Genomic DNA, 72089 nt, shown 5'->3' on the forward strand with positions numbered 1-72089 from the left:
CTGCCTTTTAATGTTTATGAGACATGAAGGTTATTTTATATCCAGGCTCTGTTTTAATTTTTAAGAGTATCTAACTCATTTTAACAACAAAGGGCATGTATGATTTCATCGGGATGTATCTATATTTGATTAGGTCTGTCCAAATCATGAAAAATAATGAGATTGCTAAACGGTGTGTGTGTGTGTGTGTTTGTGCTTGTGTGCCTGTGTAAAACAAACTCAATAAAGTTTAAACTCTCATCGTATGTTGTACTAGTCATCTATTGCTATGCATATGATTGTCCAAAAATGTAGCGACTGGAAACAACAGCATTTATATTTTCATGGTTTCTGTACATGGTTGTGTACAGAAGGCGTGGTTGAGCTGTGACCCTCTGCTTCAGGATCTTTCCTAGGCTGTGGTCAAGATGCCAGTAGGCTGCAGTCTCATCTTAAGGCTTAACTGGGAAAGGATCTGCTTTCCAGCTTACTCATGTGGTTATTGGCAGGATGATCTGTTCTGAGCTATTGCACTGAAGGTTTTATTTCTTTGGCTGCCAACCAAAAGCTGCCTTCAGATCTTTACCACATGAGCCTCTCCATATAGCACCTAGCTGCATTAGAACTGGCAAGCCAGAAGCTTAAAGAGAGTGACAGACAAAATTCACAATCTTTAATAAGCCAACTTAAAAGTGGCATCTGATCACTTTTGTCTTATTCTATTGGTTAAAGAAGGAAGTCATATGGTGTGGTCCATACTCACAAGATGACACAAGGGTGAGAAGACCAGGAGGAAAGGATCATTAGGAGCTGTATCAAAAGCTGTCAACTACAAGTAATAGTTTTTGTTTTTGTTTTCCAGATAGAAGTGCTAGAGCATGTCCTAAACTTTGAAAACCTAATAATTTGAGAAAATTCATTTTTTATTAATTAATTTGAAGGTTTTTCTCAACCAGGCTTCAGACATGTATGGGTACCACAAAGATGAGTAAAACACAAGATTCTTACCTTAGGGAAGCCCATAGTTTAGAGGAGAAGGTGATAAAGTAATAGATCATTATAAATCACAGTAAAATTGCTAGGACAGAAATAAGCATCAAAGAGCAAATAGGACAGCATTCAAACTAACTTGGGGGTGGGTTGGTTGGCAGGGGCTACAGTGGTCATGGATACTTCAGAGGCAAAGGCACTGGAGTAGAGGCTTAGGGAAAGAGGCGAATTTGTTTTTAGATTCCATATATATATATATATATATATATATATATAGAGAGAGAGAGAGAGAGAGAGAGAGAGAGAAAGAGAAAGGAAAGGGAATAGGCAAAGACATGGATGTGAAGACACCAAAATGTGGTATGGAGAATTCCAAGTTGGAAACAACCCCAAGCTTTACAGAGTTGTTGGAGGAGCAAATATATGGCGATGACGCAATGGCCAGAGAGTAAAAGGGCAGAAAGGTGAGTGAATGTGTGAGAGTTTGTGTATGTTGTGAGGTGAGGTGGTGGAGAGTGGACAATTTGTAAAGCCACCTAAGCATTGGGACCCTATCTTTCTTCCAGTGGTAAGTCACAGAAGCAATTTAACCACATAAATATCAGGATGATCAGATTTGTATTTTGGTGAATCATTTATGTACAAAATGTTTCAAAATGCTGAATTTTGCTACAGTTTACAGTGGTTTTACTGTTTCTTTGCTTCCTTTAATGTAAAATAAACATTAGAATTCTAAACACTTTTTAGCTTCTTTTTACTTTCACAAAATGTTTTGTTCTCCCCCTCCTTTTCCGCATGCCACATCTTTGGGCTTGCCATTTTCTCCACCTAAAATAACCTAGGATTTTTTTTTTTCTTCTTTGAAGGGGCAGGCTTTCATGAAGATTAAAGGAATATGAGTCCAAAAAACCTGCTCTACTTCACTGTAACACTGTGACCTTCATCTTAAATTCCTCATCTGTACAATGATGACAAATAACATCCAGCTTACCATGTTATGAAAATTAAATGAAAGAAGTCATGCAAAATACTTACCACCCATCTTTAGTGCCTGGCAAACAGCAATAGTCTCCCTTACTCATCTTTCAAACTCCATATCGCAGATGCTTCTCTGAACATGTTCCAACCACATCACAAGTTTGACTGCTTTATATATTGTTTTCTGGAGTATTTGTTGAACTTTTGAGTATGTAGTTTTTAATTACAAATTCCTAAAGAGCTTATTTTACCTGTCTTCATAAATCCCTGTATGCTCTCTCCTTGATGGGTCACTCCCCCATCAAAGAATAGATTTGCTCTTTTTATCTTTCTGCACAGATAAAATTATAAATAAAGAAATAGAAAACAGACTAGTGAATATACCATTCACTAGATATTTGATAGGTAGATTAGATCATTCATTAGATATTTGGATAGGTAGACAGTTTAAATATATGTATATACATGCGCAAAATGGTTGCTATGTGCAAAGCACTGTTAAAACATTTAACAAGTGAGTATATGTCTGTTGGTTTACTAATTATTTCTCATGTGTTTCATTATTTGAGGGATTAGATAGATATTGTCTAATCCTAGGGGTTATGGCGGCCAATTTTTAATACTAAAGTGGAATTTGTACTCTAACAATGATACAACATCTAAATTCAATAAATACACCCTGAACATGAAGAGAAGTATTTTCTATGTAACTTTGACAATGCTCTGAGGAGTCATGGAATCTTGGTTTGGAGAATGGAAAAGGTCTACTCTTCTTTAATAACTTTGTACCTCTTCTCCCCCATATGAATGGTAAGGCCTGGGCCAGGTGAGTCTGGTTGCAAAGGGAAGCTTATGTCTCTGCAGCATTAGATAGGACCAAAGAAGATATATTGATGATGAGCATCGCTCCACTGTTAGCTACTTTGTAGGTCCTGGCAAGAGCACAGAACAAACATGCTCCTGTGTGCTCTGTATTGTGTGTTCCTACTTACCAGCCTGGGCTTGGTTTTGAGTTAGATCATACATTTGCTTCAGGTGGTTCACCTTTAATATCTTTCATTTATCTGATCTGAGTTGATCATTAGAATAAGGAACAGACACAGTTGAAGCAAGGTGAATGCTTCTGAGGAGTAGATTGACATGTAGGTGAAGTCCCTACTACTCCCGTATCTCAGATGGAGGGAATTTCAGACACTGGCAAAGAAATACCCTGGGGAATTATTATTGTATAAAAACTCTTGACAAAGCCCCTCTGTCATAGTGCATGAGCAATATTCACTGAATTTATGGATAAGGATCTATTTGACTGTATGTGTCTGGGGGAGAGCATGGTGGTAGGAGGTAGGTGAAACAAGCAAATAAAACAAAAATAAATCATATAACCTTAAGGAATCAGATTCAGAAAAACCTAGATGTAAATTCTCTTACTTTTTAGTTATTTTACTTTCGGCTATTTTTTTTCTCAATGTGATTCTAGTATTTCTCACTTGGAAAGAGTACAATGATGCCTAGTTTGCTTGACTTTGCAAGGTTATGAATATTTAATGATGTGGAATATGTAAAATGCCTTGCACAGTGTGTGGCACAGACAACATGTTTAGTAGGAATTTGTCCTCACTTTCTTTCCCCTGTGCCCCTGTGTGTCCATCACATTGGTATCAGCCTAATAACTGACTTTACTGAGAACTGTTCAGCTAACATCAAACCGGGACAGGTTCAATGTTTTGAGTACATGGGGGCCTCATCAATCTTGTCTGGTGGTGAGGGCAGGCTAAAGATGGTGCTATTAGCATCTCAGATTTGGATGCAGGGTGCCTTGGCTTCCATGGACGTGTGAACCCAAGTGCTTCTGGCTCATTTGAGAGAGCGGGAGGGTGGATGGAAGTAGTGAGGCTTTCTATGGTCATTTGTTAAAATGACTTTTTAATGAAGGTACAAACTGTTTTCACATCTTAGGTACACAGCAGAAATAGAAACATAAATAAACCACATTCTTGAGCTGTTGGCACAAAACCAGTGAAAGAACTAGACCTACTTTTTTAAAAATGAGAGAAAAGATGTAAAATTAACATTTAAATATGCTCACTGATTTTTTTCATTTGCATACAATTAGTTAACTAAAGAACAAAGGTTTCCAAAGGTCAGGAGATACCTTTTTACACATGCAAAATTCCATTTTTCTACTAATTGCAATTTTTAAAAAGTCCCAAATTAGTGATTAATATACAATTGACTTAATGTATGCTAAAATGAGATTTGGAAACTTCTGCAAAGTTGGGAGAAGAAAAAAAAAATCCCTCGCCCTTATTTTAAGATGTTATACTGGACTATCTAGTCATATCTCATGAGTAAATATTGCAAAAGTTCTGTAGAGATTGCTCAGCTCTGGCTCTATTTCCACCACATTAAGGAAAGAGCACTGACCTCGCCTGCCTTCATGAACAGTTTGACTGACATTGCATTCCAGTTTCACATCGTGTCTTATCGGTAAGTCTTCTGTGTACCTCAACCATGTGATCTCAGTTTGGGAAACCGATAATGCTAAACGCATCTTCTTTCCTCTTTGTTTATTCTCATCAGTGCTTGACAATAACTTATGACTTTCTTCTTTTGCTATTTCAGTGCTTCTTGGATGTTAATTCATTTGGAAAGTGAGTAGATTGTTATGGTTATGATGATAACTTTTCCCTTCTGGGGTTTTCTATAGTGACCTCAATTCAGATGCACAATCCATAAGAAGAAATCCCTGGGATTATCAAGGTAATTTCTTCCCTCTTTTAGGAAACCAGGCGTACTTGTAACTGCCATAGTTGAAGGAGTACCAAATACCTTCCCATAGCTACTTACAACTGCCATTTAGTAATGGATAATTTGGGAGAAGAGCGTAATCAAAGCAGAGTAAGTGATTTCCCTCTTTCATCTTCTTTTTCATCCCCTGTGAAATGGTATTCTGTCCTATAACATTTTTGGTGAGTATTGATATGTGGTCTTGAATGTCAGAGGCACAGTGCTTGGCTGACAATGCAAATATATTTTGGTTTAATCTTCTTTCCATTATAACCTAAGAAACACTGACCTTCTTGTCCAGAGAAGAGTTCAGGCTGGGGAAAAGGACACAAACATTACTTTAACTGGATGGAAATGGCTAGGACAATTATACAGCAGAAGGGAGTAAAGTTAAACACATTTTCTTTTCAGAATCAGAGAGACAGCTAAAAATGTGTTACAAGCATAACATGTTAGCTGGCATTTAATTTTATATTTTCTGGTGGTTGGCTCTTGCTTTTTCAGCAGTTTAGAGGGGAACTATGCTAAATAAACCACATACCTTTTTAACCAATCTCAAGACATGAAATCAATATTTTTCACTAATCCAAGGAAGCATATATTTGAAAGCCAGTGACTTAAGGAGTGTGGCCAGTTTTTAAAATATCCAGATGCTGGAAGTTATTCTGGATAACTTATCTTTCATAGGATTGGACAGATTCTTTGCTCTGGCAAATTTCTGCATCCCAGCCCTTGCTCCAGAGGACAAGTTTGAGAGATACGGTAAATAATCAGCTGAGTCATATCATTTAGGGTAAAAAAAATGAGTTTGTGACTAAAATAAAGAGGACAATATATGCATGAGTTTACTTGACTGAAGTTGTTTAAGGAAATTGAGGACAATTTCAACCATAACAGAAATATTTCACTAAGAGCTCAGTCTTCTCTTGTGGCTATCTGGAAAACAGTGCATGGCATGTAGTAGGGGTTCTAGGTTAACATGAACTATTCTGAGTCATGGGAGTCACAGTTAGAGGAGGATGAGCAGTAGGAAGAATTGGTGGGAATCCAGCAGGCTGCCTGTAGAGACTTCTTAGACACTTGCAGCCATAAGAAAGTTGGCCTTTCCATCCCAGAAGCCAGCAATGGAGAATCTGCTTCTTTAGGAAAACTCTAGTCCACTTTGAGGGCTGATCTAATTAGGTGACGTCAACCCAGGATGATTTCCCTTTCTTGATGTCAGCTGTATCATTTAACAAACCTCCTCATAGGAATGACCATCGATCATACTGGCAAACCTTAAGGATTATGCAGGGTGTGTATCCTACAGGGCAGGAATCTTAGATGCTCTCTTAGAATTCTGCCTTCCACACTCTGGACACCTAGGATTGCCTTCAGTGGACACTGTCATTTTCCTCTTCAAGAGGTGGCCATCGCTAGGACCAAGAACAGAAGCCAGAGTTGGGAACTTCTCTGTGTTACTCAAAAGTGATTGATTTATTTTCTAAAGTCAGAGCACTTTTCATTAGGTTGTTGGGAGATGAGCTTTAGAAATACTCGAAACATCACAAAATTTTTGAGAATCGCCAGGCTAAATTAAAACAAGCAATGAAAAAGTAGTTCTAAAGGGCATCATTGATGCTTGTGAACAAAGGATATTAGAAAGAGAAAGCAAACCAAGAACTCGCTGCTGAGGCTACAGAAACAGAAGCCAAGAGCAAATAGGGCCTTTTCATGAAGATGAGCATTACTTGTGGGTGTATAGAAGAGCCTTACATGCACAAAAACAGGAGCAATTGAGGATAATCAAACAAACACAAACATACCACACTGAGTGGTCTGAACCCAAATTTCAACATGACTGCTGTCAGCTTTTACTCTCACCCCTTCCTCATCTCCTTGTGCCCCACTTCTGGGCAAGTTGATAAGAAAACCTGGGTGCTCTCTCCTTTGGTGCCAGTGGATGATTCTAGCCACACAGGCTGCACCTGAGAACCCAGCCCCACCGCAACCACAGCAAGCACCCAGGCCACTCTCCTTCCCATGCCCTCTCTAGCCATTCTGGAACAGTTGAGAGGCTTGCCCTGCTCTCCCCAAAGACCTCACTTATGTAAGGAATAAACCCTTCATAGCTTCTTATTATGTGTGTGGTGTCATTAGTCTTGACAAATTTTGAGAGCAGGTCCCCTGCTTTTGCAGAATGACATAACACATGCATATACACCTGAAATTTATTTGGTTAACTATTAAATACTGGAAAGAAACACTCTTCAATTGAATGATTATAGCAAATGTCTGTATTTTACCTGTATGAAAGCCCTCCTTTCATCCCTTTTCTCCCCTGAATCTTACAATGTGTGGATTGTCCAATCTTCTTCCTTTTCTGAAAAATTTTTATTTAAATTCCAGTTAGTTATTATACATTATTAGTTTATGGTTTACAATATAGTGATTCAACACTTCCATACAACACTTGGTGCTCATCACAAGTGCCCTCGTTAAGCCATCACCTGTATTACCCATCCCCCCATACTCCCCACTGGAGCAGCCACTCTGGAAAACAGTATGGAGGTTCCTCAAAAAGTTAAAAATAGAACTATCCTACAATCCAGCAATTGCACTACTAAGTATTTACCCAAAGAATACAAAAATACTTAATTGAAAGGGATACATGCAACCCAATGTTTATAGCAACGTTATTTATAATAGCCAAATTATGAAAGCAGCACAAGTCCATCAACTGATGAATGGATAAAGAAGATGTGGTATATACACACAATGGAATATTACTCAGCCATAAAAAGAATGGAATCTTGCCATTTGTGGACATGGATGGAACTAGAGTATTATGTCCTCCATTTTTTTTAAGTTTTATTTATTTAAGTAATCTCTACACCCAATTGGCACTTAAACTCATGATCCCAAGATGAAGAATCACATGCTTTTCTGACTGAACCAGCCAGGTGCACATGTCTAATCTTTTTTTTTTTTTTAACTTCTGTTCAAGGAAATCAAACCAATGATGCAAATTAACATTACAGATCAGCATGTTTTAATCACATTGATTAGGAAGATTTTAAATAGATGTATAAAGTTCAATTGGTATATAGTATGAACATATTCACACAATACTAGTGGAGATTTAAAAAGTTGTAGGTGTTTTGGGATATAGTTTAGAAATATGTTAGTAATTCCAAACAATGCATAGCACTATGACCCAAAAATTTCAAATCTATGGATTTAAAGTGAAGCCAAACTCAGAGAAACATATGTAAAGATATTGATGGCTTTCATAATATTGATTAAATAATTTATATATATTTTTATATACACACATGTATATATATATATGTAGCTATATATGTATTAATCAGAAATTTGATTAGTTAGTAGCGGTGACAGAATAGAGAATCTCTATATGACCTTTAGGCTCCCAAAATCTTAATCTTTTCTCTAAACACATATACTCAGTGGAAAAATTGAAATAAAGATATTCTGTGGAAAATCCTCTAAGAGTTAAATGTAAATACAAGGAAGTTCCCAAAAGAATGACACAATGGTTACTCAAATTTGGGTATTTGGCAGACATTTTGAAGAAAATATAGTGAACTTGTCACCTCAAAGACAATAACTGTAAGTATTTTTGCCAATGATAAGTTTTAAATTCTCAAATGAAAGTTAGATCTTAGAAAACCAGTATTGGCCAATATGAATATGATAGCCTCACAATATTCAAAGTTTTCCTGATGAGATCAGTGATATTACTAATGATATGGATTTTTTGATATTATATAATGAAGTGTGTCAATATTTGGCAAATATGCATGAATTAGTGAATTGATATGTTCTAAGTGAACAAATCACAATGCAGCAAAATCATACATGGGTAAAAGATTTATTCAAAATTCAAGATACTCCAATTAATTTTAGCGTAACAGACTTCAGACGTTTTTTGTAATGTTTCCTAATGGCACATTGTAACTAATCTTAAGAAAATATCAGATGTTGAGTTCTAATGTATTAGCAAAAAGTTATCCACATGAACTGAAATGCCTGTTCAAATAAATTCTCTTTTCCAATGATATATCTATGTCCATTAAATTTTCCTCATATACTTAAACCAAAGGAACATATTGTAATTTACTGAATGTAGGTATGAGAATATGGCTGTCTTCTTTCCAACTAGATTTTAAAGAGATATAAAAATGTGAGCCAATGACACTCTTTAATAAATTGTTCTTTTAAAAAATATAGCTATTTTTCAGAAAATATTAATAAAATGTGTTTGCTATAATTTGTAAATGAATCAAATTAATACTTAAATTAAATTTTAATTTATTATAATAATATTGATTGCCATAACTCATATAAACACTCTTCAGGGTCCTCAAAATTTAATGAATTATAAGAGAGGACTTGAAACCAAAAAATTAGAGACTGTTCTACACAACAAAGAAATGAAGGATGTAATAAAGTTATCTATAAATCTTCTTCTTTATGAAAGTTTCTCTTACAATACCCTGGATTTAGTTTCTTTTCTTTGTTCTCTTTGTATCTCATAGACATATCAATGTACTGCACATGCTTTTATGTCACTCTGTCAACTAAGTTATTAGCTCTTCGAAAACAGAGCCCAAATCTAACTCCTCATTTAACGGTGTTTAACTGCACCTGGCACTGTACCTAGCTTGAAAAGCTTGTTTGTTGCAGGTTTGTTGAATTCAGTTAAACTTGGTCACTTTTTTTCGGACTTATTTTGATTATTTAATGTCCAATCGATGTAGTAAGTTCACTGCTAGGAAAGACTCACTTTATCATCAATAGTTAACTCCCTCTTGTGGTGCCCTTAAGGAAAAAGATTGCTTAGCAAGGGCATCTATTCAACAAGTATTTATTTGAGGTAATGACAGTGGCTGCAGGGTCTGCTGCTTTTTGTGTCGCTTTGGCACAGCTCTATAACTCAAATAGGGACATCTCCCTTTCTATCAGCTCTTGCCTGTGTGGCTCCATTGCAAAAACCAACTAGCTATTGATGCTGTTATAAACATAACTCAAATGAGTTACCTACATGTGCACACAGTGACGGGAATATAAGGACACAATGTGGTTGTTACACATTCCTTGGTACTGCAAGGTAGGGCATAGTGAAAGAATGTGAACCTCCTTTGGGTTCAACTCTGAGAAATTTGGGTTGGCAGATTGGTGCCTGTATTTTATATCTGTGCTCAAGATAGGAGAGAGTGATGAATATGATGTTATAGGTTGGTTGATTTATGCTTTGTCTATGATTTTATCAGTGCAACAGGACCATCTTAGTGCTTTGTTAGAGACCTGAACACCCATGGTGGCCACTTTCTAAAGTTTCAGGAGTTCAAAAATCATATAGAGCAAAAGAGAAAATGCTCATTTTATTTATCAGTAGGTATTTCCCAAATATCTCTCCTGTACACAGCCCTGTTTTAGACGCTGCAGGAAATGTGGAAGACAGGAGATAGGACATAAAGATTATATACATATATGTGCATTATATGAATTTATAAATATATATACACATAATTTAAATGTATAAATATATAAATAAAATATAAATCATATCTATATATACATTACCTACACACATATGTGTCATAGCTGTATCTACAGCTACCTAAGTATTTATCCTTCTATCTTTCTTTCTGTCTGTTTCTTTAAAGTAGGGATTTCTTGTCATCAGTATCTAAAAAAAGCTTGTCACATAACGGTCAGTAGAAAAACACTGGTTGATAAAACAAGGCAAACAGACAGAAAATGACTGCACACATAAAATACTACCTATGGTAAATCCACAAAGATGTCTACATCCTAGCCCTAAGAATCTGTGAATATGTAACTTTGCATGGCAAAAGGCATTTGGCAAATGTAATTAAAGTTAGGACCTTGAGGTGAGATTATGGTAGATTATCACTGTGAGGCCAATTTAATCAATCCAATCCTTAAAAATAGAGAACTCTTCTTTCCTGTGGTCAGAGAGAACTGTAAGCACAGGAAACAATGGAATATTTGGTGGCTTTGAAGATGGAGGAAGGATATATGATGAGCCAAGGAATCCAGGTGACCTCTAAAAGTTGGAATTGGTGAGGAAGCAGATTTGCCTCTATATCTTCTGGAAAAGAATACAACCCTGCCTATTCCCTGATTTTAGTCCAGTCAGATCCGTGTTGTACTTCTCCAGAAAGGTAAGAAAGTAAATTATGGTTGTGTTAAGCTACTAAGTTTGTGGTAATTTATTACAGTGCCAATAGGAAACTAGTATACCCTCATTCTTGGTATTTTACACAAACCCTGTTATACCCTGATCCTATCAACATCACATGATCCTGGCAAATACATCCATCAGCACACATTTCTATCACCTAAACACTACAAACAAATCTTAATCTCTCATTTTGATCATCTCATATGTGGGTCATGCTTTTGTTACTTTAGCTTTTTTCCAATTTTAGCAATATTTGTTTGTATATCAATTACTCTTGGCTATCATTTTGTTATCACCACATAACACAGTGCACAGTGCCTAGGGCAGGGACAGTTTCCTGGTAATTAATTCTCGCAAAATTTACTGCCTCATAATTTAAGTTTGACATGTCAGATCTTCTGCATAAAATAATCTCTTTATATGCTTTTGTTATTTATAAATAGAATTTAGTTCATTCCTGTCCGTACAACAATCTCTTTTTAAACTAAACATCTAATAGAATGTATTGTTTGTGTTGCTTGACAATAGTATTATTTGTTTTTTTTTTTTCTAACTGGCTCAAATATTTTGATTCTCCAGTCAAAAAGTCTAAAATCTTGAAGATAATGGCAAATGCTTTACTTTTTTTTTAAATTCTCTCACTGTAAAATTCACATATGAATTAAATAGCTTTGTTTAAAAAATTCTGGATGAGGATAGGAATAATTCAAAGGCATTTTTCTCTTTATCAAGCCCAATTTAACAGTAAAAAGTAGGATTTTTCAGAGAATTCCTTGTTCCTTTGAATGAAGGTATTTGATGAATGTCTAATTTAGTGTATGCCCAGTAATATAATGGCAACTCCTTAAGGATAGACATTTGAAATATTATCTGATACACAAAGAGGGAACCACACAACAGATTAGGAAGATTACAGAGTAAAAACACCAGTTACAGTTGTAGAGAAATAAACATCATTTAAAAATAGAGAAAGTTTGACCTTTCTGAAGGTGATCTAAGTACCTCACAGTCATAAGTAGGAGACACAGAAATCTATTAACATTTCAAGAGGAAAAATAACATATAGATGGCAGCTTCCTATGATAACTGCCAAGGAAATTGAAGAAACATATTTAGGTGGCTTCCTCACTCACTTAAGGGGGTGTGATCATTACCTTACTAAGGAGTACTTGTAAATTATGGAATTGATCTACATTATTGATATAACATAGTCACTTTATTGGATTTTGAGAACATGTCAGAACATCTTGAACCTCATCTATTCAAGGAGCTCAGTTCACCATTCTTGTTCAGTTCCTATGCAGCTCTTTGGCACGAGAAAGCTGACCAGGGTCAGTTTTACAGAGTTGTCACATCATATTTAAGCCTCTCCAGAGTCAGTCAATCTACGTTCCTCAGGCTGGTCCTTCTTACTGGAAAGGGCTATTTTGAGAAGGAAACTACATTTAGGAAGGGGAAAAATAAGCCAGGCATACTGGGTAGCGTGGTCCTTGAATGCACACTATTGTGGAGGATGTACATTTCGTACAGGATGTTCATATTTTGCGGACAACAGGGACTATTCTATATCTTCTCCCTGTAACCAGTAAACACATTCCTTTCACATAAAGACCATGCATTTACTTAGTTTTTTTTAAACTCTGAGATCACCTGATACCTTAGATGTAATAATCAATGAACCCCTGCTACACAATGTAATATATTTAGCCTATATAAACTAGTCTTCATATGCAATTTTAAAAAGTTTTTATAATGAGGCTGTAGTTTTACCATCCATCTCTTTCAGTACGTACTTTACCTAGAGAAAGTGCCTGGAAGATACACTTAGTGAATTGAAATCAAGGTTTATCTAGTAGAAAAGCATTTTTGACTACATTCAATAGGGCCTAATTAATAACAGTCACACCTCATGTGTTAACAGAGTGAGTGAACTTGGGTGACTGGTTTAATCTTGATGATTCTTATATTTATCAATGAACTCATTAAAAACCTAAAGAACAGTTTAATGGCATGAGCAAAGGGAAGCATCCCTTTGATAGTGACCACTGCCTAAACAACGGACATGCAATGGTCTGCACATGACTCAGGTGAACATTGCTTTTGTGCTATGTTCATGTATAACCCTGGGGAGAAGAAAGTGCTTATTACCTTGGAGTAGCATAAAAGGGACAACACAGTTTAAAAGGAAACAGCTGGAGTGTGATCTAATCTCCATGTTCCAATTTACTTATGTATAAAACATGCATAAAAAATTAAACCTCACTGAACAATTTGTCTGCTCTCTGTTCCTGGCATGCTTCAGGCCTCCAGAGCAGCAGTCCTGGCTTGAGAGAACCCAGGGATGCCTTTAAATTATACATAGATTATTTGGAGAACATAGCTTTTATAAATTCAATATTAATCTGACTGCACCATAGTAATTATATCTAAATCATAAATATATCCTAGTGTTCAGGGCTCCCTAGTTGATACAACTTGACTCCCCCTTAACTGGGACAGCAAAAAATGGTAGAGATCTGGACCAGCTTTGAGGAGTGACATCAGATTAAATTAAGCACTCATGCATTTATGGATCAGCATACAAAAGCAAAACTACATCCATAAGGGATGAATAATGCATCAGAAATTCATTCTGTAGTTCCTTGGTCATATGCAGATGATGTGAACTAGTGGTCTGCATGAAACTCCCAATATGTTTGTAATAAAACAAGACTGTGTCCTTTAAAATTTTACATTTCAATATTTTTGTAGAAATTATTTATCAGCAAAGGGATATTTCCCCACCAGTATAATCTTCTATGAATGACTTATTATAAGCTGAATACCTACTATGTGCCCAAGACTGTGTCAAGCAAAAAGCAAGCAAACAAGCGAGAATCACTCTTCAATCCTTAAGAAACCTAAAGCTTATATGTCACTTAGAAAAACATTAGGATGGCTACTGTCAAAAAAACAAACAAAATGGAAAATAACAAATGTCAGTGAAGATATGGAGAAATTGGATTCCTGTGCACTGGCGTTGGGAATGTAAAACAGTGAAGCTGCTGAAGAAAATGGTATGAAAGTCATTTAAAAAATTAAAAAATAGAATTATAACATAATACAGCAATTCCACTGCTTAGTATGCTTCCAAAATAATTGAAGTAAGATCTCAAAGAGATATTTGTACAACCACATTCATAGCAGCATTATTTACAATAGCCAAGAGGTAGAAACAACCAGATTGTTCACCTAGAGTTGAATGGATAACAAAGTGTAGTATATACACACAATGGGCTATTATTTAGTATTGAAAGGAAGGAAACTGTGACACATGCTACAACACAGATGAAACTTGAGGATATTGTGACAAGTGAAATAGGCCAATCACAAGATGATAAACTATATGATGCTTTTTATATGAGGTATCTAGAGTAATCAAGCTCATAGCAATAGAAAGGTGAATGATAGGGGCCAAGGGTTGAGGTTGAGGGAATTGGAGAGCTGTTGTTAATCAATACAGTTTCAGTTTTATAAGATAAAAAAAGTTCAGGAGATTAGTTGTACAACAGTGTGAATATGCTTAGCACTATTGAACTGTATACTTAAATTTGATGTTATGCATTTTTATCCCAATAAAATATTTTTCAAAGTCTGTGTCAATAATAAAGTCAAATATACATGAGAATTATCTTAGTAAGTATATGGTTAGACATTGAATATACATAAGTATATATATGGAGCAGATACTTAGCTGTTCTGATTGATCAGCCATTTATCTGGGCCATTAAATCTGGCTGGTTCCTCCTCACTCCATATCAGTACATAAACATACACACAGACTCACATATTAAACATACACATTCACAGCATTTCACACCTACAGAGCTGGAAAGAAGAGGGTAAGGGGTGGCACAAATAGAAACAGAGAAGCCTATTCCTCTCAAATAAAACAAGACCTGAATATATTCATTCTCTAGGCAGGGAATACATTCTGTGGCAGGGTGGATGGATAAGAACTAGGGCCACCTGGTGCCCATCAGTCCAGAAACACCAGGTAGCCAGAAATAAGAAGGTGAATTTCTGTTGGCCATCAAGAGGGAGAGAGACAAGGCCAGGGAGTAAGGAAAATTGTCAGGGGCATTTTAAAGAGGTAAATGCTGGAGAAATCGCAGTAAGTAAAGAAACTTGATGAAAGAGATGTAAGGGGACAGGTGAAGGGAGAGAGAGAAAAAAAGAGAGGGGAGAGGAGAAAGAGAAAAAAGGAGAATGAATGATCACATACCCTTCCTCCTAATGAAGTCTGAGAAATACAAAGAGCTTGAGGTAAGGTGCAATTATGTTTGGTCTCTAAAAACTTGTTCCTGCATTATTCACTCCCCTTCCACAAATGTTTAAAGTATGAATCACAGGAGAGGGCTCTCTACTCTCTATCAGCTTAGGAACCTGCTATCCCTGGCCTGACCAAGAGGGATACTGGTTATGTAATCAAGCAGGCTAGATTTGAAACATTACTCTATTTCTAACTACACAATGACCTCTTATATTCCCAATGCAGGAGCCAAAATCTCCATCTTAGTATATGAGGTCCCACATGATCAGATCATGAAACCCTGAGGAAGTTCACTTCCATTTCTATTTGCTAAATGTTGTTTTTGGGTAAATGTGATGGGTAGTGACAAATGGTTTTTCTGCATCTATTGGGCTAGGCATAAGATTTTATCTTTTTCATATGTATTAATTTTCTGGTATGTGGACTGATTTTCAAATGGCAAATCAATCTTATGTTCCTAAAATAAATGGCACAAGGTTATTATACCTTAGCTCTTCATATTTTGTTGGATTTGATTTACTAAAATTTTATTTAGGATTTTTGCATGTTCAGAAGGATCACTGATCTCTATTTTCCTTTATTTGGTATTCATTTTAGGGTAATTCTGATCTCAAAGAACGGAATAAGAAATATTATTTCTCTTCATTTCTTAGAACAGTTTGTATATAATTGATATTATTTCTTGCTTAATTGATATATTTGTTTTTTTGTAGCAAAGTTTTAAATTATATATTTAGTGTCTTTAATAGATTCAGAGCCATTCAATTTCTTCTTGAGTGAGTTTAGCAGTTTGTTTTTATTATTTTTAGCAGTTTGTTTTTAAAAAGTAACTTGTACATTTTATCTAACTTTCTGTTTTTTTTTTAAATTTTTTAACTTTTTTTTAACTTTCTGTTTATTGCATGAATTTGTTAATAATATTGATTTATTATCTTTTTATATCTTTAAAATCTACAGTATATCCCCTCTTTCATTCCTGATATTAGACAATTGTTTCATCTCTTTTTCCTGATCAACCCGCCTAGAGATTTATCAACTTTATCTTCTCAAAGACCTAGCTTTTTGTTTCATGGATGTTCTTACAATTTTACTTTTTTGTTTCAATAATATCCTATAATTTTTCCTGTTATTTCTTTTGCTTTCTTTCAGTTTAATTAGATGATGTTCTAATTTTGTGACCTTTCCTCTTTTCTAATATTTCCATTCAGTGATGTAAATTCTCCTATGAATTGCTTCAGCAGTGACCCATTAATTATTGACATCATGCAATATGTTTTCATTTTGATTCAATTTAAAAATATATTTTAATTTCTCTTTTGACTTATTTTTTGTCCTGTGGGTAATTTAGAAATGTGTTATTTAGTTTTCAAATTTGGGGGATTTTTTTTTTTTTTTTAGAAATCTTTCAAAGAAGCAAAGGAGAAGCAACTCATCATGTATGTGAGATTCTCAATAAAATTAATAGCAGCTGATTTCTCATCAGAAAACTTGAAGGATTGGGATGCCTGGGTGGCTCAGTGGTTGAGCATCTGCCTTCTGCTTGGGGCATGGTCCCAGAGTCCTGGGATTGAGTCCCACATCAAGTTCCCCTCGAGGAGCCTACTTCTCCCTCTGTCTATATCTCTGCCTCTTTCTGTCTCTCATGAATAAATAAATAAAATCTTAAAAAAAAATAAAAAAGAAAATAAGAAAACTTGAAGGATAGAGGTTAGTAGAATGAAATATATAAAGTGCTGACAGGAAAATAAAACAACTAAGAAATCTATAACCTGAAAAACTATCCTATGACCTGAAAAAATAATATTTTAAAAATGAATGAGAAATTAAGACATTCACAGATGAACAAAAGATAAGGTAGTTTTCACCATACTTGCCCTACAAAAAATGTGAAAAAAGAGTCCTTCAGATTGAAATGCAATTATGCCAGCCATATGAAGATACTCAAAGGCACATGAAGAAATAAAGTTCTTCAGTAAAGATAAATACATAGGCAAGTATAAAAGTCAGTATTATATAATTATATATTTAGATTGTAACTACACTTTTTAATTTTTCTATAGGATTTAAAAGACAAATGCATAAGAATAATCAATATGTTATTGGGCACAAGGTCTAAAGATGTAATTTGTGACAACAATATTTGTGGGGGATAGTAAAAATGTATAGGAGTAAAGTTTTTGTACGCTGCTGAAATTGAGTTGATATCAATCTGAACTAGACTGCTATGAAGCTAAGATGTTAAGTGTAACCCCCATGGTAACCATAAAGAAAATACACTAAAATATATCCATGAACTGAATAAAAAGGGAAACAAAAGGATCCCCTACCAAAAACAAAACAAAAAAATCAATCAAATAAATGCAAAAGAAGTCATTAATAAGAAAATAAGAAACATGAGAATGGCATAATATACAGAAAAAATATTTTAAAAATCTAAATGGAGATATAAGTCCTCTATTACCAATAGTTTCTTTAAATGTAAATGGATTACTTCTCCATTCAATGGCAAAAGTTGCCAGTTTCTCATCCAGCATGTAAGGAGCATGGAATTGGCTACTAGAATCTAACAAGTAGAAAATTGAATAAACTGAAAAAAATTAATAAAACTTCTTGGATTCATCATAAAAGTGAGGTCACTGGACAAACAACTGCCACAAAAATAGGGACAGATAGGGGAATAAAGAGAATGATGACTTCCTAATGCAAAAATACATGAGCAGAAACATCATGGGATCCCTTAGGATAGAAGGCAACCCGGAACTGTAATTGAGGAATTGTTGGATCCTCGGTGTGAACAAATATAAGAGTAAAAACTCCATGATGACCCATTATTGGGGAGCCTTCATACTTTTATAAGGTTAACATCTAGTTATCCAAAAAGGTTCTCATACTGGAGACCTAAAAAAATTCCCTATGCTTCTGGCAGAATGGAGGAGAATTACCTATTTTGAAATCAATAACAGAGAGTTAGAAAATCTCAAAATATGGGGTTAACCAATTTGTTATAAATAAAACATGAGTCTAAAATGAACCATAGAAATAATTTTTTAAAATATTTTGAACTAAATGAAGCATTACTTATGAAAATTCGTAGGATGAAGCAAAAGCAGTGCTTAGAGGGAAATTTATAGCACTGAATGCATGTTAGAAAGAAAGATCTAAAATCAGCAATCTAAACTTCCACCCAGGGCAATTTACACGCTTAATGCAAACCCTATCAAAATACCATGGACTTTCTTCAGAGAGTTAGAACAAATTATTTTAAGATTTGTGTGGAATCAGAAAAGACCCCGAATAGCCAGGGGAATTTTAAAAAAAGAAAAAAGAAAACCACATCTGGGGGCATCACAATACCAGATTTCAGGTTGTACTACAAAGCTGTGGTCATCAAGACAGTGTGGTACTGGCACAAAAACAGACACATAGATCAATGGAACAGAATAGAGAATCCAGAAGTGGACCCTCAACTTTATGGTTAACTAATATTCAATAAAGGAGGAAAGATGGGATCCCTGGGTGGTGCAGCAGTTTAGTGCCTGCCTTTGGCCCAGGGCGGGATCCTAGAGACCCAGGATCGAATCCCACGTAGGGCTCCCGGTGCATGGAGCCTGCTTCTCCCTCTGCCTATGTCTCTGCCTCTCTCTCTCTCTCTCTCTCTCTCTCTGTGTGTGTGTGACTATCATAAATAAATAAAAATTAAAAATAATAATAATAATAATAAAGGAGGAAAGACTATCCACTGGAAGAAAGACAGTCTCTTCAATAAATGGTGCTGGGAAAATTGGACATCCACATGTAGAAGAATGAAACTAGACCACTCTCTTGCACCAGACATAAAGATAAACTCAAAATGGATGAAAGATCTAAATGTGAGACAAGAGTCCATCAAAATCCTAGAGGACAACACAGGCAACACCCTTTTTGAACTCGGCCACAGTAACTTCTTGCAAGATACATCCACAAAGGCAAAAGAAACAAAAGCAAAAATGAACTATTGGGACTCCATCAAGATAAGAAGCTTTTGCACAGCAAAGGATACAGTCAACAAAACTCAAAGACAACCTACAGAATGGGAGAAAATATTTGCAAATGACCTATCAGATAAAGGGCTAGTTTCCAAAATCTATAAAGAACTTATTAAACTCAGCACCAAAGAAACAAACAATCCAATCATGAAATGGGCAAAAGACATGAAGAGAAATCTCACAGAGGAAGACATGGACATGGCCAACATGCACATGAGAAAATGCTCCACATCACTTGCCATCAGGGAAATACAAATCAAAACCACAACGAGATCCCACCTCACGCCAGTGAGAATGGGGAAAATTAACAAGGCAGGAAACCACAAATGTTGGAGAGGATGCGGAGAAAAGGGAACCCTCTTACCCTGTTGGTGGGAATATGACCTGGTGCAGCCACTCTGGAAAACTGTGTGGAGGTTCCTCAAAGAGTTAAAAATAGACCTGCCCTATGACCCAGCAATTGCACTGTTGGGGATTTACCTCAAAGATTCAGATGCAATGAAACGCCGGGACACCTTCACCCAGATGTTTCTATCAGCAATGTCCACAGTAGCCAAACTGTGGAAGGAGCCTCGGTGTCCATCGAAAGATGATGGATAAAGAAGATGTGGTCTATGTATACAATGGAATATTCCTCAGCCATTAGAAACGACAAATACCCACCATTTGCTTCAACGTGGATGGAACTGGAGGGTATTATGCTGAGTGAAATAAGTCAATCGGAGAAGGACAAACATTATATGGTCTCATTCATTTAGGGAATATAAATAATAGTGAAAGGAAATAGAAGGGAAGGGAGAAGAAATGGGTAGGAAATATCAGAAAGGGAGACAGAACATGAAGACTCCTAACTCTGGGAAACGAACTAGGGGAGGTGGAAGGGGAGGAGGGCAGGGGGTGGGAGTGAGTGGGTGATGGGCACTGAGGGGGACACTTGAGGGGATGAGCACTGGGTGTTATTCTGTATGTTGGCAAATTGAACACCAATAAAAAATAAATTTATTATTAAAAAAATAAAAAATAAACTTCTATCCTAGGAAACTAGACAAAAAAAGTTAAATTAAATCCAGAGTAAGCTAAAGAAATGGTTTAAATTATAACAGAAAGCAATGAAATTTAAAGCAGAAAAGCAATAGACCAGATCAATAAAGACCAAAATTAGTTCTTTGGATAAATAAAGTTGAAAACCCCAAACAGGACTAAGAAGAGAGAAACACATATTACTAATATCAGAAATGAAAGAGGGACACTACTAAAGAGGCTATGGACATTATAATGATAGTAAAGGAATATTATGCAACCCAATGGCCACAATTTTGATAGCCCAGATGAAATGAATCAACTCCTTGAAAGACACAATCTGCCAAAACTTGCATAAGAAGAAATATATTATTTAAATAGGCTTATATGTATTAATGAAATTTAATAAATCACTTTCCAATACTAGAAAACATCAGACTCAACTAGGTTTATTGACGAATTCAATCAAATATTTAAGGAAAAAATTATACAAATTCTGTATAATCTCTCTTAGAAAGATAGAAGCAGAGGGAATACTCCCTAACTTATTCTATGGAACCAGCTTTTTACCCTAACACTAAAACCAGACATTATAAACAAAATGAAACCAAAAATTACAGACTAGTAGTGATATTTATTTAAGGTATGCAAAGATGGTTAAGTATTTGAAACTCATTAATGTAATGTCTCAAATCAATAGAGGAAAAAACTAAAATATCATCTCAATGAATGAAGAAAAAGCATGTGACTAAATCCAGCACCTATTCATGATAAAATCTCTTAGTAAACTAGGAATAGAAGGGAATTTCCTCAATTTGATACATCTACATAAAACCATTGGTAATATCATAACTGGCGGTAAGAGATTCTCTCATCAAAATCAGGAACAGGGAAAAAATGTGCCTTGTCAATATTATAGTATTTTACTGGAAGTCCTAACTAATGCACAAAGGGAAATAAAGGTGAAGGAGGGAGAAGGGAGGGAGGGAGGGAGAAAAAGGGAGGGGAGGAGAAAGAGGAGGAAGGGCATGAAGGGATAGAAAAAGAATGAGAATAATGAGAGGAAAATTAAAAGAAGAGAAACAATGTGTACAGATAGGGAAATTAAAAGCAAAATTTTCCATAGATGACATGATTGCCCATGTAGAAAATCCAAAATAATTGGAAGAAAAAAGAACTGTTAGAACTAATCAGTAATTACAGCAAGGTTTTAGAATACAAGGTTACTATATGAAATTCAATCACTGTCTTATATACCAGCAATGAACAAGTAGAATTTGAAATTAAAAATGCAATGCCATTTATATTGGCACCTCTGAAATAAAATATTTATATATAAATCTAAAAAATATGTACAAGATCTAGATAAAGACCTAGTTTCTACAAAACTCTAATGAAATAAAGTAAAAAGGACTAAATAAATGCAGAAATATTCTATGTTCATAAATTGGAAGACTCAATATTTTCAAGATGTCACTTATTTCCAACTTGATCTATAGTTCCAATATAATCTCAACTCTAATCTTGCCAAGTCATTTTGTACATATTTATAAACTGATCCTAAAACTAATACAGAGAGGCAAAAGACCCATAATAGCCATCACAGTACTGAAAGAAAAGAAAGTCAGAGTACTGAAAGAACTTGACCTCAAGGCTTGTTATAAAGGCACTGTAGTATAGGAAAAAAAAAAAAAAAGAATAGGAAATAGCTAAATTTCACAGACTAGAGTCCAAAAGTAGGACTTAAAAAATAATAATCAACTGATCTTTGAAAAAGGAGTAAAGAGAATGCAATTTGGCAGACTGTCTTTTCAACACAAGGTGTTGGAACAACTGGACAACATCTTAAAAAAATATATATATATATATATATATATATCTCAAGTGCAAGTCTTTCATTTCTGACCAAAAAAAAAAAAAAAAAAGACTCAGAATGGATCATTGACATAGATATGAACCACAAAACTATTAAATCCTTAGAGGGGAGCACAGGAGAAAATCAAGATGACCCTGGGTACAAAGATGACTTTTTAATTTTTTATTTTTTTTAAAGATTTTTTTTATTTATTCATTTGAGAGAGAGAGAGAACTAGAATACAAGTGGGGTGGGGGTGGGTCAGAAGGAGAGGGAGGAGCAGACTCTCTGCTGAGCAGGGACCCCAATGTGGAACTTGATCCCAGGACACCAGGACCACGTCCTAAGCCAAAGGCAGAAGCTTAACCAACTGAGTCATGCAGGAGCCCCAAGGATGATTTTTTTAGGTACTGCAGCAAAGGCACAATCCATGAGAGAAGTAATTGGTAAGTTGTACTTCATTAAATTTTTTAAAATCTGCTCTGTGAAAGACTAAGAATGAGACAAAAAGCCACAGACTTTTTGAGGAAGTATTTATAGGAAATGTTTTGATGATGCACTGTTACTAAAAATATATTTAAAAACTCTTGAAACTTAACAACAGGAAAACAATTGATTAGCAGATTCCTAGAACTAATAAACAATCCTCTTATTCTCCTGCAAGTGCAGTTGTCAAATACAAATTAACCAATCCAGACCCCCACTCTTACCAGCGTCTTGATCAGGCTCTCACATTCTGGACTACTATTAACTTGCCCTAACCACCCAGGACCAGGTTCCAAACAACTAGGACAGCCTCTTATCCCCAAAGCCTATGGAAATGATTTAAACTAGCCGATCCTAAACCTCTTAATCCTGCCTTTCCCTTTCCTGAAGAAACTACAATAAATTCTCTTACCTGTGGATCTTGTCCCTCTCTTTGTCTTGTGATAGTCCTTATTGCTTTATTACGTGTAGAAGCGCTGACAACACTGACTGCATCTTGAATCCTCCACCTTGTTCTCCCCTCTGGCCTAAAGGTGATGCCACTTTATGTAAATAGAAGGGAGCCTCTGCTGCCCCACTTTAGATAACTACCCTGTGACCTCACCATGATGCTCTTCATCCCATAAAATCTGGGGATTAAGTTCTGGATAGGGGTGGAGAATAGGGACAGAAAACGCCCCTATATTGTCTGTTTGCCTGATTGCCCCAATCAGTAAGTTACCCTGAATAAAACTGTCTAAATGATATGGAGAACCTTGCTTCATTTTTTAGCATTAAAGTGTCTTCTCAGTTGGGAAGATAAATTACTGACCTCCCTCCACCTTAAAATACCATGTGCCTCCACTGTGTCCTGTCATGCCCTATTCTTTTGAAATCACAAATTATCTTTTCAGTGGAAAACATCTCCTGCTCTGTTGGTCTTACTATACCTCAAATGTTCCATTAATACACTATATTTTTAAGTACATTTAAAGAAGAATTAACACCAATCTGTCTCAAACTCTTCCCAGAAACAGAAAAGGAGGCACACTTCCTGATTCTATAAGCCCAGAGTTACTCAGAAGCCATAAAAAGACATCAAAAGAGAGAATATTGCAGACCAATACCCTTTATAGATATAGATGCACAAATTCTTACAAATGACTAGCACAATGAATCCAGTAACATATTAACAGAATTATATATCATGGCCAGGTGTAATTGATCCCAAGGACCAAGGGGGTTCAAAATAAAAAAAAAAAAATCAATGTAACACACCATTTTAAATGGAATTAATGAAAACACAAACACTCATGATCACCTCAACTGATGCAGAGAATGCATTTGACAAAATCAAATGCCTTTTTATGATAAAAACATTTAGACTACTAGGAATAGAAGTGAACTTCCACAATATAATAGGAAGCACTATTGAAAACTCTACAACTAGCATTATGCTCATTGGTAAAAAAATGGCAATCTTGTCGGCTAAGATCAGGAACAAGACAAGGATATTCAATTTTATCATTGCTATTCAACATTGTACTGGAAATTCTAGCCAGCGCAGTTAGAAAACAGACAAAAGCATCCAAATTGGAAAGAAAGAAGTAAAGCTATCTCAATTCACAGATGGCATGACCCTAAATATGGAAAGCCCTAAGGACCCCCCCAAAAAAGCTACTAGAGCTATTAGATAAATTCAGCAAGGTGGAGTGATACAAGAGCAAAATGAAAAAAAAAAAAAAAAAAAAACAGTTGTTTCTACACTCTAACAATGAACAATCATAAAAGGAAATTTAAAAGCAATTCCTTTTATAATAGCATAAAATATTGAGGAATCAGTGTAACTAAAAAGTGAAATACTCTATAATGAAAACTACAAAACATTGTTGAAAGAAATCAGAGAAGACCTAAAATTAATTGAAAGATATCCTACTGTTCACAGGTAAGATTTAATATTTTAAAGATGCCAAAACTACCTAAAGTGGTATTTACAGTTATGACACAGCCATTATTTTTTTCAGAAATGGAAACAGGAATTCCTTAAATTCTCATAAAATTATAAACAAAGTATATATCAATTGACAAAAATAGACTATTCAATGGATATTATTCAGCTATACAAATTAATGAAGTTCTGATACACATTTTCACATAGATAAACGTTAAAAACATTATGCTAAATAAAATTGGCCATTCACAAAATAATATATACTGTGTGATTTCATTTAAATAAAATATATGGAATGAAGAAATTCATAGAGATTAGGGGTTACATGTAACTGGTAAAATGGGAAAATATATACAGAGTTTATGTTTGGTAGGATGAAATGTTTGGAATTGGTGGTGAGGTTAATACAACATTGATTGTAATTAATGTCCCAGAATCGTTCACTTAAAAACTGGTTAAAATGGAAACATACATATACACACAACAAAATATTTAAACAAATAGACAAGCTTAGGTTTAAACTCTTAATGTTCTGTGTTGCATTTTTTATATTAGGTCATTTAAACTTTTTTAGTTTATCCATTTAAAAATTGGCCATAACAATGTCCTCCTACATGCTATTATAACAATAAAGTAAATTACATGGAATATGCAATGTGTCTACAGGGGTACTTGCACACATTGAATGTTCCAATTTTCCTTCTTTTTTTTCCTTACTTTACCACTATTATCTTTCTGTGTGAATTAGAAAATTTGTTTTTACAAAATGATTCAGGCAAATGTCCAGTTGTGTTTTTAGATAAGATCTTTGTTTGTTTGTTTGTTTTGTTTTGTTTAAAGATTTTATATATTCATGAGAGACACAGAGAGAGCAGCAGAGACACAGGCAAGGGAGAAGCAGGCTCCATGCAGGGAGCCCGATGCGGGACTCCATCCTGGGACTCCAGGATCTCACCTTGGGCCAAAGGCAGGCCCTAAACTGCTGAGCCACCCAGGGATCCCAGGTCTTTGTTGTTTTGGAATAGTTTTTGATTTTTAAGAAAGAAGTGGAGAGCTCCTGTACCCACATCCAGTTTCCACTATTATTAACGTCATATTAGCATAGTACATTTGTTACAGTTAAGAGATTAATATCAATTTATTATTATCAACTGAAATTTATATATCATTTAGATTTATTTAGTTTTTACCTACTATCCTTTTTTGTTGCAGGATTCCATTCAGTACACCAGATAACATCATTCACTCATGTTGTCTATTTAGACTCCCCTTGGCTGTAACACCTTCTTCATCACCCCATCTTCTTGATGACATTGATAGTTTTGAGAAGTAATGGTCAGATATTTTTTAGGATGTTAACCTATTTATTGGAATTCATCAGACTTTTTTTTTTTCATTATTATATTAGAGTTTGGGATTCAGGAGAAGAAAATATCAAAAATGTAGTTTTCATTACATGGTATCAATGGTGCATATTATCAGCATGACCCGTATAGTTGATGTTAACCTTGATCATGCGGTGGAGGTAGTGTTTGTTAGATTTATCCACTGTAAAGTCTGTTTTGAACCATTTATATCCTGTACTCTATTTTTTTGTTGTTGACGTATAATTGACATAACATTAGTTTCTGTTGTACAACATATTGATTTAATATTTGATTTAATATTTGTACATATTATAAACAATGCAATAAGTCTAGTTACCATCTATCACCACGTGATGCTACAGTTTTTTTCTTCTGGTGATGAGACCTTTTAAGATTTACTTTCTTAGAAGCTTTCAAATATGCAGTGCAATATTATTGACTATAGTCACCATGCTGTACACTACATGTGTATGATCTATCTTATAACTTCTTGATTTCCTTCACCTGTTTCACCTACCCCCAAATCTCCTCCCTTCTGAAAACACCAATGTGTTCTCAGCGTCCTGGAGTTTTATTTTGTTTATTTTGTTTTGTTTTTTAGATTCCACATGTACGTGAAATCATACAGTAATGTCATTTTTATCTGACTTATTTCACTTAGCATGTTACCCTCAAGATCCACCCATGTTGTCACAAACGACAGGAGCTCACTGGTTTTTATGGTTGAGTAGAGTTTATATATGCTGCATATTTATCCATTTATCCGTTGATAGATAGGTTGCCTTTCTAGCTTGGCTATTTTAAAGAATGTTGCAATGAACATAGAGGTGCATATATCTTTGTTATTTAGCATTTTCATTTTATTTGGGTAAATACCTAGAAGTGGAATTTCTGGATCATAGCATATTTCTATCATTTAAAAAAATTTGAGGAAGCTTCATACCAGTTTTCATAGTGGCTGTACCAATTTACATCCCCTTGAATAGTGCACAAGTGTTACTTTTTCCACATCCTTGCTAACCCTTATTTCTTGTTTTTTGATTCTAGCCATTCTGATAGGTGTGAGGTGATATCTCATTATGGCTTTGATTTGCGTTTTTCTACTGATTAGTAGCATTGGCCATCTGTATGTCTCCTTTGGAAAAGTGTGCATTCAGATTTTCCACCCATTTTTTTAAATGGATTTTTATTGAGTTGTATAATTTTTTCATGTTTTAGATATTAATCCCTTATCAAATATATAATCTGAAAATAACTTCTCCCATTCATTAGGTTGCCTTTTCATTTGGTTGATGGTTTTTTTCACTCTGGAGAAGGTTTTAGTTTAATGTAATTCCATTTTTTTTTCTTTTATTGTCCTTGCCTTTGGAGTCAGATTCAACTTCATTGTCAAGACTGATGTCAATGAGTTTACTTCCTTAACTTTTCTTCCAGGAGTTTTATGGTTTCAGGACTTACATTCAATGTTTGGTCCATTTTGGGCAATCCATTTTGAGTTAATTTTTGTGTATGCTCTAAGTTAGTAGTCCATTCTTTTGCATAGAACAGTCTACTTTACCCAACACTCTTTATTGAAGAGATTAATTTTCCCCATTGTGTGGGGAAAATTGCCTCTTGCCTCCTTTGTCATAAATTAACTAACCTAATACATGTGAATTTATTTCTGGGATATTCACTCTGTTTCATTGATTTATATGTCTATATTTTATGACAAAAATCATACTATTTTTGATTGTTATCGCTTTGTAGTATAGTTTGCAATCAAGGAATATGATGTCTTCAGCTTTGTTCTTTTTTCTCAAGATTGAGTTAACTCTTCAGGATCTTTTATGGTTCCATACAAATTTTAGGATTATTTGTTCTGTTTGTGAATGATTCCATTGGAATTTTGATAGGGATCACATTGAATCTGCCCATTGCTTTGGGTAATATGGATATTTTAATGATATTAATTATCCTACTCCATAAGCACAAAGTATCTTCCCATTTATGTGTGTCTTCCTCATTTTTTTAAATCATTGTCATAATTTTCAGTATACAGTTTTTTCATCTACTATGTTAAATTCATTCCTAGTTTTTTGTTTTTGTTTTTTGATGCAATTGTAACTGTGGTTGTTTTCTCAGTTTTTCTTTCTAATAGTTCATGTCAGTGTATAAGAATGCAACTGAGTATTGTATATTGATTTTGTATCCTGCCACTTTACCAAATTAGCTTATTAGTTCTAAGAGTTTTTTGGTGGGATCTCATGGCATTTCTTAGATAAATTCGTGGTCTGCAAATAACTTTACTTCTTCCTTTCAAATTTACATGCTTTTTATTTATTTATTCTGTCTAATTGCTCTGGCAAAGACTTCCAACACTATGTTGAATAAAGGTACATGAAAGAGCGTTCTTTTCTTATTTCTGATCTCAAAGGAAATGTACTATCTTTTCATCATTAAGTATTATGTTATCTTTCATATATGGCCTTTATTATGCTGAAATACATTCTGTCTATACCCATTTTGTTGAGTTTTTATCATAAATGGATACTGAGTTTTTTCAAATGCTTTTTCTTCATCCATTTAGATTATATGGTTTTTGAACTTTATTTTGTTAATGTGGTGTATCACATTGCTTGATTTGCAGATATTGAATCATCTTTGCATCCTGAAATAAATTCCACTTAATCATGGTATATGATCTTTTAATGTACTGTTTAATATAGTTTGCAAATAGATTGTCGAAAATTTTTGCATCTATATATCACAAATAATGTCTACTGTCTTAAAATTTTCTCTGTGCTTCATCTATTTTTTAAATGTCACATTGCCAAAAGTGTGTTAAATGCTGATCTGTGTAATAATCTCTTTAATTTTGGCATTTACAAAATGTCATATAAATGGAATCATACATTATATAGACTTCAGACTTATTCTTTAGAAAGTCCCAAATATTGAGTCAACAATTCTAAAACCACTAGTTATTTATGCTAGAAATGAAAAGTTATGTAATAAATGGCAGATGGTAGCAGCCTGGTTTCATGCAGCTGATATGTTGACATTTATAGTCATATGCATTTAAAAATCATCCATGTATTTGCATGGCTTAATGAGATATTCCTTTTTATCAGTGCATAGCATTTCCTTGTACAGTCATGCCCCTTTGGTTTTCAATTCAACTGTTGAATGACAACTTCATTGCTTTCATTTATTGGCTATTATGAATAATTTTGTTATAAAAATTTGCATGCAGGTTTTTATATAAACAGATGTTTTCAAATCATTTGGGTATATAACTAGAAGCATGATTGATAGTTCTTACAGCAATACTATTCTTCTTTATTCTGAATATGATTCATCTTTATTCCAAAACTTTCTCAGTTTCTTCCAAAGTGGCTGTAACATTTTATCCACTCATGAGCAATGAGTAGTTATTTTTGCCCTCCACCATTTTAGAATGATTGAGATTTCACTGAATCTATAGACTGAGAGGAATTGATATCTTAATAATATTGAATCTACCCATCAGTGGGAACAAAATCTGTGATTTTCCATCAGTGTTTTGTAGTTTTCAGCATGCAGATTCCATATATTTTTTATAATATTTATACTCATGCACTTCCATTTTGGGTCCTATTATAAATATTATTTTTTAATGCCAATTCAAAATATTAATTTCTGGTTTATAGGAAAGCAATTGAATTTTCTATACTAACCTTCTACTTAGTGGCCTTGCTACACTTGTGGATTAGTTCAAATATTTGTATAATTTTTTCTAGATAGATAATCATGTTATAGTGTTAATCAATCAATTAATTAATTAATTAAGTGCTATACTTAATGTGGGGCTCGAACTCATGAACCTGAGATGAAGAATTGTATATTCTATTGGCTGAGCCAGCCAGGCACACAATCCAAGTAATGTTTGACAGTTTCAACTTTAAATTGTTGATATTTCACATTTCTATTTTATCTAAAGTTATAGTATTAATGGTATTAGTAGCAAGTAATAATAGTTAAAACGTAAAACACTTATTGTTTATCACACATTATTCTAAACACTCTTCACATATTTTTTATGTAACTTCTTTCATTCTAAGTTTCTTCCAGTTTTTATTGTGATGTAAATTCAAGTATTAGCCTGGAGGAGGACTATATATGTGTTGCCACTTACAAGTGAGAAATTATTTGCATTTGCCTAACTATGATTTGAGGAAAGTCCATTCATTAAATCTCCACACTTCAATTAGCAAATATGATTCCTAGTATTAACTCATTTTCATTTTTATCTGTTCATCTTTTTATTCAATAGCCATTTTTCATGTCTACTATTTTCAAGGCTTATTAAAATAAATATTATTTTCAGACTGCTTTCAAACACAGGTGGGTTATTAGCCATAAGAATGGGCATTCTTAGCATTTTATTGTAGCCTAGTTTGACTAAAGTTTTTACTTAAATAAATGTTTTTGAAACTTTAGTAATTTTAAAACCTCTGTCCTTTACTAAGAACTAATGTAAAATGTACATATGATTCCCTAAATGGAAAAAAATAATTAGGGATTCCTGGGTGGCTCAGCAGTTGGGCGTCTGCCTTTGGCTCGGGGTCATGATCCCGGGGTCCTGGGAGCAAGTCCCACATCAGGTTCCCTGCATGGAGTCTGCTTCTCCCTATGCCCGTGTCTCTGCCTCTCTCTGTCTGTCTCTCATGAATAAATAAATAAAATCTTTTTTTAAAAAAAGGAAAAAATAATTAAAGAACACTTACTGATTATTTTGTATGTATGCCACTGAACTCACAAATGGTATGTGTGAAACGCCATTTTAAGCAATCCCGTTAAAGAAAATTGCTGAGTAAAAGTGAATTTGGACTCAAGAAGCACTTTTTTCCAAAATATCCTTGAAAAGTTAGGACTGAAGAATCACACGTCTAAGTTTCTTATTAGCATGTCTTCCTGTATAGATTTCCAGGTTTTAAAGGAAACATGGCATTTCATTTTGCAATTACTAATACCATACCCATTAAAAATAGGGACTCCATAAATGTTGATGATCTGGCTGTTAAAGGAAGACACAAGAAAGTCACCAGCAGCTATTTGTAACTGGTATGAATCTCATTCCACTACCAGATATACAAGAATACAGTTTTATTTACTTATCTGATTAATTTCACTTTATTCCAATTGTCTACTCTTTTTTTTTTTTAAGATTTTATTTATTTATTCATGAGAGACACACAGAGAGGGACAGAGAGAGACAGAGACACGCAGAGGGAGCCTGATGCAGACTCGATCCCGGGCCCCCCGGGGATCATGCCCTGGGCTGAAGGCAGGCACTAAACTGCTGAGCCACCCTAGGATCCCCTATTGTCTACTCTTATTTGTTTTGGGGAGATAAGCACTCACTGAACCAGAATATACCTGCATCTTAGAATTCATTCTGAGTTCAGTAAGTCAGCTTCTTTTTCCTGGGGTGAAGAGGGTCTTTGTGCTTTCTTGGAAGGAGAACATCAATTCAAGGACAGGCAGTAGGTGGTAATGGACCTCTAACCTTGATAATAGGAGGTCTGATAACAATGGTAATGCATCAGTGAGGACCTTTCCAAGCTTGGCAGAATCAACTCCGCTTGGCTGTACCTTCTCTAAATAATTTTCCTTCACTCTAGATAATTTCTGAATGGAGTCCATGTTTAACTAGTGCTTTTAGAAATTTTTTTGTAAGTCTTTTTTTTTTTTTTTTCTCTCCAAGTGCAGTGATTTAAGTGTTCACAAGAAGGAAATTGTCTTTTTCTCCCAGGGCTGGTCATAGCTAAGGTACGACTCCAAAGACATGATGGGCTTCTCGAATTCATCATCAATATCTTCCACTTCCACTTCAGGAAGAGAACCCACTGACTTTTTATTCAATTTAGAAGTTTTTAGTTTCCCTTCTTAAGGTTTTAGGTTATTAGAAGCTTCTTATACCCTGGGCCCCTTTCTTGGGTTTTTACTCTCTTGATTTTGCTTATGTAGTTTGGTTTGGTTTTCTCTAATACTGTAGTTTGACTTCTTAAAATGGTTGTCTAAAGAAATCTCCCAGGGGAGTAAAAACTTCTTGATGCTGCTGCCTTCTCCTTCCTTCTCTTCCTTCACACCACTAGGGAATGGTTTCTCCTTCATCCTATCCCAGAGAGTTGCCTTTGGCTTTCCTCATTGGAGATTACCTTGTGTGGTTTCTTGCTGATCAAAGCAGATGAATTCTCATCACCCTGGGTATCCTCCAAAAGTTTTTCTTTGTGGGCACCTTTGTGCTCCTTGTTTTGACTCAGAGCCCATTTCCTCTTCTGCTCAGTGAGGTGTCATTATTAACTGAGCCCTAGACTGTTCTGGGAGCCATTATGTGGCTGGGTCTCTGGTGTGGAAGTGTGGGCTGGTGTTGCTGCACTGGAGATCTGTAATGGTCCATAGACATCTGATGAGGACAGGCAGGTGATAGAGATGTCAGAGCATGACGGTCATCGGAAGATTCTTGGTCTGAGGAATAAGAATAAGAATAAGCTAATGAAATTCTGAGGTAGCTCTTTCTCTCATCTCTGCTCTCACAATTATGAGATACTTTGTGAGGTCTCTCCAGCTCTGAATTTTACAAATTTTGTTTTGTTTATCCCTTGTCTGTGGTTAAGGATGTTGATAGGCTTCTGGAGGCTGTCCAATTTTCTTGGTAGTCTTTCTCCATTTTTTCCTCCTTCTGAAGCTTCTCCCTGGGGCACTTTCAACAATTGTTCTTTTTTTAAGACTTTTCCATCAGTCTCAATGTTCTGTTATATAAAAACCAACTTTTTTCACTGGGCCACTAAGTCCCTGGCAAAGCTAGCAACGTGCTCATGTTTTCACAAGGTATTTTCTGTTCTCATGACTGTTCTCCACAACAATGGCTACAGTAATGGGTAAAACAGAAAGTTTCTTTATTCCCTTTGTTTCTTAGGGTTCAAGTTTGCAGCCAAGCTGTAGGTGCCACAATTTGGAGTGCCAATCCTGTCGTCGCCAGCACTGTGACTGTTCCAGCAATGCCTCCTCAATGGAAGTGGGCTGGTTTGGTCTTATGATTGCAGCTCTGCTCTCCATGCATCCTCAGAGGGGGCTGAGGTGCTACTGACCTCATGTGGGCTTCACACCTGGGCCTGGGTGTGCATGCCACTGGGAAACACTCTGGGCCTGTTGGCTCCTTGCTGGCTTTGGGCATCCACACTTATCCCTGGAACAACTGCCAGTGTGTCACCCAAGACTGAAGAAAGCCCAGCACCAGATCCTGAATTTACAAATCCTAACCACATATTCTCTCCACCTCTGCAGAGGAGCTGTGAGTCATGCCCTAATTGACACCTGTCAGTGGTCCCTAGGCTGGCTGGCCCACTCTCAGTCCAGAAAGTCAGTAAGATCAACCAATCAATCATGACCACTCTAGTTTGAGACTATGTGCCAGTGGTTATCTTAATATTAGCCTCAATACAATGCAAGGAAATGGATTATATTATCTCCTTTATACAGAGGAGGGAATTGAGGCTCAGGGAGATCAAATTAACTTTCACACAATCACATAACAGACAGAAACAAAGTAGAATTTGAATCTAAGCAGTGTAGTCATGTGTCAGTACCCAGAGAGAGAAATGGATTTGTCTAAAGTTGAATAGTTTAGCCCTAGAAGGTAGTACTAATCCATATGTCTTGTTTTCCCCCAAAGCCAAGTCTGATACATAGGCACCAAATAAATTTGCTTGAAAGAATGAAAGAATGAATCAATGGTCATTTGCTCTAATGAACCTACCTGCCTGTCAGCTATGGGACTTAAGTCAGGCCAACTCAGGCACCTCGCCTTAACCTAAAAGATTAACCTTTACTCTTACTATTCTTACAACTTAAAACAACTAAATAATTTTCAAACATCATCATTGATTGCAACTCCAATGATTGGATCAGACAAGATCAGATTAGATCCCAGCCAGAGCTCCAGCAGCAGTAGAAGGCACCTGGCCTGACATCCCACCAAAAATGAAAAGCCCCATAGTTGTTCTTCCTCAACCTTTTCCATCTTATATAGAGTTTATTTTTTTTGGGGGGGGGAGCAGTTTTAGCACAAAAGCAGCAAAATTGAGCAGAACTACAAAATTCTAATATGGCCCCTGATCCCACATATGCAAAGCCTCACTCCTCACTCACTACCAGAGTGGTACATTTGTTTTAATTGATGAACCTACTTTGTCACATCACTATCACTGAAATTCCATAGTTTACAACAGGGTTAACTCCTGCTGTTTATACATTCTATGGGTTTTGACAAGTATATGTATGGAATTTATCCACATTATAGCATCATATAGAATAATTTTACTGCTCTAAAAATCCTCTGGACTTTGCCTAGTCATCCATTTTCAGATAAAACTATACCACTTCATGGATAATGCAAGTACTTTATAATAATAAAATATTCCAATTCTTTTCTCCCATCCCTTAAATCACTGCTTTCTTTCATTTCATTTATATTTATGTAAGTAAATATATATACATATATATATATATAAGTCATAGAAACAAACAACATACATATAAGGATATAAATGTTTTAAACAAATTGTTTTCTGTTTTATCAATTAAGAAAAAGAAAAACACATATTTTTTTCCCTAATATTATTCCTTTATTTGCATAGTTCCGAGTTTCTGACTCATATTAATTTCCTTCTCCCTGAAGAATTTCTTTTTAACATTTTATGCAAGTTGGGTCTATGTGCAACAAATTATTTCAATTTTATTTTTCAGTATTTCAGTATAATTTCTCAGTTTATAGTTCTCATTTGCTTTTCTTTTTAAGTAAGCTCTATACACCAAATGGGGCTTGAACTCACAACTATGAGATCAAGAGTCGTATGCTCTACCAACTGAGCCAGCCAGGTGTCCCCTCATTTACTTTTGAAGGATAATTTTGCAGTGTGCAGAATTCTAGGTTGGTGAATTTTTCTCCAAACAATTTATCTCCACTCTCATCTTGCTTGTATGATTTCTGAGGAGAAGTCAAATATAATTCTTATCTATACTCCTGTATAGATAAAGTTGTCATTTAACCAGTGGCTTCTTTCAGAATTTTTTATCTTTGATGTTCTGCAATTTGGATATGTCACACCCATGTGTCGTTTTTTTTATTATTTGTTTTTTCTGTTTTTTTCGTTTTTTTCTTTTTTTGTTTGTTTTTTAATATATTGTGTTTGATAGTCGCTGGGCTTTCTGAATCTCTGGTTTGGTTTGTGACATTGAATTGAGGAAATGCTCTGTAATTATTGCTTCAAATATTTCTTATGTTCCTCCTCCTCCTCCTCCTCCTCCTTCTCCTCCTCCTCTTTCTTATTCTTCTGGTTTTCCCATTACATGAATCTTAGGTAGCTCTCCCTCAGTTCTGGGATTTTATGTTTCTTTTACTTTCCCTCTCTCTCTCTCTTTTTTTTAATTGGAGTTCGATTTGCCAACATATAGTATAACACCGAGTGCTCATCCTGTCAAGTGCCCCCCTCAGTGCCTGTCATTCAGTTACCCCATCCTCCTGCCCACTTCCCCTTCCACTACTCTTTTGTTCCTTTCCCAGAGTTAGGAGTCTCTCATGTTTAGTTTCCCTCTCTAATTTTTCCCACTCATTTTTCCTCCTTTCCTTTATAATCCCTTGTAGTATTTTTCTTTTTGCTTTGCAATACTGGAAGTTCCTATGCACGTATTCTCAAGTTCAGAGGTCCTTTGCTCAGCCACGTGCAGTGTACTAATGAGCTCATCTAAAGGATTCTACATTTCCACTACAGTGTTTTTTATCTCTAGCATTTTCTTTTTTTGGGGGGAGGGGGTTCTTTCTTTCAATTTCGTTCTCTCTGCTTTCACTCTCCATGTTTGTGCATGTTGCCTACTTTTTATGTTAAAGTTCTTAGTCTATTAATCATAACTTGTTAAAGTTCTTCATCTGATAATACCAAAATCACTGTCATATCTGAGTCTGGTTCTGATGCTTGCCCTATCTCTTTACACTGTGTATTTTTCCTTTTACTATGCCTATTAGTATCTTGTTGAGAGCTCAATATAATGTCGTGGGCCAAAGTAACTCTGGTAAATGGGTTTTTGGTGATGGGGTTAGGTGTGTGGAGCAGAGAAATGTTCTGTAGTCCTATGATTAGGCTACAGTCTTTTAAGGAGCCTATGCTTCTCATCTGTGAAGCTTTCAAGTGACTGAGTTATTTTCCTCCCACTTTAATGGAACAGAATGACTGGAGAGAGCTGCAGTAATTTTCATTCCTATGTCGAAAGCTAGAATGGGCTGGAGTTGGGTATTTCCCTTCTCCCAGTCAATTAGGCCCTGACAAAACTCCTTTTAGGGTAGACCTGGTTAAAAAGAACAGAATATTCCACCATATTTCAAAATTTCCCCTTTCCCTTCCAGAGGCATGGAAGGATTTTTCTCTAATCTTAAAATATGAGAACTCTGTAGAGCTCTAGAAGATAAACTCCCCTCTGGAACTTTAAACTCCCAGATTCATCCACACTAAGCCTCCAGCAAATTACACTTTAGGTTTTCCCACCCTAACATTACCTCAGGGATCAGATCCTACTTCAGTATCTGACATCTTCAGCCTATGTTCTCAAGAGATTCAGCTGTGTTTTGTTTCTTTGGTTTCTTTGAAAGCCCCTTATAATATGTTCCCATTTTTATGTAGGTCAGTTTATTTCATGTGTGTGTAACCTTGACAAAGATAATAGAACACTACTTTGCTGATTCAGGAAAAAAAAAATCAAATAACAGTTCCTGAGAACTGCCCACATGTCAGCCATGAGGTTGAAAGGTTCATGGCATGCTGAGTGCAAAACAGAATGATGTGTGTGGGCATGCATGCACGTGTTGGACAAAAAGGAAGGGAGAAAGAGAGCACTGAGGTGTTTAGCCTGGAAAGCTAGGCTGAAGCAAGAATGCAGTGAAATTTGGAGCTATGAAATAATAGGGAGATGCCAGTTTGCTGGCCTCCTTACTACCTCACACTAGCAACAGAGATTGGATATAAATCCATGTTTCCCAGCTTCCAAACCAAGATTCTTTCTACTGCTTGGTATGCCTCAAAAGTCATTGAATTTAGCACTTATCCCATTTTTAATGCTAAAAGAATCTTCCATAAAAGCTTCCGAGTTTTATAAGTAAGTGATATTTTCAGATTCAGCCAGTATGTTTGTATGAGAGCCCAGTTTTCCCAGTGTTCTGGGATTCAGAAGGTTCAGAGACACCAAATAGATGCAATGAAAGCTTGGCTTGCGTATAGGATTGGATCATGTTTGCAGTAATTAGTAGGGCTGATGAATCAAGTATGTTTGATTGAAGAAGTTGGAATGAACTTTTGGAAGAAAGTAAAAGACCTGTGACCAGAGTTCAAATCCCAGCTCTACCAATTACCAATTACTTCTAAACAATAACCACAAAGCAAACTAACTAAACCACAAATATATAAAATTAATCTGGAGCCTGAGCCTTATTTAATGTGAATAAAAAATAGTATTTACCTTTCCTTTATAAGACCATGTACCTATTATCAACATATTTCAGAGATCAGATTTATTTCTTATAATTTTATATCTGAGTAAATAAAAATAGCATTTGTTTTTTAACTGATTATAGATTTTGAGTGTAAAAGCAATTTCCAATGATTTAATATTCTAACAGTATATTTCATCAACATAATGCAAATGTTTTTATATGGCACAGTTGTTCTTGGCAACTACTAAATGCTCAACAAATGTTTTTGGTTTGAAATATATTAATCACAAATTAAAGATGTAGAGGCCAGGATGGTGGACTTTGATAATTTAGTTAATGAGAAAAAAAATGGAGTTATAACCTATTGCGGACCAATAGTACAAGGCAGAAAAAAAAAAAAAAGTCCTAGTAAAGCTAATCTAACAAGCCAAAGTGTATTTATTAGGAGTCTTTGGTGTTATTCTTCCAAAAACCTTCAAATGCTGTGCATGAAATTTTTAAGGCATGGAGTATTCAAAAATAGCACTAAAATAGGTGGGAAAAGAAAGTTGGGAGAGTAAAATTAGGATGCTCAAGAAAAGTTGAGAAGAGCAGTCCACAGCAATTTTTTTAAAAATTAACTTTATACTGTGAATTTTAACATATACAGTAAGTTGTATGAACATATGTATAACTTAGCAAACTAAAGTTAACAGACACTTTATATAACCACCTCCATCAAGGGAAAAGGCATTGTCGGCGCTCCCAGAAGCTGCTGAACACCCCTTTATCCAACTTCTCCTCCTCTGGAGATAACCATATCTTGTTTGGGAAAGAAATCACTTACTTGCCTTGTTTTACCACCTTATGCATCCACGAATGAAACCATTTAGTTTTATATGTTCTTGAGTTTTATATAAACGGAGTGATGCTACATGTATATTTATATATTTTAATCAATATTAAAATTTTAAAATATCACTATTGATTCATGATATATTTTCTCTTTGAACATATATATACATTAAAAGACATATATATGTGTGTGTGTGTCATATATATATGACATATTAGCTCTGTGCACTCACAAGTCCTAAAAATAATGACCAAGTCAGTAACAAAGAACATCTCTTGTATCCAGATAATATCATATGGTATGTAAAGCAACCAAGAGCTCTTAGATAAATAGCCAATTCCAGATTTGGAGCAAGAAATGTATTAGATGAACCTGAAATGACTTATAACTCAAAATGAAGATGGTGTCAAACATACTGGAAAGTGAAAACATGTACAGGGCAAGAAGATGAGGAAAAATGAATGAATGGATGGATGGATGGATGGATGGATGGATGGATGGATGAAAGATTATATGGATAAATGGTTGATGAAATAAACTCAGTTTAACCTCATTGTAGTCCTTCTGTATATTTTATCCTTTGCATATTTTAAGGTGCAGTTGAGATTTTAAGTATTCCATAGAGCTTTCCCTGATTCCATGATGATTTGGTTGATGACAGCTATCAATTATAGCCACATGAAACAGCAATAGATGAAAGAAAAAAAATCCTAAGAATTATAAAATTACAGCATAAAATATGTCCAAAAAAACCCCCTAAAAACGTGTCCCTATTATTTTATAATGATTGTTTTAGGAATCCTTGGTCCCTACTTGCTGTTTTGCTTCCCCTAACAACATTAATTCTTTATGTCCAATGATGTTCCCTAGTTAAAACCTTTCAAAGGCTCTGCATCACCCATACGATATAATTCAAGCTCCCTCCATAGTTATGATTCTCTGGTTCCTTCCTACATCTCCTTTTTTATCTTTCTCCTGCCTTACATTTTTATTGGCTAACAATTCAAAACCATACTATTAGTTCTCTGTGTATGTTATGCAATTTTCGTTTTCAGTGACTTTGCTAGGAATCATATCCACTATCCTTTGGCCCTGACCTTTGCCCCAAACAATGAACTCTTACCATCCCCTTAATATACAAGACTGCCCTCCATAGGACATTTTGTCTGAGATTGATGATTCTCCCACTTGATATCACAGACTGATTTTTCTCCAGGGCCTAGCAAAATGGCCTAAGTATTCAGAAAAATATTTATTTATTATGTTTTGTAATTAATGATACACAGTTTTGTTCTTTTTAAAATTTGTAAAACAGGAAGCCTTTCATTATTTGAATCAGGTTTGGTGGACTGTCAGGGATACTTAAAGTATTTATGTATAGATATACACATTTATGTATGGATTCCACACATCTAACTGTTTAAAATATAACTTAGAATTTTTAAGAATTATTATATCTGGGAATTCCCAGGATCTCAGATTAAATTAGCAAAGTCTTATTTACAAGAACAGAACTACAAACAAGCACTTGAATTAGGATTAAGATTTGCATACAGTTTTTGTACCTGAGCCGAGGGTGAGTCTTCAGCCAGAAGAGGTACTTTTACACACAATCCATTAGACAATCACCAGAAACCTTCAAATAAAATAATTGCTTTGTGTAACACAAGGTGAAGTAATTGGCTTGAAAATCTGTCCTGAAATAGAGTAAATCAATCACATTTTGGGGCATCCTGTAGCCAGAGATTGTAATGGTTTTCCGTCTGCCCTTAATTTCATACTTTTTTAAGCCCAGTGAGAAATCTCAGTTGAACTAATTATTTTCTCTTTTCTGGTAGAATTTATTATGATTGTTTTTATTGAAGTTTGTTTTACCTCCTGAAGTGCTAAGATATTGGTTATGTGTATCAATCAAAATTTTATTGCATTATCTTCTAACCTTTTAAAACAGTTGATCAGACAATAAAAATAAAAATGGAAATTAATTATGCTCAGGGAAGTTCTACTTCTTTTTCAATTTGACACATTGTTCTTCCCTGAATGCTTTGAAAATACTAGGAACAATTTGATGATACCCATAATAAATATGGAGAACTATGCCGAGTAGATAGAAAATGACAAACCTAACTGCATTTATATTAAAGAATTTTTCTGCTCATCAGAGTGAGATGAGAAAATTAATATGTAAACCATTAAGTTATACCCAGATGCATTGTGTTCTGCAGCTGAAATAGATATTTGGTGACGTTATCTCCAACAGTTTATTGCAATTTCAAAGGGAAAATGCTTTAGAAAAATTACATGACTATATTCAAAAGATATTCATTAAAATATTATATATTCTGAAGGTTAAAACTCAAGAATTATGTTACTCATTTCCTATGTCCTTTTTAATATCTTTTTACATCTTTTTATATATTATTATTTATTTTCTTGGCTGTCTTGTTTCAACATTTACACTCTCAGTATGGAAGAGTATATAAACTGGTTTATCAGAAAACCTTTGATTCATGTCATAATTTTTTCTCTTTAATTCTTAGCTATCTTGAAAATAGAATTAAATCTTAGAACTAAATTGTATGATTTCTTGAAAAATTGTTTAAGAAAACTACTTTCTTGGTCTTGGGAGTGTTTTATGTTGTAATCAGATTGATGAGAGTACAACGTAATTAAGAAAATTGTAGGACATTCTGGGCTTAAGGTTTCCCATTCATAAAATTAAAATATATTAACACCTATTTTAGAGTAGCATCATTTTAGAAGATTAGTGGACTATTCTATCCTTCATCAGGTTATGAATTAATATTTCTGGTAATATTACAAAACACAGTGGCTTTGGGATGCCATGTCCCTCGACTGCTGGAAACCAGTTTTCCACTAGGTTCTACAACACCAGATATTTCTGGGTACACTCTGGAGATAACCATAAATAAAATCTAATTATTCTTCACACCTTGACCATTCATCTGGTTCTGAGGGCTGATCTATTTCCTCTTGGCATTTCCCAGTTTGCTCTTTTGTGATCATATCTACAAGTTCTGTACTGAACTTTCCCTAGGATATTTTTCCCCTGTATTCTTTCCAAGCTTAGATGGATATTATCTGTCTTTTTCCCAAAATATCAGCTGAGATCATGGTGCGCCTTTGATATCTCTATGACCAGTGTTAATGAAAAGTAAAACCTACACAGCAGCTTATAGTTAGACTTGGTATGTCTCAGTACTCATGCCCAGGTATGACATCATAGATGTACCTAGTTGTATGGAAACATCCTTTCATTTTTCAGGATTAAGGTTTATGGATCATCTATTTTGGGTCAAGCACTGTCATGGATCATGTGGAAGCAAACAGATAAAGATCCTTACTCTCGGGGCTTCTGAGTGGCTCAGCAATTGAGTGTCTGCCTTTGGCTGGGGGCATGATCACAGAGTTGCCTGATTGATTGGGCTTCCTGCATGGAGCCTGCTTCTCCCTCTGCCTGTCTTTGCTTCTCTCTGTGTCCCTCATGAATAGATAAATAAAATCTTAAAAAAAAAAAATCCTTGCTCTCATGAAGACTTACTGTCTGATGGGAAAACATAAAAATGGTAGAAGTAATAAGTAAATAGTTAAGTATAATGTGCTAAGTATTATTAAAAATTATATTGGGTTCAGATAGTTTGGGGGTTTCTGGGTGGGATAGTTTTGTACAGGATACTCAGAGAATAGATTCTGATTTCTCTTTGAGAAAAGACTGGAAGAGCTAAGAAAATTAATTCTGTAGGTAAATTGGGAAAAAATATTCCATGTAGAGGAAACAGGCAATTCAGACTTTGAGGCGAAATCATGCTTGATATACATATTTTTTACATTGTTAATACTTTTTTTCTTAAATAATCTCTATATCCAACTTGGCCTTGAACTCACAACCCCAAGATCAAACAAAAGTCACATCTTCTACTGAATAAGCCAGCCATGCACCCTTTTTGTTTTTTTACATTTAAAGCATTGTTTTTATTGTGGCAAAATATATATAACATAAAATTTTCAACTTAAACCATTCTTAAGTGTGCAATTCAGTAGGTTTTTATTATATTTTATATTTTATCATATTTATTATATTATATTAGTTTCAGGTTTATAATATAATGATTAAACAATTCTATACATTTTTTGGTCTTCCTTCAGATAAGTTTACTTTTAATCCCCTTCACCTATTTCACCTATTCCCCACTCAACTCCCCTCTGTCAACTACTCATTTGCTCTCTGTATCTAAGAATCTTGGGGTCTTTTTGTTTGTTCTTTTTTTTTTTCCTTTGTTCACTTGTGTTTTTTTTTTTTTCTTAAATTCCACATATGAGTGAAATCATAAGGTATTTTTGTCTTTCTCAGATGGACTTATTTCACTTTGCATTATCTTCTAAGCCCATTCATGTTATTGCAAATGGCAAGATATTATCTTTTTTTATGGCTGACTAATATCCTATTATGCATATAAATATATACCACATCTTCTTTATTCATTCATATTTATGGATGGATACTTCAATTGCTTCAATATCTTGGCCCTTGTGAATAACCTGCAATAAATAAAGGGGTGCATAGATCTGTCCAGACATACTGCTCAGAAAAAAACATGACTGTTCATTGATAACGTTCCTGGTCACCTAAGAGTTCTTTTTTTTTTTTTTTCCACCTAAGAGTTCTGATGGAGATGTACAACGAGATTTATGTTGTTTTCATGCATGCTAATGCATCATCATTTTCAAAGTCCATGAATCAAGGAGCAATTTCGATTTTCATGTCTTATTATTTTTTAAAAATGCATTTTGTAAGGCTATAGCTATCATAGATAGTGAAGTTTCTGTAAAATTGGTAGTAATATCCCCTCTTTCATTTCTGATGTTTTTTTTTTCTTGTCCTCTATTTCTGTGTCACTCTAGCTAAAGATTTGTCAATTTTATTGTTATTTTCAATTAGCTAACGATTTCGTTGATTTTATCTATTTTATATTCTCTATTTCATTTCTCCCTGTTCTAGCTTTTATTATTTCCTTCTTTCAGGAGCTTTGGTTTTAACTTCTTTTTTTTTCTAGTTCCTCAAGGTGTAAAGTCACATTGTTGATTTGAATTGGGTAAACATTTACAGTTATGAATTTCCTTTATCACTATCTTCATTGCATCCTATTCCTTCATTGTTTCTTCGACCCATTGATTAAGTGTGTGCTGTTTGTTTCCACATGTTTGTGGATTTCCCACTTTTCCTGCTGCTATTGTCTTTGAGTTTCATTCCGTTGTGGTTGGAAAAGATACTTTGTATGATTTGAATCCTTATAAATTTGTTAATATTTGTTTGTGTGTGGCCTAAAATGTGGTCTGTCTTGAATAATATTCTATGCTCACTTAAGAAAAATGTGTATTCTGCCTTTGTTAAGTGAAGTGTAATCTCTTTATACACCAAATCTGCAGGTCATAGTCCAATTTTGGCTTTCACAACCCATGCCCACTGCTACCCACAGTTCTTGGCCACTTGAACTCTGAGTTAGTTGATGCAGAGACAACTGTGCACAGGGGTTGTATTTGCAAATTCTACTTGTTCTGTTCTCTGTTGCTCATGGATGGGAACTAGGGGCCAGACCCCTGCTATCCCCAAACCATGCCATGCTGTGTCAGAGAGGGGGAACAAAGGCATGTAAAAACAACAAAACTTCCTATCATTTGAATTTTGTTTTTGACTGGGCATTTTCATGGTTTCTGTAGTTCTTTTGATGATTCCCAAAGCTCCTATGATGTTAGTTCCTGTCTAGTTCCCTATTTTATGTCTCCATGGGAGAACAAGGGCCTGATGTTCCCTAATATACCTTGTTTGCAGACATAATTCCTGGCTTGGCATTTAAAAAATATGTGCCAAAAGTGGTAAAAGCAGAATGAACAAAACGGAAGAAATATGGGCTTTACATTTAGAGAGATAATGAGAGCCAATGAATAAGATAATATAGGGCACCTTAGGCCTTTCAGACAATAAGGGACATTATTTCTTCTTACTTTGAAGAGAAATGGGGAGCCACCACGGGTGTAGAGGAAGCATAGTCACATTGATCAAATTAAAATTAGCAGTAATGCACTGACTGACTTGTGAGTACAATAGGTTGTCTGTGAGCAAGGTGGAAGCAGTTAGCAAGCCATTGTAATAACTCATGCAATCAAGCCCAGGTGGTACCAGAGACAATGTTGTGAAGTGTTTATACTTTGGATATATAAAACCCAGAAAGTCTTCCTGAAGATAAAATATGTGATGTGAGCAAAAGAAAGGGATCCAGGGTGGCTTCAAGTTTTTGGCCTAAGCAACTAGAAGGATTAGTTCCCCTTATTTCCAATCAAGTTTTGGAGCAAAAAGTATCTGGAATCATTTAGGACAAGTTATTTCCAGTTTTTGGAGAATCAGCTATTGCCTACCAATGTGAATCCTTTTAAGAATACTTGCTCTCTAGTAATTCAACTACCTTTAAATTCCTAAAAGGGGAATTTTTTCTCTTTTCACTTAATCTATGGTTGGCTTCCCCATTTCTCACCTCCCATCCAAATTCTCATCTCAGTGTACTCACTTTGGAAACATCAGTCTCCTTCAGAGAAAACCTCACCTGTAAATCATATCCTCCTACACTGTCCCAATACAACGATAACATCAAAATACATAGCCCAATATGATTACTTTCCTTAATAATGCCATGTGTAAGGCATTCTAATTCCAACCCAGGTTTAATCATGGCAAACTCTTTTGATCTCTTTGTTACAACCTTTCCTCCTGCAGAAAGGAAGAAGTATCCTTCATAGCCTTCTCCAGCAATTTCTACCTTAGTTTCTCATTTCCTAGGAGTAACTGCTTAAATAAGAACACACACATGTCAAGATCCTTCAATAGTGTACAGGACACATGGCACATTATGTATACACATCAGACAAAAACAAACAAAAATCCCTACCAAGTAGAACAAGACTTACCTGTGACAGCTAAAATTATGTACCTATCAAACCACATTGGACTCCTCAGTCAACAACACACATTCAAGATTACTTCATGTTTTTCCTCAGTAACAATTAGTATGTGAGTACATGTTTGACATTTTTGTTACCAAAAGATCTATTTCAAGTTGGCCCCAACCCTAGCTAAAGAAAAATTCTTCCAAGTTTAAATTTAGTTTCACTGCTTACTAGATAGAAACTGCTCATAGGTCTTATGCACCATTTTTAACTCTACCATAATCTACTTATATATAATTAAGTTAAAACTTGGCTCTTAGTTTCAGGCTGATAAACTTTTATATAATATTTAGCAACATTATTTGGAACGTTTGTAACACAAATTTTTGGGAACAAGTCTTTATTTGAACAAAATGATGGCAGATATTATCATCTCATTTTAAAGTAAAAGATCTGTTTGTTATTTGGCTTTCTTCCAATTTGAGTAAATAAAAAATGGCAAACGTCCTTTAATCATTAGTAGAAAGTGAAGATGTTTCTATCCTATTGGGAAGGGTTTACTCTGGGGACCTCTTTCTAGGCTGTAGATTTTAAATAAAAGGAAGAAGGAGCCAGGAATTGTGTAACAAGCACAGATCAGACTGGGGATCGGCCCTAACCAGAGGGATCCACCCAGAGGAGAATATGACCAACCAAGTCAGAGCTAGAGAAAAACTCTGGGCAATGGAGGGTCAATCAATCCTGTCTAAGCTAAAAAATATAACATACCTAGAAAGGGATGACAAAATCAAAAGGTCTGGAAGGAAAGGGGAGGGCAGGTGCCAAATAGCCCTAAACTTCACAGAAAGGAAAGGAATACAGAGCCCATGTTACGAAAAATACAAGGTGGATTTCTGAGCCATAGTTTTCCTTCTTGGGTTTTTATTTGAAGAGGACCTAATTTTAAGTGATGTGGAGAGCATAAAAATACAAATAAAAGCAAAACAGTGAATTGTGCAGTTCCTATGGAGGGTCTAGTAGTTGGGGAACTCCTAAAGCCTCCAATCAAAAACACGTACCTCAGTTTGATTGTGACTTACTCCCCTCAGGTTTCTAGATTTCCATTCCTACCTCTTCTAGAATTATTTCTAAAGCTGGTTCTCCACTATTAAAGTATATAAAGTGTTTTGCAAAGTAATTTGTAAGACAGTTCTTGAGTAAAATAAAGCTTCAAATTTGGCACTATTACTGTCATATAAAAAGTGAATGGATGAAAAATTTTGAAAACTATATATTTTTATGGAGTGTGTATTTAAATGCTGACATTTAATCTCCAAATGGAGCAAAGTTAAGTCGTTCACTTTGATTTAGGTTTGATTAATGGTCTTTACTCTTCCATTTAGAGAGTATTTTACTATTGATCCGACAAAGTATTTGTGCTATTTAGGTGTTTTGTGGGGGGAGAAAAAAGACAATTTAGCAGGATATGTTGCAACCACCTCTAAAATTGCTTGCCAAATTGCCTTAGTTACCGCATAAAGGGTGAAATAAAAGAAACTCAGAAGCTGATCCTAAACAAAGATGACTGAAAATTCTCACACATAATATGAATCACAGGGAGGCAAGCTGAGATGGTTCAACATCATCTTCTTCTGCTTTATATTTAAATATATTTATGTACCTCTTAATCAGTGATCCTTTTTCAAGTTTTGATTCTTTCTAATTTCTGCAGTGGTCCAGCAGCACCATATCTTCTGTATGATTTTATGCCATTTTTGAGTGTTTTGCATAAATGCTGGGTGATTTAAAAAAAATAAAGACATTATAATGTTAATTATGCAATTATATATTCACATTTACAATTCTCAGGGTCTACAAGATAATGCTTTTTGGCAAATTTCTTTTATAGGCTTAAGTGCCTCTTGAAAGCTTGTATTTGCATTTAATGCAAACAATTCCATTTTTAAAGAATTTGGATGTTAGTTTTCAATGCTTTTACATAAATGACTTCCTTTTCTTTAATCTATTAAAAATGTTGTTAGTATTCCCACACTTGAATTTTGGTGGACATTAATTTTTTTCTTGCATAATCATAGCCAGGGTAATGATACTTGTCATGTATTTAATACTTTGTGATGTATTGAAATGTTTTCATGTTGTCTATCAACTTCTTTTTTTCCACACCAGATGAGAGTCAACAAAGGTTGTAGAATGTTAGCATGTATATTACTGACTGATATAAAAGACTCTCACTTGTTCTTATTTATATATATGTATATATGCACACACATATATAAAATACATTGTATTTTATATAATATCTAATATGTAAATATTTAATGCACATAGACATACAAAATTCATATCTTGATATCTTGCATAAAGTGCAATTTCTTATTTGCTCTTGTTTCAATTAATTGTGTGCCTGTAAGTTCTTGTCTAGACAAACTAGGTTTAAGTAAGAAATTTATAGATATTTTCCAGCTTTATTATTCTGCACCAGAAAACAATGATCAAATACTCCCTTCATTCCTCTCAAATTCAAATAGATTATGATTCATTATCTTCTTTCCACTTAGTTTTTTAATCAGATATTGGGTAGCATAATCAATATCTTATTCAGATGGAAGATCTTTATCAATGAATAAAAGTCCATAAGCTTTTATTCTTATCTTATCTGGAATGCTGCTAGTTTGTTGGCATTTCTTCAGGTTTTTGTTGGTACCTTGTATTTCTTTTTCTTAATAGATTTTATTTATTTATTCATGAGAGACACGGAGAGAGAGGCAGAGACATAGGCAAAGGGAGAAGCACGCTCCTTGCAGGGAGCCCAATGTGGGACTTGACTAGATCCCAGGACCCCGGGATGACTCCCTGAGCCAAAGGCAGACACTCAATCCCTGAGCCACCCAGGCATCGTGGTAACTTGTATTTCTTAATTAGATTCCAGAATACAACCCAGATCTTTTAAACTCTACAATATTTATTTGGAATTTGTAGCACTTAATTCCATTTCAACTGATAGAAAAAGAAAAGGATTGAAAATAAACATAAGTAGAATTTATTTTCTCAGGAAAAAAAAAATCCTAGTAGTAGACTCAGCGTGATTGATTCAGATGTCCAAAAAATGTCAAGAGAATCTAACTTCTTTCTCCTTCCCTCCCTTTCCCTTAGCCCCGCCTCCTCAATATCAACTTTACTTTTAGAAAAACTATCTCCTTCTGACAGAAAAATAGACATCAGTTCCACACCATATAGTTTCTCATCTTCAAGATCAATGAAAAAAATGCAAGCTTTGACTGTCTGTAAAAATTAAAAAAAAAAAAAAAAAAAAAAAAAGTATGTCCCTGATTCTTCCTGATTTAAAATGGTGCCTGTGACCATTATTGGCTAGTTGCAATTGCCTGGAATATGAGACGTGACAATTGGTATAAGCCAGTCAGGACCTATACCTGCAGACTGGAGAAGGCTATTATTAATTACCCCACCCCTGGCTTAAGAGAATGGACATTGGCACACTGTTTTGCTAGGTTGAAAAGAAAAAAAAAAAATGCTCCCTATAATCACACTTGCTTTTTTCCTTTCCAGCTAACTTTTTGACCTTGATGGATTAAGCAAAGTATTAATTTGGTGACATAAACTTTCAAATAAAAATCTATTGAAAATGAAGTTATAGGACATATATGACCTAGTATGTAACTATGCCAGAAATGATTACATTCATCTTTCCTCTTCAGTATTTATTGAGTTGCCCCTGAGAAGAAGATTCACATAAGATCAATTTCCCAACTCTTTCCTTGCATGTAGGTTTGGCTCTGTAATTAGATGTTGCCTATGAATGTATCCCAAGTTATATATGCTACTGTGGTCAGGGCTTTTAACAAAAGGTTGGGCTATCTCTACTCTTTCTTAATCTGCCATCTGGATGTGGAAAATTCTAAAGAACTAAAAGATTTCAAAGCTTTGAAATGGAGGCACCCTGAGATCCTGAATCACCATGTGACAGTAAAGTGCCACAGCCAGAAACACCAGCAATGGACTAATACATAAGAAAGAAAGAAATTTCTGAAAATTTGAGGTTTGATTATTGGCTAGCTGCTGGTACTCCAATTGATACAAAATCAAATGAAGATGGAATAATTTTTACCCCAGCTATTTCTAAGTATCACTGTATATATCCTATTTAGCACATTACTGGGAGAATGATTAAGTAGATGGACCTTGTTTCTTCTTATAATATTTTTCCCTTTGAAATGGAAATGAATCCAATTTTTAAAACTAAGTCCTTGGAGAATTAAAATACAGCTTTCAATCTATCATGCATCCCATTATAAATAGAGATTACTATTTAGAATAGTTATCTCAACATTCTACCCATGAGCAACTTAAAAATTGTCTGTCTCACTTTAAAGGAAATTCCAGAGGAATGGTAGGGGCCTCGAAGTAAACAGAATTGGGATATTTGCAGGACTCTTTGAGTGATTATGACTCAGGATGTCTTGAGCCTGGAATATGAAAGGAGAGTTTTTAGCAATATTGTTGGAGAGTTGGCAGGGGTCAGATCATGAAGACCACTAAAGGCTACCATAAGAACTTTAGATAAGCCATGGAGATAGTAGAGTCACTGGAGGATTTTAAACAAAGGAGTCCAGATTTTGCTTCAGAAAGTTCACTCTGCACTTCAAGTAAAAGGGAACTAAGGACTTTTCTCTCTGCATTCAAATCAAAACCAAATGAATAAGAAATGAAAAATGCCATGCATAAAAACTATGTAAAACTACCTAATTGCAAACTATAATCAATAAAGCTCTGTCAACTGTAGTGAAAATTGCTCAAGTAAGGATGTTGAAGACAAATTCATGCCAGACAGGCATTGACAACACAGATCTTCCAAGTTTATATGCTTATTAAAAATCCATTGTGAGGATCGACAGGCTCTGGGTAAGTGGAAAAGTTTTCAGTGTTCCACAGCTCTCTCTTGACACTGCTGAGTCACATAGAAGGTAAAGCTGAATAAGGAAACAGACAGCCACTCCATTTTTGCAAAAGAAAGTTGTCAGAATAGAACATAGCAATCAGTTGAGGATCTTACTTTACCAAAGAGAAATAAATGCTAGGATACTAAATGGTCTCATAAAGGACCTGTGATTTAAAAAAAAAAAAAAAAAAAGGATCTGTGATACATAAGGCATCATTTCTACCCAAGTAATTTCCTGTTGGCTCAGCGAGGAGCCAAGCTCATGGAGCTGACTCTTAGTGACAAGGTTCAGAGATGGTGCAACAGAATCTGATAATACCTGGGCCCAATTCATTCCTTTGCCTTTCTTCACTGCCTGTCAGTAAATGAGTGGGGCATAAAAGGCTCCCAAGATGTATAATGAAAAGAAATGTATCAGCATGGGACCCATGTAAAGATATTGCAAAAAAAAAGGGGGGTTGAGCAAAAAAGACCACATAAAATGAACAAGATAAATTATACAATCAAGTCAAAGCATAATAGTGTTGCTTCACCAAATTTGCCTGTAACTAAAGAATTATTTGGAGACAGGCCATACTGGAGGCAAAAAGCCCAGTTAGGAGTCTAAATTATCCTGATTCATCCTAAATTAGGACACTAACAGTGAAAGTAGATAAAACATGGATCACTGTTGTCTGCTTTGATTGTCAGGTATTCATGTACATACGACTTGGGTTTACATTTGCCACATGATCAAGCTCAGTTTGAGTGGGATCAATATACATAAAGAAATTTCAACTCTCTGGACATTTCTCTGATAAGATAGTCTCACTTAGCACACGAGAATTAATTCTCCATGACCCATTTTTCCCCAAATGTCCTGACCATGTATTAATGTCTGTATCACTTAAAAATTTTTTTAAAGAGTTTATTTATTTATTCATGAGAGACACTGAGAGAGAGGCAGAGACATAGGCAGAGGGAGAAGCAGGCTCCCTGCACGGAGCTGGATGTTGGACTTCATCCCAGGACCCCAGGATCATGACCTGAGCCAAAGGCAGATGCTCAACCACTGAGCTACCCAGGCATCCCTAGGGCTGTATCACTTTTAATGAGAGATTCCCCACTCCAAAGATACTCCATAGTTTTCTTAGGGCCAACTCATCTGTTTTTGGATTCATTTAATATTCCATAAGTTTCAGTCTATAATTTGTTGAATCTTTTTGAGAGATAAAGATCCTTTTAGATATTATTAACTGCTGACTATTTTGCCTCCCACCAGCTACACAGCTTCCAGGGTGGTCCACTTATACTTCCTTTATCCCATACTTATAGGCCAGATAATTTCAGAATTCAGAATCTTTAGTAGTTCACAAAGGAGTGTTATATCATTAATTTTATGACATGACAGAAAGTTCTGGAGCCACATCTCATATTAGAACATGTTAATATTTCAATAGCAAAACACATTAACATTCATTCTGTGTGGAATAAATAAAGACTACAAATAACTTGCATCATTTCAGGTCAGGTGTTATCATAAAATGAGTTAGCAGCAAATAGTTTTCAGATTTTTAAAAATTATTATTTTTTTGACTTCGCAAATACAAATAATAAAGATCTATTTTTCTACATACTTCATGTGACTCTACCACTCCCCTGCTTCTGATATTTCAGTGGATGCTTCCAAATTACTGCATGATGGATAATCAAAACTTATAAAATGATACCAAAGATTATCTGTGCTCTGATCCCATCTTATTGAGCCAGAATTATCTTTGACCTATTCTTGCTTTGAAGTTTACGTTCTAGCACTAAGAAGGCTCTTGATTCCCCCTGTATGAGTTGACTCCTTATATTTCCAAGGAAATACCAAACTTTTCGTCACTTCCTTTGATTGGCTTTATTTGGATTGACAATCTTATTTTTCATTTCCCCTCATCTATGTCACTTCATACATATTTTAAGGCTCATCCAGATGTCATTACTTCCAGTAACTGCTCTAACAGAATACTTTGCCATTCAGCCATTCATTCCACTCCTGCCCCCAGCCACACACTCACACCCACCTCTACACACATAGGGACCCAGCTAAATTCAGTGTCCTGGTCTCTGTTCTGTGATCCTTTACCGTCTTACTTATAATCTCTATAAGAGCATACACCACATTGTCTCATACATTTTTGTTTATATTACTTTTTCCTGTCCAGATTGAGTTCTTAGGAAAAATAATTATACCGTTCTCATCTTTGAATCCCTCAGTTTTTAAAAATAAATGATGATATTTAAAAGATGTTCATTGTTGAGAGGAAACAAAGAAGCATAAGAAAAAAATAAATGAGCAAATGACAGAATTAGTAAATACACGGGCTTACTGCAGTGGAAGATCTTGTGATTTTCTCAACTGTGAGAAAACATGAACAGAAGCAATGTCTTCGCTAGTGTTGGCAAAGGTCGCCCCACCCAAGGATTCTTGAGTCATTTGGGAGATATTAATTACCAAACTTTACAATGGGGTCATCAACATGTTACCTGCTCAAAATGCCCAATTTATACAACAGCCAAGTCCCTGAATCATCCATGTGTTTATAGTTTTAAAAGTAGCTTATATTGGCAATAGCTTTCTCACAGAAATATTTCTTTAGAACAAATAGCCAGCTGGTATTAATGGGATTCTGCTACCTGAAACCATCAGCACCACCCAGAAGGTCATTTGTCTCCCCAAATACCCTGAAGAACAATCGTCTCCATTAAAATGCAGTGCATTTTATATAATTGAGTTTTAATTTCAGTGGAGTTTACTGAAAAATAGATCAATATGACTACACAGAGGTGAGACAATAGGAGTTGGTTGTATGCTCGTCATATGTCATGTTTTCACTTGGTCCACTGTCAGCAAAAACAGTGTGGCCAGAGCTGTTTCTTAATGAATGGGATGTTTGGTTATGGAGTGTGTTTAAAAGGTTTAAGACACTATGGTTTTGTTTGTTTTATCTTTTGTTCAGGATGATGCTTAGCTTTACTGCCTAGCTCTGACTAAAGTCTGATGGGACAGCGCCACACTTGGAAGGCTTTGGTCAAAGGCTGAGGGCTTTGGATTACCTACCCTGACTCTGGTTCCTGCTAGCCTAGAGAAAGTGACTTGCTGACTGATTCTTCTCTCTTCTTCTCTCCCTTCCCTTATTAAAAAAAAAAAAAAAAAAAAAAAAAAAAAAAGATTTTTTTTTTTTTTGAGTACTGATATGTGCCAGCATTGAGGTACTAGGATTCCAAAGTCAAATAAGATATGGTTTCTGCATTCTAATAGCTTATTTAAAAGTTAGGGATAATTCTGGCTATATCATAGTATTTGTGATAATATGGTAAAACACATGGCCCACAAATGGATAGCTATATGTTCAACCCCCGCCCCCCCCACTCCTTTCAATCTGGCTATTTGGTATCCTAGGAGTTTTTCAGAATTTTTTAGTCCTGGGAAGAGGGAAGACATCACTCAGATTTGTCAATGGGACTGGAAATTAACATTTTACCAGAAATAGTAAAGAAAGGATTGATTGTGGAGATACTACTGAGTTTCACATCATCTTTGATACTAAAACTCTTACCTCTGTAAGGCTAAATGTCTTGCTTCTAGACATTTTGTTTTCTAAAGTTTTATTTCACAGGATCTCAAAACCAAATGGGTCTTTTGGAATGATACAGGGGAGGAAACTGAGGCCACAGAGGACTTGTGGGGCAAAGAAACTGAGAGCAATGTACAGCTAATCAATGGCCGAGTCTATAGATCACTTCCTCCTTACCCAGTGCCCTAGATCACTCTATGTCATCTGAAAGTCAGAGAAGTAACCAAAATTGTAAGGAGCAGATGAGGAAGGAGGACTTATCAGATGAAATTCAAAGCCCCTGAGACTTGAATCTATTTGAGCAACACTAGATGATGACAGCTAACCAGCTGGTACCGCAGTGAGCCCTGCTTTCAGAAGAGAGAATATTTGCTGTTATCATACTGCCATGAGTTTTAAGTCCCTGGACCCATGGGTCATTTGCTAGCTAAACAGAGGACAGGCTCACTGACATGATTTTGCCAACTGGGTCTCAATATTTACTTTGTTTTCCAAAGTAGTGTTAAGTCCATCCAAGTTTTAATTGAGCTGTCTGTTTCATACTAAGAAAAAAACAGAAGAAAACAGGTAACAATTTAAAGTGCTGTGTAATGCTAAAAGGCAGAGGGGAGGCTCTGGTAGCCGATGCGTGGACTTAGTCTACATCTTCTGAGATGTGCTCAGGCTGTTATTCTCATTTTCTTTCCTGATCCATAAAGGATGTTTATGGGCTCCGGACTCTGCATTGTGTCAGATTCAGACACACGCACCCCAAATTGTGCAGCTTTTAGGTAAACTGAGAGATACTTGAGTTACCCACAAAGTGTGATAACACCTAGGGGATAAGAAGAGAATTTCCGTGAATTAAACTTCCTCATTTTTCAAGCAGAGTGAAAGCCACGAACTTCAATCTTAATGTGACTTAATTCCAACATTACTTTCTGCCCTGAGTGCTCTGCAGGCAGCAACAACTCCCTGTTTGAAGCTGTAAACAAGGGCAGTATTCAAAGTCTTCCTTGGCAAAAAATTAATTAAAATTAAAATTTGAATTTAAAAAATCGTACTTATTTGTCATTACCATTTTTCCTCACACAGAATGGATCAAAACACACACACCTTTTTTCCTTAAGGACCTGTTCCTTCTGATACTTGTGTTTGTGTGGGCTGGTTCCTCAATCCTGTGGCTTCTCCCTCCAAAGACATTATCCTAAGCCTTCTCAAGTTTTGTCTCCTCTTTTTATCTCTTCTGTCCTTCTGTGATTTCTTCCTCCTTTGTTTTCCAATATCACTTTTAAAGTCTGCTCTTCTCCTTTAAGGACTTACATATTTACCATCTAGAATTGTCTTCTGCACAGAAACAATGCAGAGGAAACATAATTTAAAATCCGGAGATTTTTTACTACATTGTATTTCCACTTCTAATTTGCTTTCCAGGCCTAAATTTCTCATCTCCAAAATGGGAAAGCATATGGATGGCACGTGGATTATGATGAATCGGTGGCATAGGGTTTTATCTGCATGTTCATGGATATATGCTACATTACACTTATATAGTAGTTTTTGAGGGAAGGAAGTTTTTCTCTTGGCCATTTACAGTGTGACTGCAGTTCTAAGAAAAAAAAAAAAGCTCAATAAATCAAGCAGTAACTTACTCCACTACTCCAACCCCTGTTTAAAATTACAAAGGATTGCTTGAACAACTTCATACCACCTCAGCTAACCTAAAGGGCAGAGAGTGAGATGCGAGTCTATCATCTTAACTTGTACCACCTCAAAGCTCTTCTTTCTTTTGAGATGGAAGAGGGCTTGAAAGATGCACATTTCTGTCCTTAGCCCCCCTCCTAACATTAAAATGCCAGGTGAATGGATACAGGCTGTATAATTTGCTTTGAATAACAAATTGCATTTACACGCATACATCCAGTAAGTGCTTCTGGATGATAATGGCATTGATGATCACTCACACCAAAAAATGATTGAGTAGAAGCTGGGAGGATGGAGTTTATGAAGCAAAATTGAAAGAATTAGCATGTTTATTATGACCTAGCAATAGCTAGGGGGAAAGTATCTTTAAGCATTCTTATTCCTTTCCATTTCTGCATGTATCTGGCACTTGTCATAACAGCCCCAGGCAAGTTACAATAATGAGCACAACATATGGCACTTGAAGAGTGCCAGCACCAAGGAGGGAGCATGATTTACAGGGGCACTGTCAGGGGAAGTAACAGAGCAAATACTTGTGTCAAGTTTAGGAAATTGGTTCCAGGAGCTAGTTAGATCCTATTTCTATGTTCTGTGAAGTCTGTCCTCTCATTATTTTTTTTTTATCATTGTCTCCTTTTTTCTACTTCCTTTCCTTATTTTTAAACATACCAACCACTGAAACAGGCTATGGGGATTGCCTAAGAATAATAGCTTATGTTCTGTAATGTCCAGCAAGATAGATGCTGATGTGACAAGAGAAGCACAGACTTAGTTTTAAAGTTTGTTGAGAGGGATGCCTGGGTGGCTCAGTGGTTGAGCATCTGCCTTTCGCCCAGGGCATGATCCCAGGATCTAGGATTGAGTCCCTTATCAGGCTCCTTGCAGGGAGCCTGCTTCTCCCTTGGCCTGTATCTCTGCCTCTCTCTCTCTCTCTCTCTCTCTCTCTCTGTGTCTCTCATGAATAAATAAATAAAATCTTAAAAAAAAACATTTGTTGAGACACCTCTACAGGATGACTAAGAGGAGACAAACAAGTTGTAAATGATCAATTATAGTCAAATAAATTATTTGGTATCATATAGAAGAGCAAAACATAAATGTTTGGCTCAGTTTTTAAAACATCTAGATCAATGCATTTGGATATGTGGTCATGATTATTGGAAAATACTGATAGGTGTTGTGTAATCCCCGTAAAACCCTAAAACTAACTTGGACAACTATATCCATGGTAAACATTAAGACCGTGTCCTCAATGAACATTTTTCAAGAGCATGTTTTCTTTCCTTTTTTTAACATAAAACATAAAAGATTTAAAAGGAAATAAAATTTTTGGAAATCATGTTTTGTTTTGCTTTCTTAATATCTCTAGAAATTTCTCATAGCTCCATGGAGTATAAAGCTGTGTTCTAATGAGTTTAATAAGGAGTTGCACCAAGAAGAGGAGTCTGTGACTAAAATTGTTTGGAAAACACCTTGCTTTGTGTGTGTCTCTTAGAGAAACTTGCTTACAAATGAGACGTCTCTAGCAACAGAATAGGCTTTTTTTTTTTTTTTGAAAGAGGAATAACTATTGGTCATCACATTCTATTTGAGAACTGTGTCACAGAGGTATGAAAAACTGAAAAGAAGATTGTCTTTTATAAAATGTGACTAAAAAGCATCAACTTTGGGGGTTGTTAAGATATTAGAGAAACTATAGCTGTATTTTCCTGTAGTAGGCAGACAAGACCTGGAGCCTTGACTGCTCTTTGTACAACAGACACAATAATGCTTAAATCATAGAGGTGTTTGGCAGAATAATTATAATATATCTGAGTACCATTTTAAGTGGAGTTAAAGATGATTCAAGGATTTCATTACTGGAGATGTTTCTAGTCCTAAGTTTTGAAAATAAGCTAAATTATATCTTATGTAAAGATATATAAATATTATGTGCCTTCTTCCATTGGAAAAAAAGCCATGTTAATTTTGATCCATTTCTTGATAAAAACAGCAATAAGTCAGTATATACAATACAATTCAAATAAAGGGCTTGTCTACTTAAAAACTCTTGCAAATGGACAGACTTCTGTAAGATTAACATTGTAACTGACAGCAAGGAGTCTGGTACGTCACAGTTCAGGGCTGATTTGTTAGCTGAATACTATTGTAACCAGCAATAAATGTTCCTACAAAAAACAGTCATGAATATACAAGATCTAAATATGCATGAGGTTATTTTGTTTCAAGAGTCATAACTCAAACTGGCACCTAAATTCTTCATGGAGATTATCTTTCATTTGTAAAAGCTTGTAGGACAGAGCTGAAATTGTCCAGTTCTATTCAGAACCAATGAATATTTTATATTAGTTCATCTTCACATTGTAAAAGATTTACATCTTGGGGACATTAAAATTAACTTAAGAGATTAATGCATGAAAACAAAAAAAGTAGATTTACTTTTAAGTTCAATTTACAGGGAAGGCCCTGTTCTGGGATTGGCAGCCTGCCATTGAAAGCACAACCCTTTCCAAGGCATTTCTGCCATGATATTTTCCTAAGGTCAAAGGTCAACAGAATTTTATTGTATTTATTTAAATAAACAGTCTGACGATTATTTCTTTGATGAAATAGCTATTTCCAAAAGGTGCCCTGGGGCAGAAATGATGAGCTTCAAAACAAGATGAACTCACCTTCCATAATTACAAAGGACCCGGAGAGAGAGAGAGAGAGAGAAACAGTATCTAGACATTCAGAGTTCAAATTTTGCTGCATATTCCAAAGTGTGCTTTCTTTCTTTAAAACGTCACCATCAATAATACGGTTAAAAGCCAATGACAATAAAGTCTTAGATGCAAAATTGTTTGGTTATTCATGCTATTTGGGTCTGTGGTTTGCTCAAAGGAAGAGTGTATTTTAGAATTTCAAATGACAGGACCAGGTCAAAAATACTTTGGGAAGAATTAAAACCACTCAAATGCCTGCAGTGAAGTGGAAGTAGCATGCGGGGGTAACATAGCATTTATTTCACTAGTGCTTTCAGGATGCCTGTTTATAGCCAAGAGACTTTTCATCATGAGCATATATGTTCAAAAGACCCAAAGTCAAATTTAGGTGTGACTTTGAGCAAAGTGTTTTGACTTTGTGAACTTGGTTTTCTGCTTTAAATAGCGATGATAACATTTACTGAGGTTCATTGCTGGTTAAATATGATGGTTCATGTACAGGACACAAAGTCACTTATTTTTTTTGTTTGTTTTTTTTTGTTTTTTTTGTTTGTTTGTTTGTTTTTTGACAAAGTCACTTATTTGTGACTAATGATGCATGGACAATCCAAAGCAGTTTACTAACAGTAAAATACACTGATTTCAGGAGTACACTGTCTTTGTAAATTTGAATGTTAGTGTGTGTGTAGTTACCTCTAAGTGTGAGTGTTTGTGAGAGAGAGGCCAAAAGAAGAGAATGGGAAAGAGCGTGTGAGAATAAGAACTTCTCCCCGGTAGAGAAGATGATGAGCTATCTTGTCAACACACTGGCTGAGTTGGATTCAAATGTGAGCTGGCTTTCTCTTCCTGACCCATCCTTGGCTCCCTTACGTCCAACCTCTGATGGAGGTGCTGCAAATCAGTGGTAGAAGTGGGACTTCTACTTTTCAGCCTTTTGAGCTGACCCAGGGGCAAGGGTTCTAAGTCTTCGTTCTACTCCCATAGATGATATTTTAAGCTTTTGGTCTTTGTGACTGACATAAATGCTACTATCAATTTCAATCCTAGTGTATGTTAAACTTCTAAATCATGGTGCAAAAGGACCTTGGATTTTGTGCAGGACCACCTTGGATTTTGAAAATAATAATACTGTAATTCTGAAAGACACACCATATCCCATATATCCATTGACTCTCAACTGGATGGGAAGAAGACCAGCTCCCTAGACTCCCAGGGAGTTCAGGGAGGCTGTCCAGTGATGGCTCCCTGGTTGGCCAGCACTTTTTTCACACTGACACTGACCTGCCTTACAGCCCCTCCTTTAGCCACTGCTTGTCCCCATGTGCTACTGGCAGTGCCATCCTGAAGGAAAGGACTATAAATGTCAAGAACAAGTTTCTAGGCCACTTCATGGCTTCTGAACCTTGGTAGAGGATGGAAATATGAGATTCAGGACAATGTTATGCTGTGTTCTCTGCTGGAGAGGTTGAGGGTGGGTAGGAGAGTTTGCTCCCAGAAGAATTTTTTTATAGCCAGAGACTTTAATATTTCTGAATATCTCCTTCAAACCTCTCTTCCACCAAAAAGTTGAAAACAACTCAAATTTCTTACCTCTAACAAGTAGACACAATACATACCTCACTGAATTTCTGCTAAGATAAAGTGTGATGCTCCATGGAGAATTTCTGGAACAGTGTATGGCACATAGAGAGTGCTCCAGAAATGCGAGACACGTTCTTATCATTGTTTTTAGGATTATCATTGCCACCAGGAAATACTTTTGTGGGTTCCTTTGCTTTTGTTTTTGTTTGGTTTGGATTTATAGTTAGAAAGCAAAACATGACATAGTCAAGAATCCTGGGGGAAAAGCTGTGGTCTGTCATCGTCTGAAAATGTTCCCACTGCCCCTGGAGAGCCTCTTCAGTGTTATGATCTCATCTTTCAAGATTTCTGTCCTTTTAAGTATTTTCAGGATTATATTTCTGAAAGGGAGGTATGATAACTTGAAAGGAATGTGTTTGGAACAGGTGTGAATCTTCACAGTGAATTATTTAAATTTCTTGAGAATGTGAGAGAGGAGAGAGTATTTGCAGAGGAGTGGTTAGGTTAATGACATTCTGTCTTTTGCATGTAGGATGAATATAGTTCACCTCCCATAAATTGCCTTTTTATGTCAGATGTCAGAAACATGTTCAATTTTACTCAGTGTTTGATCTCTATCAGAAACCTCCTGTCAACATAAGATTTAGGACCATTGTTATCTTGAAAGCTCAGCTAAGAAACTTTCTAAGTTTGTGTTCTACCACACAGAATAGAATTTTTTTTTCATATTTGTCTAGAAATATTTTTTTTTCTGCCAACATTCAAGCAATTACCAAAAATATGGACTTACAAATTTGGTTACGCAGCATTTTCTCTACTTCTTGATAAGTATTTTCTGATTTGTTTCTGAATCATTCTTAGCACATTGATTCCCAAACAGTGGCCCCCATTTACTGTCAATGTGTAGCAGGATCCTCTGGAGGGCTTGTTAAAACATAGATGGTTGGACCTCAACCCCAGAATGGCTGATTTGGTAGGTCTGGGGTGGGGCCTGAGAATGTGCGTTTCCAGCATGCTTTTAAGCAGTGCTGCTTGTTCTAACGAGAAACTTTGAGAACCACTGTCCTAGGGGGCATCTTTCTTGCTGCAGATTTCTAGAAACAGAGGATAAAGTGTCAGAGTTTTCTTTCCTGGCATGCAACAAATCCCATACTGGATTTTGGATGCATTTGCACCTTCAATTTCTCACTAAAACGCACTTTTTTTGGTAGAGCATGCATTTAGAATTTTTTGTTAAGAATAAGGGATACATAAAGAACTGGTAAACTATTTCTGTAAAGGATTAGATATTAATGATAAGGCTTTGTGGTTCACATACAGTCTCTGTTGGAAATATTTAACTCAGCCATTGTGGCATGAACACAGTCATCGACAATATGTACACAAATGGGTGTCTGTGTTCCAATAAAATTTTATTTGCAGAGGCTGACATTTGAATTTCACATATATCTTATGTGACATGAAATAGTGCTCTTGTTTTTTTTTTTTTGTTTCTCTGTGTTAAAATAGAAAAAGATTCTTTAATTACCAGGACATAAAAAAGTAGGGAATAGGGCCAGGGTTGGCCCATAGTATCACCTTGCTTATCCCAACCATAAATCCTTGCACCTAGTGCATCAAATGATAAGTAAGATGCTTTTATCTTATCTTACCAGTATACAGATAAGCAGATAATGAAGCCTTGCTCTGTTGTCCTTGATAGCACAAGTGTCTAAGGACCAACTGGGTTGCATCAGAATCATCTGAGAAGATTATATTGATAATTCCCATCTTGGCTGCCCCACCTCCTACTCAGATTCTGATATATTCTAGTGGAAAGGAACTTGGATATCTGTTTTGTCAACAACCAACCAACAAAAACCCAAAGGTATCTAGTGATTTTAATGCTCAGTGGCTTTGGGAATTATTAGCTCTGCAGTACCCAGCACAGTGCTTGGCAGACAGGGTCCTTGATGAATATTATATGGGGGAAAAAAAAATACATCTTGAGATATTCTCAACATCAATAAATTCATAGCAGCATTCCATTTTTTTTTATATAAGAAGATTAAGTCCATCAATCAATTAAAAGGACTCTTTTTTACCGTCCTCTCTTTACCTTAACATTTTTTTAATCATGTATATTTTTACTTTCCCTGGTCACTGCATTACCTATGTAGATTTCTCTCAGTGTGAACATAAAGCTCCCAAGAGATTTCTGTACCCTGGGACGTTGTTGAAGGTGATGAAACCTTTTATATTTTCAGAAAAGAAGACAGGAACTAAAAATAAAGTGGATTTGGTTAATGTGGACTAGCCTGGGACACAAGAATTCAGCAGCCAGAGCTGATTGAGCAAGGAACTGTTCACATCTGAATGGAATTAAACTTAATCTTTTCACTGACTTTTAATCTCTAATTAAAAGGGAGGTATAGAAAATAGATTTAGGGGGAAAAAAAACACCAACCTAAGCTGTGTGTTTGACAATGATTGTGAGATTTGTGGCAAATACTGACAGAAGAAACAAGCTAACTAGACTCCATGCTCTGAGCCATGATGTACCAAGCAGGATGGCTCTGCTGAGTGGTTTTCTTTAAACTGCAGAGACAGGCTGGAGGAATTTGAGGCAAAAGATGCATGTCCTTGACAGAATGCATTAATTAATGATGGCAAAATAATCTCACATTAAGGTGCTGCATTATTGTTAAAAGTGTCATTATAATTGAATTACATGTTCTGTGGGGGAGGAAAAGAGCTCGTTCTGAAGGTACAATTAATTGTCATTTTATAAATTCTCCAGCAGTTTCGCCAAACCTGGAAGTTGTAATGAATATGAGCTGAAGGTAACAGTGGCATTTTTTTCTCCCCCAAAGGAACCTCAACATCCACTGAGGGAATGAGTTGGCAGTGGTATGTATTTCTAATCTTATTTTGCAGTCTGTCATCACGTCAATAGCAGTGCCCGGCTATTAGGAGTCACTTAATAGCCATAAACATCAGTCCTTTATACCAAAGTTTTCTCATGCAGAAGGTGAGCTAACCCATCAGATCTTCCTACCATAGGAATTCGTTGAATGATACACAGATCAAAGAACTTATTATTATAAATATCATAGTAACTCTGACTCAATGGGGTCTGCCTTGGAGCTTGAGTCCTGGGGGCTAAAGTTAGGATGGAGCATCCTTCCTGGTGAGGCCATGAATGGGAAAAGGTAAAGGCCAAGAGTCAATGTCCTCACATAGACTTCAAGGCTGGCCAAACCAGGCAAGCCATAGTCATTTATGTCCGTAGGAATGGCGCAGCCCCAAATCTGGGGGGGGGGGGGGGGGGGGGGAGATCCTTCACTAGACATATCAGATGATTTAAAGGCATGGAATTGAGGGGGAAAAATGTATCTATATAAATAGAAAATGGAAAGAGTGCTTTTCATTTTCTTGCGTTGACGGGCATCTATCTTTTGCACTGTACCCATTTACTTGACCTTAGCTGACCATGTGTGACAATATATTATGCTACATCCCTCTCTTCACCATGATGTACCTCATTAATCACTTCCTCAGATGCAGGAAGTCCCACATAGCTTTTGTTTGCTGAGGTTGTTAGTGATAGTTTGCTTTTTCTCTTTTCATAGTTGTTTGGTCAGTTAACCCTCAAAGTTTGACAGTAAAAGGAGTGAAGTGCAACCAGACCAACACCTATTTATTCTCTTTTTCTGTTTCATAGTTTATCGTATCTCTCCATTTATGCTTTTAAGTACATCCCTATCTTTTGACATAATTGCATTGAGCCAAATTAATTGAAGATATTCTCCACTGGTAAAAGCATCATATGCTTTCAAAATTTCATTAGCATTCAAATAAATGATTTGGTTGTTTCCCACTTAAAGAAAATATTTGGTTTTCCTTTGACTTTAAAACCAATCACATGATGGTCTAGATCTTCACCTAGCTTATTATTTGCTGCAGAATATTAAGCAAATTACATATTTTCTCTGTTTTAGATTTGTTTCTCTGGAGGAATGTTTCATAGATCTGGAATAAAAATAAAATGACCTAATAATTTAAAGCACCATAGTACCTTGGCATAAAGAATTATTCTTTATGGGATGCCTGAGTGGCTTAGTGGTTGAGCATCTGCCTTTGGCTCAGGTCGTGATCCTGGGGTGCTGGGATCGAGTCCCATATTGGGATCCCTACAGGGAGCCTGTTTCTCCCTCTGCCTATGTCTCTGCCTCTCTCTGTGTGACTTTCATGAATAAATAAATAAAATCTTTTTTAAAAAAGAATTATTCTTAGAAAAAAATATTTTTCTTTAGAAAAAAATGCATATATGAGATGTTAATGTTCACTTTTCAGAGAGAATGTGAAAAGAGTGTGAAAAGATAAATTCAGGGCAGCCCGGGTGGCTCAGCGGTTTAGCGCCGCCTTCTGCCCAGGGCCTGATACTGGAGATCCGGGATTGAGTCCCACTTAAGGCTCCCTGCATGGAGCCTGCTTCTCCCTCTGCCTGTGTCTCTGTCTCTCTGTCTCTCTGTCTCTGTCTTTTAAGAATAAATAAATAAAATCTTAAAAAAAAATAATAAAAGAAAAGCTAAATGCAGAACTTTTTGTTCTCTGTAAATAAGCATGATGTTGGGTGAGTAAAAAGTCTTCTGTTGCATGTATCAGTGTGAGGCTTGATGTAGCTAGAAGGAGAACAGCAGTTGTCTTTCATTACTCCTGGAATATGGCTTGTACCTCCCAAACCTCATCTGTTTTTGCCTATTAAATGCCGACAATAACTTCAGGTCTTAGTTCAGCCCCCATTCTCCCCATAGGCCTTCATTACCTGTGGCCCCAGCCCCCTGTCCCACGTTGAACCTCAGGTCTATGTTTTGTGATACACTACCGTGTTAGTTACCAATCGTTCTCAAACATTGGTCAAATATATGGAATTGCCTGGACCTTACTATAAGTATAGATAAAAATCGTGTTAGAAAAGAAGAGAATACAGTCAAATATATTTGGCCAAGGTTCATTCATGTCTCACCAACCTTCTCCAACAACTGTAGAAGTTTCCATTTGGGACCTGAACTCTGTATGTCAGGTAAGCATTTCCTATGTTGTCTATTCAGTTACAGATTTGGTAACACCACTTAAGTGGGCTGTTAGAACCCGTGAGTGGGTTCCCAACTTTTACTCCTTTGAGACGACACCCTGCCAGGCATGATGCATATCTGTAGTATTCAAGGCTGCCTACATGTTAATCTCATTTGGGAAGCTCCTAGCAGATAACAATGCTTGAGCTTCTTTCAGACAATTAAATCAGAATCTGTATAGTGGGTTCCGGGGTTCCCTGGATGATTCTAGTGTGTGTCCAGAGTTGAGTGACTATTCAGCAATAATCTATTGATTTATTCATTAGGAGAGTGATTCATAGGAAACCATGTTTAGTTGGCAGGGATGGAGAGAGCAATCAATTTTCTTTGTAACTGCCAAGGAAGCCGAAACAAAATGAAGAAAGGAAAAAGATGAAGCAGTTCGAATTACAAAAATTGAGATATGATCCTGGGCTTTTGCTTGATGACTGCGTTTGCTTCACATGCACCCTGCTCTCCTCACCCCCATCCCTGTGACTGCATCATTGCCTCTGTTGCCCCACATTGCCATTCAGAGAAGGAGCTCCTGGAAGAATCAAGGAGAAAAGCAGGTCATCAAATGCATCTTTCCGCCTTTTCTTGTTGTGTGAATGTGGAGAAAGGGTTTCTTTTCTTTTCTTTTCTTTTCTTTTCTTTTCTTTTCTTTTCTTTTCTTTTCTTTTCTTTTCTTCTTTTCTTTTCTTTTCTTTTTTCTTTTCTTTTCTTTCTTTTCTTTTTTTCTTTTTTCTTTTCTTTTCTTTTCTTTCTTTTCCTTTTCTTTTCTTTTTCTTTCTTTCTTTCTTTTCTTTCTTTCTTTCTTTCTCTTTCTTTCTTTCTTTCTTTCTTTCTTTCTTTCTTTCTTTCTTTCTTTCTTCTTTCTTCTTTTTTTTCTTTCTTTCTTCAATCAAGAATGACTCAGAGAAGCCATGGTAACAACTCCAAGGGAGAAGGGTTGAGGTATCAGTCATCTGGGCATGGGCTTGGTTTATGGGTGTGGGGAGGGCAGAGGAAGTCATTGAAGATTCCAAAGGTGTCAGTCAAGCTTGCCACAGTAGGAAAAACATAAAGATTTTGAATCTGACACTCACACATCTATAAAGTATCTTCAGTGTATACCCTGACAGAGAATAAAGGCAAAGATGTTTGCTTTGCCATGAGACAAGAAAATAAAATAAGTGACATGCATGTTAAAATGATAACTAAAATAACTGTCCCCATTAGCACAAAATAAGATTGTGTATATAGGATATCTAATGAAGCATTTAAAAATACACTTCACAGGATTGAAAGTCAACAGACCAAGATCTGTTGTATTTATATTTATTAGAAATGAGCAACTAGAAATAAGAAGAAATAATACCACTTTAATAGATTGAGAAATATTTTTGAATATAAGCTAAAAAGGGATTATAAGGGAAAGGAGGGGAACTGAGTGGGAAAAATTAGAGAGGGAGACAAACTATGAGAGACTCCTAACTCTGGGAAACAAAGAAAGTATCGCGGAAGGGGAGGTGGGCGAGGGGTTGGGGTGACTGGGTGACAGGCACTGAGGAGGGCACTTGACGGGATGAGCACTGGGTGTTATATGTTGGCAAATTGAACTTAAATAAAAACAAATGAAAAAATTAAAAAAAATAAAATTGATACTTAACAATAAACCCAAGAGAACATATTCAGATTCTTTATGCTGAAAACTGTAAGAAGCTAAGGAAAGAAATCAGATTTAAATAGTCAGAATATATCATGTTTATCTGCCGGGAGAATCAATCTTTTAAATATGTCAATTTTGGGGATCCCTGGGTGGTGCAGCGGTTTGGCGCCTGCCTTTGGCCCAGGGTGCGATCCTGGAGACCCGGGATCGAGTCCCACGTCGGGCTCCCGGTACATGGAGCCTGCTTCTCCCTCTGCCTGTGTCTCTGCCTCTCTCTCTCTCTCTCTCTGTGACTATCATAAATAAATAAAAATTAAAAAAAAAAGTTGTTTAAATATGTCAATTTTGCCCAAATTATCTATAGATTAATGCAATTCCAGTCAAAATCCTTGAAGGATTTATTGTAAATATAGACAAGGTAGTTCTAAATCTTATGCATAAAAAACAAACAAATAGAGTAGGTAAACCAGTTTCGAAAAAGAAGAAAAAAAATAGAAGCACTTATGCAGCATGATTTTAAGGCTTACTATGAAAGTACAGCAATCAAGATATTGTGGAATTTGCAAAGAGATGAAGATAGATTGATGGCAGTGAACAAGTAATGAAGAAAAGTCCTGCACAAATATGGCCCATTGGCTTTGGCAAAGATGCAAAGACAAGTCAGTGAGGCCAAGGGGTATTTTAACAAATGGTGTTGGAAATTAGACATCCAAATATGAAGATATATATTTTGATAGATATTATAAACTCATACAAGTGCCAACTCACAATTGACCATAGATCTAAACATAAAGTATAAAAGAAAATAAGAGAAACCCCTTGTTATTTGGTTTAGGTAAAGAATTTTGGGATAATACCAAAACATAATATAAAAGGTATAAAACAATATTTCATTAAATTACACGTTTGCTCTGCAAAGTACACTATTGAGAGAATGAATTTTTTAAATTGTAAATCATACATCTGTTAAAAGACTTGTATCTATACTACATAAAAAATTCAGGATTCAAAAAAATGCAATTAAAAATGAATAAAATATTTGAACAGATATTTCATCAAGACAATATATGGATGATAAATATACAAATGAAATGATGGCCAGCATCATTAACCACTAGAGTAATTCAAATTATAGCTACACTTAGATATTCTTACCTTTCTATTAGACACATACAAACATATTCACACATACACCTGCAGGTAAAGGCAGGAAAGCAATCTCATACATGACTGATGAGAATTCAAAATGGTAGAACCACATTGGGAAACAATTTGGTAGACTTCTATAAAGGGTCACATACATTTACTATATGTATCCATTGGTATATAACAAATTACCCTAAATTTATTGGCTTAAAATAACACATATTATATGGTTTCTGGGTTGAGTCTAGGGACAACCAGCTGGATCTTTAGTCTAGGGCCTCACAAAGCTGAAATCAAGGTGTCAGATAGGTTCTCATTTAGAGGTTTATTGGAAAATAATTTACTTCCAAGCTTTCTAGGTTTCTTTGGCAGAATTTGTTTCTTTGTAGCTGTAGGACTAGTTTTTGGCTTGTCATCAGATGACAGCTGTTGGGGCAATTCCTTGCCACATGGGATTTCCATAGATGGCTGCTTCACTAAATCAGCAGAGAGAGTCTTATGGCATAATATAATCACAAGAGTGAGATCTTTGTCCTATTGTGTTAGTTAGAAGCAAGGTGGATGTCCTGCCCATGCTCCAGGGGATTCATGAAGGAGTGAAAACCCATAGGCATAGATTGCTGAGGTCCACCTCAGCCTATCCACCACACCAAAAAAACAACAACAAACAAACAAACAAACAAAAACTACCTAGCACATTCCTGGATATTTATCATAGAGCAAAGGTAAGAAAACTTTAAAACATGTAATAAATATTTTAGTTTTTGTATTTGTGGACCATAAGACCTGATTACAGCTACTCAACTATAGCCTGAAGGCAGCCATGGACAAACAAATGAGTATGGCTGTGTTCCAATAAGATTTTACTTAAAAAAACAAGCAGTAGGTTGGATTTGGCCTGGAGGCCTTAGCTTTCTAATCTCTGTCCTAGAAAAATGAAAATTTATATTCACATAAATAATCTGTATATAAATATATATATATATAAATATATATATATATATATATATATATAAATATATATATATATATATATATATATATATATATATATATATATATAGCAGCTCTATCCATAATTGCCAAAATTGGAGATTACCCAAATATCCTTCAACAGGTGAAAGGATAAGCAAACTATGGCACATCTATAGCAAGGAATACTACTTTACAGCAAAAAGGAGTGAACTCTTGAAATAGGAAATAACTTAGATGACTCTCAAAGACATTTTCAGTGGCATTCTACTGAATGAAGGAAGCCAGTCTCAAGAGTTTGCATGTTATGTGATGCTATTTTTGATTGTCACAAAGATCCAGTTGTATAGAAAGAGAACATCCTTGCTAGGATTAGGAGTGGAGGGGGGTGTAGTGTGACATATAGTGATGGAACTGCAGTGTTTTGATTATGATGGTGTTACCAGCATCCACACACTTGCAAAATTTGTGGAACTGCATACCACAAAGAGGTAAATTTTACTTTTTTAAAAAATTTAAAGACAAAATTTAAAATTTTCAGAATGTTTTACTCTGTCTAAAATAAATTTTTCAAAATTATGGGTCCTGGGTCAGAGGTTTGCATAAAGAACTATGGAGCCAAGGAGAATATCTCAATTTCTTTTTTTTTTTTTTTTAATTTCTTTTTTAAAAGGAAGTGGGGAAAAGTACTAGATTTTTAAGGTTAAGGTGTCACATTTAAGTTCATATTAACAATGAAACTACCACCTTTCCATTCATCTTGCAAATGCCATCCATGTAACTTACTTGACTATTTTGGCTCCACAGCACCTAACTTAGCATATTTCCTCTGCTTCAAATATCATTTTAAATTGACTGATGCTCTCAGGGAGGACAATCTTTGGAGATATCTAGTCCTCTGAGATCACCAGGGCCCATTTCAATTACTTCTTTGTGATAAGCAAGTCTCTTCATGTATTAGAACTTTGGGTATCCAGTCCCCTAAAGGAAAGAATTCAACTAGAAAAAGCTTCAGGTTCATTTTAATTTTAAAAGTCTGATAATCCATTATTGTAGGGACATTTGTTCAGGACAATCTAAATGTATTTAAGTTCTGATTCCAACATTTCCTGGTGGTTTCAGCTCAAGGAGTTCCTAGACTGTAAATACTATGCAATAGCACCAAGTGTAAATATGATTTTTCATTGTAAATATTTTTAATATTTTTGTGCATTGTATTAGCTAGAAATGAGGAACACACCTTTAACCACACTTTCTTGCACTTTCTGTCCTCAGAAAACTTTAAGGGTACTTTCTTCATTTATTGGTGAAGGCAAACATTGGTCTATTGTTGTTGATTAAAACTGTAATTTTACATTAACTGTTCAAGAAATATTTGCCAAGCTGCCACCATGTGCCAGGCACTCTGTTAGATGTCAAAACTACGACACAAACAAAGTGGATATGTCTGTACTGCCATGGAGACCGTAGCCAAATGGTGGGCCAGATATTTACAAAATAATCACAGAACAAGTATAAAATTTGAAACTGTTGCAAGTTCTCAGAAGGGAAAACAGAAAATATTTCATGTGATGTATTATATTTCCCAAAGTTTATAATTTGTCACAGAAAGAAAAAAAAAAAAAAAGATGGTTTTATTGTTTTTTTGGCTATCAAATAATTCAGCCTCATCGAGATTTAGGGGCTTGCCAAGGTATCACAAATGTGAAGCAAGCCTTATCTATCTCAAGTCAGTCCCTTTCCATTCTATCATAGCACCATAACCAATTACAGGGAAAGAGGAATTTAACTTTTCCCCATACATTTATGTGGACATTTTAAAAGGATTATGGTATATTAACAAGTCAACGTAAAATATGACAGTGTCAGAAAAATTAAACAACAATGGCAGGAAAAAGTTGATTCCAGCAGTCAATCCTAGATTTCCACTTTGGTTGGAATAGGTATTCTCAAAGAATTTAGAGAGAGAGAGGGAGAGAGGGAGAGAGAGAGAGAGAGAATTAACAGAAAACTGTCCCTTTTACCAAAATGTAATAGAATAATTAGAATTACAAAGAATACTTTCATTCCTGCTTTCAGGAAAGAAAAAAAATTAAAACACTCTTCAAATCAATTCAATGTACTCTTATAATTAGAGAGCATTTAGCAAGCTCCAATATTTCAAGCCAGATGGTATTCCTCAAGGATGTGAGAAAGGAGATTTCTAACTGTAACCTGAATAAATACTGGTAATTTTCACCATCATTATATATGTCTTTTTCTCCCTAACCAAGGAGTTAAATACAATAATGACTTATGTATAATTAATGTCAGTCTTAATTCTCTAATCTTAAGAGGCTTATTCACTGCAAAATTGCATTTGTCTACAGATGATTATCTTCCCTCCCAAACTAGCCTCAAGAATAAGCTACTATAATTGAACTAAGTATGCATAAATTCAAGTTATTTTTTTACACTTTGGAAGTCATCAATTTGCATGTGTTACAAAGCATCCTATATTATTATAGTAACAAGATCTTACGAAGAGCATTCAGGTGGATTCTCTTTCAAATCGCTGTCTGCACTTGACCAAGATGTTTAATATCTCACAGTCCATCTTGAGAGCTGAGAAGACAAACTATAGGGAGATTGACCAATAGGTTATACACACGTGCATGCTCCTCGTGATGCTATAGGGCATTAGTCAATAGGTAGCAAAGCTTCCCCCAGACATGGCTACTATTTCCCTCTCATGGATTGAGGATATAGGAGGAGGAAGCTCTTTTTACTGAGCCGCTGCTGTGTGCCATTTAGTGTGTGAGGTAGGAAGGACACAAAATTTAAAATACTAACAAAAGCATCCACAATCAAACCATTTGTGGCCTCTGATGCTGTTTCATTAGTGGGAAGACAAGGCAAAATGCGAGTTGGTATGTGATGCAGTGTGGTATGTGGCATTACTGGGGTCTGTGTGCACAGTGGAGGTCTCATTAATCCAGACTTGTAGGGGAATATAGCCAAAGAAGCCTCCAGAAGGAAATCACATTTGAGATCAGTTCGGAAAAATAGGCCTTGATCCAAGGGCATAATCTTTTGGTAGAGCACAGAGTATGTAGTGAGCAGAAGCAGAAAATAAAAGGCCATTAGGGTCAAATCATAAAGAGATTTGTGTGCATAGTTAGGAATCTGCATGTGGTAAGCAACATGGAATCATCAAAGGAATTCAGCATAGAAATGACAGTCAAATGTTTCTGATATTTTAGTGCTATCTATGAGAGAAGCTTCCGTAAGCTTACACGTAAGATAGGCAAGTGCCTGAATTTAAACAGTGTCAAAAAGGATGAAAAACTCACAACTTGAATGCAAACCTATTAAGGAGATAGGATAATGTGACCTTGAAGGAATCTCAAGCCTGTTTCTAGATTGCAGGCTTAGAAAGTGGTGGAGAGGAGGGCACAGAAGAGTAAATTGAG

This window comes from Vulpes vulpes, chromosome 5, assembly GCF_048418805.1.
Source record: "Vulpes vulpes isolate BD-2025 chromosome 5, VulVul3, whole genome shotgun sequence".
NCBI classification, from domain to species: domain Eukaryota; kingdom Metazoa; phylum Chordata; class Mammalia; order Carnivora; family Canidae; genus Vulpes; species Vulpes vulpes.